General features: G+C 38.1%; 1 long non-coding RNA gene across 1 annotated transcript; it reads left to right on the forward strand.

The window, feature by feature from the left end:
- Positions 1 to 20,674: 20,674 nt before the first annotated feature.
- Positions 20,675 to 58,067, forward strand: LOC119087763. Its single transcript, XR_005091241.1, has 3 exons — positions 20,675 to 20,718; positions 39,149 to 39,310; positions 57,916 to 58,067. It is a non-coding gene; the product is annotated as an uncharacterized LOC119087763 (long non-coding RNA).
- Positions 58,068 to 72,089: the final 14,022 nt, after the last annotated feature.

Below are 72,089 nucleotides of genomic sequence, written 5' to 3' on the forward strand. Positions count from 1 at the left end.
CGGGCACTTGTCACATCTGTGTCTTTGAGGAAGTTTTTGCTATTGATCAGACACTTCCTGTGGAATCACCATACAACTTCCATTTCCAAATCATTGACCTAACAGGGAGTCTGCACTCTATACCAGTTCCCTTGTCAGGAATGTAATTTGCAGGAGTGAAGACAGGCCAGCTCATGGACTGCCCCTCATCCATTCTCCTCAACAGTGCACTTGGCTTAAAGTGGAATGTCCCTGCTTTGGCTTCAAGGCTGGCAATAGGAAATGATTAAAAAGATGTACAAATGATTTAAAAAAAATATGATCTCATAGTTCAAGAACAACAAAATTAGAAAGTAATAAATGGCTTGATTAACCCCTACTCCCACAATTGCATAGTAAAATACCTAAGTGATCATGTTCTGTAATAGTGTAAAGAAGCCCTAGGCTGAGGAAGACAGTATCCACTTCCCTTCAAGAAGATTTCTGGCATTTTAGTTGGTAAGCTTTTATAGACACAATATAAATGTCCTCATTTCCTGCAAAGATAATGCAATATATAAAGTATTATATATGTACTCCTGGACCAGATATACCCTGAGTCAAGGCCTCTATTTTCTATGAGATGAGTAAACAGCTTTCCCTCTACAGCATGGTTCATTTACCTAAAGAAAAAAATGTATTGCTTGTCATACTCTAACATAATTAGGAAGAAACAGTGCTAACACATGCTATCCATGTTTGTGCATACATGCACATGTGGACAAATATATTTCTGTACGTATATCATCTGTAAATTGTTAAATGTAAAGTATATTTAAATAAGAACATGAGCATGCATCACTACACTAATATTCACAATTTCTCTCTTATTGAGCAATTATTACAAGACAAGCACTTTCATGTGAATTTTTGCATTGAGTTTTCATAGTAGCATGGAAGAGAGACCATACCTTCATTCTGCATATGTGAAAAGGCTTAGAAGGTAAAGTGGCTCATTGATATTATGCCACTATGATTTGGTTTGCTGGTGTTAAAATTCAGAGCCGTGAAAGTTGGTTTCATAACCCATAGTCTTAACTCCTATGATAGTTGATTAGCTCTAGCAAGAAGAAAGAGAAATTATAAAAACATAGAAGAACTGTGTGCTTACAATTTTGACAGATGTGTCCTCAACCCTTGCTTCTGGTGCCATTTGCTATGTGACATTGAACTGGCCACAGACCTTATCATCTTTAATATAGAGTTAATGCTAGCCATCTCATAGAGAATATATTCTGAAATTACAGGAGGATTAAGTGAAATGATATCTGAAGCACTCAGCAAAAGCCTTAGCTCTTTTATAAGTACCTTTAATTACTAGTAATAAATGATATAACCTTAAGAGTGCTTTCTGTGAAAAGTGTGTTCAAAATTCATCAGGTGAGAACTCTAACTATCTGACCCTATACTAGACATGGATATAAAGACACAAATCTGCCATCAAGAGCTCATTGCTCAATGATACAAAGAGGGCATCCATCTAGGTTGACTCCAAGTTAATGATATCTCTTCAATACCTTAGACAGTGACTTAAATTAAGCTCACAGTTGATAACTGAATATGTGTTTGAAGGAACAGGCAGATGTTTATAAGCTTCACTCAGTCTGCTAAGACTTAGCATCTACTTGAATGTCTTCTGAGACACAGCTCAACAAATGTCAGTATGCTTGCCTCTGCTTTGTTTCCAGCATTGAAAGGTAAGAAAGGTTGAAACTAGGACCCACCACTCACATCATGCCACTTTCCATTGAGATTTTTTTAAACTGTATTCTTGTAAACAGCACAGGGGATTGATGTGGTCTAAATTTTATCTGTATTATTTAGTAGAATCTCCATGAAATGGAGTTATAAAACAAGCTTGTGCTGAAACTGTATCTAAGCAGTGGTAATAGTAAAAATATATAAAATATCAAAACATCACAGTTTAGCATTGGACAGTCATAATATACAGTGATCAGTTAGAATGGGCATCATCTGAAAATGACCATGGTAGCCTTCCTGGACCTTTCTTGTTGAATGTCAGGGCTTGGGTATAAATTTTGAAAGAAATAGGAATTTGCTTTGGATGGTGGCTTCCCAGTGCTTTAAAACCTTTATCTCTCTTCTTTATTCTATGATCTGAAGTGCTTATTGTGTAAATATGTTCACTTTATAACTAGGAAAATGATAATAGTATTTTAAAAGTAAACTAAATATGCTCAGAGAAGCAAAGTTGGATTTAACAAAAGGTTATTAGGATTTAATGTCTGCAATTGAATGTATAAACTCACTATATTAAAATTCAAGATAAAAATAGAATTGCAAAAGATCTAAATTTTAAAAAAATTAAAATTCAAATGTCAATTAATGAAGGTTAACAAGTGGAGGCAGAGAGATAATGCCTGAATATATTTACTTTTATGCTTATCTTTTCTGGTTATTCATTTTCATTTCATGAAGTAAAGTTCAGAATTATTCAAAATATTATTTTTAAAATATCACATGTGAAAGTTTTATTAATCCATTTTGCAGAAGAGACTGGTGCCTTTAATAACTTACCACTTTCACTTTTTCTACTCACTTTCCAAAACTTTTGCTGTCTTTATTAGAGAAGAGTGAATTTTATCTATTGATCATCATGTTTTAGAGATTCTTCTGAAAACTTGAATTCAAAATGATGAATATTTAACTTGCTTCATAGATTTCTAATTTCTTTTATTTTATTTTAAAATGAATTTTGTGTGTATTTGTATAAATGTGTTCACATAGTTTCAAGATCACAACATAAAGCAGAAAATAGGAAAAAATGTATAATTAGGAAAAGTTCATATTTTTAGATCTTCTCTTTCATAACTGCTAATAGGTCCTGCTTATCTAAACCCAGAAGTAAGCCAACTTTGATTTCTTCATATTTTTTAATGATATTATAAAATACTTTGAATTAATCTCTCTCTCTCTCTCTCTCTCTCTCTCTCTCTCTCTCTGAACTTTACACCTTCCTTATGGGACATGACTTGGAAACCATTCTAAGCAATATTGTCATCAATCCTTCAATCAATTCTAGCATTTTCTTCCCTTCCCCCAAACATCTATTCTCTTATCTACTTAGGTTTCTTTTGGTTTTCCCCAAACATCTCAAATCATTTTGCAATTTAAGTCATTTATTTATTAACTGAGTCATTCATTTCAACAAATAGCAGATTGCTGGGGATGCTGTGAATGTGTTGCTCTGATTGATTGATAAATAAAACACTGATTGGCCAGTAGCCAGGCAGGAAGTATAGTGTAGGTGGAATAAGGAGAGAGTTCTGGGAAGTGGAAGGCTGAGTCAGGAGACACTGCCAGCCACCCTGCCATGAGAAGCAAGATGTAAGGTACCAGTAAGCCACAAGACACATGGCAACTTATAGATTAATAGAAATGGGTTAATTTAAGTAGAATACATAAACCAGAGGGATATAGAAGTAACATTGACAAAACCACTTGAAATCAATTTATTGACAAATCTATGTAAGTCTGAAATCAGACTAAGTTAGAATCTGATTTTCAGTGTCTGAAATCTTAGTATTTACTCACTTTTCATGAAAATGTTTTATTGTTGCTCTATATTCTAAAGTAATCATTCATCTTTTACATACTTATGTATCTAGATTTTGGAAAATTTAGAAACAAGTCACTTTCCATCACTATAACCCATCACTGTAACAAAATATCTGAGGTAATTAACATAAAATGCAATGTTTGTTTTGGAGTATGCTTTGTGTTTGCAGTGTGTGATCTAGTGCTAGTGTATCCATGGCTCTGTGCCTCTGATAAATGTACATAATATAGCAAAACCACTTACAACACAGGCCCGGGAGCCAAAAGTGGCAGAGGAAGAGGACAGGGCTAACCCTAAGGGACTAAGGACTTCTAACTAGACATCTCCTCCTCAAGACTACTACCTCCCACCCTTTACACATGGGCTTTTGGGGGCAATATTCAAGGTAAAAGAAGTAAACTAATGCCATTCATAGGTCAGTGACCCTGCACCTGAAGTTTCATGTTGTCGGGAATTTTTGACAATTTGTGTTGTGGAATTTTCAGTCTAGAACACCGTCTGATATAAAGCATGCATTGAATGATTACAGTTGACAATTAAGAGTTATTAGCCCATATTTGATGGCAATCACAAAAGAAATAGGTCACATGAAAAAAAACGGGATGTCTTAGCAACACTGCCCATCCCCACAGATATGTCTGAGATACTTTGTCTGCTCTAAGTACCTTGCCAGTCAGTAGCACTAATTAGAAAGAAGACATGGATGGTCTCCTTTTAAAAGTTAGAGGCTTATTGGCTTCTGCTTAACTTGTCATAATTTTTTTTTCTCATTAAACACTTATTTCTCCATTCATCAACAACTAACATCATCATATGAAGAGAGAAGCATATTACATGCTGAGCAATAATTAATGTTCTAAAAAGGAAAAAAAGTACAGGGCAAGATGACAGAAAGTAATGCCCGAGAGCAGGCCAATCTTTCTAAGTAAGTCTTTGGAGGAGATTTGTTTGAAAAGGAGCATTGAACAGAGGACTGAGAATGTGCAGGAATGAGTCATGTAGATAATGGGTAGAAGGTCAGTAGGCAAAGGACACAGATACACAGTGTGTCTGAGGATCAGCAGGTGGCCAGTGGGCCTGGAAGAAAAGGGAACTGTGATGTTTGAATTGAGATATGTCTGGAGAAGGGATGTGTGTGTGTGTGTGTGTGTGTGTGTGTATGTGTGTGTGTGGGAAAATCAGTGCACACAAACTGTACATTATGAGAATGGGTAGTATTGCTGAGGGATTTGTATTATTTCATTTTTTTGTTTATGATTACCATAAAATACATGATAATATCTCATTTTTACCTCAGAAAATGCCATACATGCATATAATGAAATATGGTCCATGTACACCCTTCGTCTGCTCCCTAAACTCTCCCACATCTTCTCCAATGCCTGCCCCATCTAGCTTCATGTGCTCTTTTCTTTTTGTCTTTTGATGACTCACTGAGTCTAAGTGCTACTTGTCTGTGCATTGGCAATAGACATTGTCTAGCTTAATTGACATTACCTATTTAATGACTACTGAACATCAAACACTGTTCTGGGTCTTAAGGAATCCATTTACTTAAGATTACCATTTTACACAGATGAATATCATCAAGATAGGAGTGGTATAAAGGGTAGGCAAAAGTCAAACTTGCACTGAGGTCTGTAATCTTTCAGATGTCTGTGAGACACACAGTATTTTAGATAAATGAGTTACTCAATAATCACAGACGAAATGATAAGTGAAGTAAAAACTTGAGTTATCACATGTGTGATTGCCTTCCGGTAGGTGGCCATTCTAGCCACGAGGCTGAGAACAGTGCCTAAGGCTAGAAAGAGAAGAGGGTAGGTCTGACAAACAAGCCCAGGTTTGCTGAAACATGATAAATGTATCAGGATGATGAGAGAGATCCTATAAACGGTGTTGAAAGTCGAGCTCTGTGAGGTAAGATGAGCATCAAGAAAGAACAGCAGAGAGCCATATGAAAGTGACATTTCTGATCAATGACCATCTTAATTAGCAGTTAGATTGTGGGGGGGGGAGAGGAATTGGTGCCAAAATGAAAAACTGACTGGAAGAAAGAAATTGGGAACATTGTTAATTATTTTGAGAAGCTTTTAAAGAGTAGAGAAATGGAGGCTTCCCACAGTCTCCTGATGGTTTTTCTTCAGTCTTGCCACTTTCGCTAGCTAAGCTAATCTTAGCTGCTCCAATGGCCTGGCCCAAACGCCCAGTGCTTAGCTCCATGTCATTGTGGTTTATGTAGTGTGAGTGAGTCCTCAGCAGTGGACAGCTTTTCTAGCGGAGATGTAAGGGTTCTCAGGACGGTCCACATCTCTGATGTTGTCAGCATCTACCTGGAAAAGAAGAGAGCATGTGACTAACATAGAGAAGGTTTTGGAGGACAGACTTGAAAGGGTGTCATTTCTGTTTGCATTTTACTGGCTGCAGATTACTGACAAAATGACTCCTAATTGTAAGTGACTAGGAAATGTAGGCTAATTGTATGGGAGTAGATAAAACAGGTTTAGTGTCAGCTAGCAGTGTGTGTCATACCAACAATGCACCCAGCAGGCCATTTAGTCAATGTTGAGGCTATTTGCTAATGGAAGACAGGTAGTATAAAAGGAAGCACTAATGACTCCAGAGGAAAGTTCCTGAGAAATCAAGAAGGTCCTGGGTGCAATGGAAGTAGAGATTGATCTTGGGTGTCACAGGAGCGTGGATAGTTCATTTTTTGCATTTAGCAGTATTATCAATCAGCTAGCTAGGGTCCTTTTTCTTTAATAAGATAAAATATATAAGCAGGCAATGGGAAGCTGTTCGGGTGCTAGTCTTGGACAACTTTTGTATCCATCCATGTCTGATAGCAGTGAAGAGCAGCCTTAGGCAGCAAGAAGACAGGAACAGTAGCAGGTGGTATCTTTTAATGTTACAGACTGTGCACAAGCTTTGGGTGCTAGGATCCTTAGCCCTATACTGACACATGCTAAGACTGTTACATATGTCAGTTGTACCTCTACTTTTATCCCTATAGCAATAGAGGTTACAGCTGTTATGTAGTTCTAGGAAGTGGGGATTCCCCAGACCTTGACAGCAGCTTGTGTTGTGACTTTCGGAACTATGTATGAGATTCCCATCCTTTGAGAGTGGCTAGTGTTATGAATCCCAGATTAGAGTGTCAGAATTCTTCAGCCTTTGGCAGTAGTCAGTGTGACCCTAAGACCTTTGACTCTTGAGGTTCGACAGCTCTCTGAAACTCTTCTAGTGAGCAGGATATGCAACTTCTCTGCAGCCCTTTTCAGTCTTCAATCCTGTAGTGGCATCTCTCTATACTCCTCTCCTCATGACTTCCACCATTTTTTGTTCCTGCTCTAGTCATCCTGCTGAACTGTTTAGTTTCCTCTTGTTGTCATGGACACCAACACTACTGATATGCCTGAGGTGGCATCTACCACTTCTTTTGCCCCGTTGCCTCTTTTGCTGTTATTATTTCTGATGTAGCAGATGCTGCCCCAGCTGTCTCTAATACTGTTACACTACCAGCTGCTGTCACCATTGCCCCTGATGTGTCTCTATTGCCACGTGTCTCTTGTCACTCTTAGGGTGGTAGTGTAGCCACCATCTGCCTTCCTTGACGATACCATCTTTGCAATGGTAAAGGCATCAGTGTGCTTCAGCTCTACTTCTGTGGCTATCAAAGCCAAAGAGATCATCTGTTTTCTGGCTCCTCTGCAGCTATCAAAGCTTCCAGCTACTCATTCTCCAGCATTGCCTCTTCAGTTTACCTGACTGAAGTCCACTGCCAACACCTCTTCTTTCATTGGGCTATCCACTCAGTAACAGCACTTAGCCACTCTACTAATAATGGACATGAAAAGTAGGCAAGGAAACACAACTTCAGAGGTGCCTAGTCTTATAATGCCAGTACAGCAACTCAAGACATTTTTACTCAGCTTGGTCACAAAACGAGCTAACCTGGTGTTTGCACCTGTCACAGCAGACCTTTGTGCAAATGAATAATTGTGCTTACATAATTATAGAATTCTGTCTTACTTAGGGCTTCTATTCCTATGAAAAGAAGAGATACCATGTCTCCAGCAACAATTATAAAGGAGAACATTTAATTGGGGATGGCTTACAGTTTTAGACATTGAGTCCATTATCTTCTTGGTGGCCTGTAGGCAAACTTGGTACTAGAAAAAGAGCTGTGAGTTCTACATCTTGATCCTCAGGCAGAAAGAAATGAACTGTGTGCCACACATATAGCTTGATCATATATGAGACCTCAAAGCCTGTCTCCAAATTGACACACTTCCTCTAACAAGGATACATGTACTCCAACAAGGTCATAACTGCTAATAGTGCCACTCCCTGTGGGCAAAGTATTAGTCCATTATCCATATGACAGAAAGCATAACAGTGATCAGGTAGACATTGTGCTGGAAAAGGAGCTGAGAGTCTACATCTTGATCTGCAGGCAATAGGAAGTGAACTGAGTACCACACTGGACATAGCTTGAGCATATATGAGACTTCAAAACCTACCTCCAAAGTGACACACTATACTATATAATATATGTATATACATATGTATATGTATATATATATATTATAAAATATATAAAGGTTGTTATGCAAATACATATTAGATCACTTATAGTAACTTGCTTCTCCCTTCTAAATTGGGTAGAAATCGTTTCAGGGAAAATCCACTCCAAATTACATGGCATTATCACAGCTGGAGCCACATCTATTTACTGAAAAGCAGTGATTCCTATATAATTTCCTGATGGTACCTGTAGAGTGTTCAAAACAACTAGCTCTGGCATTAAGTCTTACTCACTACTTGATGGTCCTTTTGCTCAAGGCACACATGATAACACTTGTTAGTTAGGGAGTTATATAGCATCTTCTTTAAAATATTAGCTTATTTAGAGGAAAATAAATATTTCAGATTTATTGCCACTCATGCCACTCATTATTATCATTAATAGTATGGTTTAACCATGTTTAAATAAACTTTAATAATGCTCAAAACTCTCCTAGGACCTCAAAGAGGAGTGGGTCTGCCGGATCTGTCTCAATAGAGTTAGAATATAGACTAGCTGATTAGAGATTAGAGTATACAAACATTACTGAGAACTCAATGCTTTGCCTAAATGTACATTTGAGCAAATCTTTAGGTATTTCTGTCTTTTATCCAAAATTTTCAGGAGTAGGATGAAAAGAGCATATTGCTATTTAAGTTTTAATTAGAATTATGTATATCAATAAGTCAAGAGGATACACATAACATACATGAAGCTAAATATTTCCTCTAGTCTCAATAAATCAAAATAAAAAATTGTCTTACTTAAAACATAGCATAATATACATACAGAATAATTTATATACAGATAATGAAAAAATGATTTCTTCAGTTTTAGGTCATGATGGCATCATTTAGCAAATGTTTATTCAAGCCACACTAAATTATGTGCTTTTAGTATGAAAAGAAAGTACTCTTCTCATCCTGCTTATTTTTCATTTTTCTAATGTAGTTTGTAAAAAGTAATTTTGATTTTTAAAGTGAATGTGAAAAGAGACATGTTAAAAATAAGGATTCAATAAAGATTGTTCACAGAGATGTAAAATTACCAAGCATCTCAAATAACTCAGTAGCCAGAAAATGATGAAATTAGTTTAGTGTAATTAAATAAATTATTAAAATGAACAAAATAGAACAGGAAAGGAAATTTAAGCAAAAATTATACAACCTCCCAACTAAGAAAAGCCTATTTCTAGATGGAATTACAGCAGAATTCCTCAAGAACCTTAAAGCAGAACTACAACCTTTGGTTCTCCAATTATTTACAGAAAAGAAATGGAAAGAATGCACTCAAAGTCTTTCTATGAATGATATTACTCTAATTCCAAAATCAGGTAAAGACTCAACAAAAAGAGAAAAATAGAGACCAATATCCCCACTCTACATAGATGCAAACATTCTCATCAAAATACCTGTAAAACAAATATAGATACAGATCAGAAAGATAATTCACCATGATAGGTTGCCTCTATCCTGAGATCTAGAGTTGGTTCAACATATGCAAACCAATAAACATAATGAATTCTAAAAATAGATTTAAAGGCAAAAATTAGATGATCATCTCAGTTGATGTAGAAAAGACCTTTGACATAAACCAATGTCCATTAATCATGAAAGTTCTAGAAAGAATAAAATCAGAGAAAATGTCTTTCAATATCATACAGGGTGGTTATGACCAATACATAATCAATAAAATGTTAAAGGAAAAATTATTAGAAGCAACCACATTCAAATCAGGAACAAGACAAGTCTGTCCACTCCATTCCTTTTCAAAATAGTGCTCAAAGTCTTAGGTAGATTATTGAGATAAGGGAATGAAATAAAGCATGCACAAATAGTAAAGGTAGGATTATGCATATTTGCAGATGATATTATGATATAATTAACAGAAATTTAAAGCTCTACTAGGAAGGGAGAACTAATTAACACTTTCAGCAAAACCAACTTTTCAGAAAAAATGAACCAACCTAGATATGCATTAACAGATGAATTAATAATTAATATATGGTACATATATTCAATGGAATCTTATTCAGTTGTCAAGAAAAATGAAGTTTGCAGGAAAATGGGTGGACCTGGAGAAAAATATATTAAGTGAGGCAAAACAGACACAGAAAAATAAATACTACATGTTCTTCATGTGTACACTAGCCTCAAAACTTACTTTTTGTGCATTTGGTTTAGAATACTCGTAGAAGCCAAGAGACTAGAAAGGACCCATTAGGAGATGAATGCCTTAACGGGATGGTGAATTATAGGACATAGGGAATATGGAAATGGAATAGAGGAATATTGGGAAAGAAGTGTGGGCAGGTAAAGTGGTAGGGTAGAATGATTAACTAAAATCAAGTGGATATGCAAAACCAAAATGGGAACCAACTACCTTATAACCAAATTTAACATATAATTTATCTATTTTTAGGAAATGAATAAAACTTGCCCTGTAGAGCTGGACAAATCTCCCAGAAGCCATAGGTGACTAATGAAATAGTCCTAGGGAAAAGGGTAGGGTACTGTCTTATTAATTGTTGGACAGGGAAGTCCTTGAGGCCCCAGTACAGTACAAGGTCTTGTTTTTATTTCTCTTGACTATCTATCAGAAGTAGATGATAAGACCCTATTATAGAATACGGCACACACTAAGGATAAATGATATGGAAAAATAGCTATAATTGAGCTGGAACCTTCCTCTCTATTGGATAGTTTTCAGAATCCTAGATGGTGTATATAGACTGCTGGAAGAAAAGGCCTTGGCCATCTGTGCATCCTACAGTCTAAAAACCAACCAATCAGGCAATATGTGCCATAGTGGCACTCCAATTGTAGGGGTAGCCAACTCTTCACCTATTTTAGACCCATTCCATGGGAGGGAATCTATGTTTGATGTTGATCTGTCTTTGGCATTATACTACTGGTCAAAATCCATGATTGCAGAGCTCATAGGTCTTCCCAGGGAACTGAACACTGTTGTTTAGTTAATTGACTTAGGATAACACTATGTTTATACCCATAGACTAATAGTTCTATCTGCCTTAATTAGAGAAACTTTTCCTTGCAGTGGATAGTGTAAAACCTAGGAACCCATGGCTTCATGAGGTACTGAGAATAAGTTAGTGATGGTAGCTTATATAAAGGAGCCCTAAACAACACATTACTTCTATCCCATTGAAGACTAGAGAAACACTGCAGAAGAAGATATGGCAGAAAGAAGATAAGAGCCAACAAATGGAGAGAAGAGGGGGAAAATGTCATCTTCTAGGCAAGACACAGCCAACATAGCCATGCATTCCTAGCAGCTATGGATGCCTGCTTTGCAACTGTAAAATAATAGACCAATCCACAGTCAGGTATGAATGGATCAGGGACCACTCACTGCTCAACTATTTGTTGCTGATAGACCTAGTTAACTGGGAAATTGTTGCCTTTGACTGTAGACCCACTGATGACCCACTATTTGGTATACATGTAAAATAAATGAAATTAGTTATTAATAGAGTCATCTGCATTACCACATTCAATACATTCATTATTATTTGCAATAGTTAAGATACAGAAATTTTGTCCACTGACGCATGATTAAATAAAGCACAGCAAATATGCAAATACACAGACATCCAGACACACACACACACACACACACACACACACACACACACACACATACACGCACATACACGCACACACACACAAGCATACACATACACACATGCATACACACACATACTCGGGCCCATTGGAATACTATTTAGTCCTTAAAATGAGAAAACCCTGTCGCTGGTGACAACATTGACAAACCTAGAGGAAATAAGCAGAGAAAGGCAAATACTGTAAGAGGTTGTTCCATATGTCATCTCTAGAGAAAGTAAATTCACAGCAGCAGAATGCAAAATGAGTACTTTCCAAGGCTAGTGAAGGCCGTGCCACAAAGGGGAAACAAGACAATGATGGTTAGAGATGATAACCATTCAGTAAGGATGGATAAGTACGACAGACGATTGTACAGCATGATTGTAATTTAAATTAACAACTATTAAAAAAGTAGATCTGATTTGCCATGGAAGTGGAAATCATAGTCCTTGGCTGGCATGGATCTGAACCCAGGCTTGTGATTGGGTGGTGCTCTTGCACTAAAAGTTGCATGAAGCCCAAATAAATGCCTGCCAGGTTTTCCTTTAACTCTTCCCTTTTTCAGTAATTTTCTATTGAGGGGAAAATAGCAGTGTTTTGTTTGCTTGTTTGTTTGTTTGTTTGTTTTTAATGTAAAGACTGTCTCATCTGTTTTCAGCCATTGCCATTTTCCTCTGTCTGTGTCATAGAAACATCTTCATGGCATGAATGAAAGTCATTTCAGATCTGTGCTGCAAGCAGGTGAGCAGAGCCGTGCCTGGCTTATATTCTAGCACTCCGGCCTGCCCCCTCTTTCCATACCTTCTAATGTCAGTTAATGGTCACAGAGAGGGCCAAGTGAAGGAGACAGTGGTGTGGAGGAAGCAAAGCCGGTGTCAGTTTCCTGTTTTCATTTTGCTGCAGAAGAAAGTATTTGATGATGAGGCAAGGATTTATGTTAATTCAGGCCAAAAGTCAATCATACTAATAAAATGAGACTTAAAAAATTGTTAGTTATAAATTACAGAAAATAATACATTTGCTCATTGTGCCCCTTCAATGTTGCATCACTGTGAATGGTTACAGGGTTCATTGTCTGAAGTTCCTACCAAGAAAAGTGTTGATGGCTTCAACACAGGCATCCTTTGTTTGGATTCTTTTAACATTAATTAGATTGGAGAAAGGCGTTCTTTAAAAAACAAAAGCATTTTCAAGAGTGCAGTGTGAGCCCTGTGTTTGGGAGCTAAAGGTGCCACATAGGGCCAGCTGACATCAAAGGATGGCAATATGTGCTGGAAGGTCTTGCAGGCACAATTCTAACCCTCCCCTACTGTTCAGTTTTTTCGCCCAAATCTAAACACACACTTTTGCTAATAAATGCTCTCTCACAAAGAAGTAACTTATACCTGTAGAAATATATTTTGAAAACACATTTTGCACTTCAACTTTGTAGCCATTTAAACTAACCCTTTTTCAATAAAGTGCAATAGCTTAGATATTAAAAAAAAGTAGATCTGAAATATTTTCACTCCACCAGGAAAGTAAAACTATGGGACGTGGTGGGAATATTAATTTCCTTGATTGTACACATCTTTTTAAGTGTATGCATATATCAAAACATCACCTTATGCACTGAAGATATATACAGGTTTGGTTTGGGAGGGTTCTTTTTCTTTCTTTCTTTCTTTCTTTCTTTTTGCAATTATCTTCAATTGGAAAAACTAGCAACTGAAAACAAACAAATGAAAAACTTGAGACTTCTCTATCCCTCTGTCTACACTGCATATTCCAAAGAATTATAATGTTTTAGAAAGCCTTCCTGGGAGGAGGAGTGTGGGGCTGTTTTAACAGCATTTCCAGGATTTTTCAGTGACTCATAGTTCTAGGCATTCATGTGAATTCCCAACTTGCATTTTAAACTTTGCAATCATTTAAAAAAGAGAATGCCTTCCAACTTTTCATGATAATGAGATTAAAAAAAAAAAAACTTCCCCATAGAAAGCTTTAAAATAGTGTTAGTCTTTGCATGCCTTCTTCTCCCAAACACACACACACACACACACACACACACACACACACACACCACTGATACTTTCAATCACGTAGTTAGTGAAATTGTCTCTGGACTTTTGGAGGATAACCAGAAAGTGACAGAGATGACAAGTATCAATTATACAGAAGTGTAAACTGGAACATTTTTCAAATCTCTAGAAGATGCCACACTGCACTGCAATTTTTCTTGGTCATCTTCGTCCAGTGTCTGTACTTAGTATGTACATTAGCCAGCTGTGGCAAATAGCATTCCTTTAATTGCAGTGGTTTTGACATCAAACATTTGCTTTTACCATTTTATGTTTGCTCTCAAACTAAAAGATCTCTTCTTATCAAAACTAAGATCTAATCAAGTTAAACTTCTTAAATGTTTATCATGTCTACAGCAGAACAACATAAAGCAAGGCATAGGATCCTAAGTACAAAATAAAGGGGTAACTGTTATATAGCTAGGTGGTGATTAGTAGTATTGGAGGCCATTATGCTCAGCCCTTTATTTTATACTTAGGATCCCTTGACTTGGGTCCTGTTCATTTGTCTACTTGGGCTATTGTTGAGAAAAACAGATTTGTAGTACTCTTTTAGTACTCCATGCCTGTTTTCTTCCAAACTGTGGGCTTGGATAGCTTGTTAATTCACTGTTGTTCTTGAATAGGCATACCAGGAAACTATGTATTTTATAATGATTTGTGTATCTACATGGGTTGCATTCTAAAACCAGGGTGAGGCCTGTTCCCAAAGATCATATGATCATAGATCCTATGGCATTATCAGATCTTGAAGGAACCCCAGAATCTCTGTTCTGGAATTAAATGAAAGTCATCGTCACCTTGCAACCTATCTTAGTTACTTTTCTATTGTGACAAAATGCCATGACCAAGGCTACTTAGAAAATAAAGCATTCCATTGGGGCTGGCATACATTTTCAGAGGGTGAGTCAATGGCCATCATGTTGGAGAGCATGGCAGCTACAGGTAGGTATTTCTCTGGAGAAGTAGCTGAGAGCTTACATATGGAGACAACAGCCAGAAGACAGGAAAGGCAGGTTACAACTTAGAAGGGTGTGGAATTTCCAAACCACAAAGTGCACTCGCAGCAACACACCTCCTTCAAAAAAGTCACACCTCCTAGTCCTTCCTAAACAGTATCACCACCTGAAGACTAAATATTCAAATACATGAGCCTCTGGGAACCATTCTCATTCAAATCACTACTTGACTCATAGGCTTCTTGATGTCTTTGTCTAGATTGTCCTAGGATCTAGCCTTGCTACAAGGATAAGGGTTCAGAATTTACTTGAGAACTGTGGAAAGTGCCAGGATATGTGTAGAAGATCATACACAGTTTGTCACTGACCTAACAGGGAACTTGAACTTATTTCCACAAAGGTTCATCACATCTTCACCAGGAAGGATCTAGCCTGCTCAAAACACCATTCTTGTGAGCTAAGAAAATACTCCATAAACCCAAAGACTCATATGTGTTACTGGTCTGGGTTGACTCCTTTGCTGCTTCATAGAACAAGGATGTGTTTAGATTGGAGAGGCAAGGCTCCAGGATCAAGATGTAGATATTGGAGTCCCTAGTTCGATGAATTTCACTGAGGGGTAACCACAGGAAATGTTCGTTCTCAGAGCCTGCATTACCTTCCCATGCAGTCAGGGCACTCTCTAACCTACTGGATTAGCTTTTTCCTTTATGTCTGTCTTTGGTTAAATCATTTGACCCATATTCACAAATTGTTCTGGCTCTGGCCATAGGCTTTTGTAAGTGAATGAGGAGGAATCATAATGAATTTACTTAGTGTTCTATAGCTTTCTTCACACTTTAGTGCATGGTTCCCTGTGATCCTGGGGCAGAAAGTACAGGGCTATCTGTCTATGGAAAGGAAAAATAAGGGCAAAGAAGACAGAGAAAGAAAAACAGACTAATATGTCAATGTTGGGGGTTGTTATGATTTTTATCCTTCAGAAGTATACGATGGAAGGGGGTGCTATGAGTTACATGGCCATATGGACATATAACAGCCCAATTTCTTGGTGACTTAAAATAATATAAAATTATTTCTTACACAGAGCACAGTGAAATGCAAGTTTCTGGGACATGCAGTGGTGAGGATCCTTGACTAGTCTATCTTTTGGATGTCATGCATCTCTATTAATTTTCTTTTGGTGTGTTAAAATCTGTAGAATTATTCTTGGCAGGTTATTATAAACAAGTATGGAGCTCTCTTCCCACATCTTTTCAGTCAAAATTCAGAATCATGGATGACCAGGACATCTAGGTCATCTACACATTGAGGAGAGTAAGATAAACACAATATCTAACAATTAGCCAAACATCTTTGCGACCCTGTGGATACTCATTTCAAAGCAAAAAACTGAACTTGGAACTTGAAGTCATCGGTTTTCACTGCATTTCTCCACTTAGCATCACACTGGTTCCTAAACCAGCTACCGTACTTCCACAACATGGTTATTGGCCTGTAAACTCGGAACAAAAGTCTGCACTGCTTTTTCAGATCCATAGACATTCAAAACCCAAATGAGTGCTAGAAATTTTGGAGTTCCATTATGTTCCAGAGACTTACTGCCTTCATTATATGGGCAGCACTGGTGACTACCAACTAAGAATCCATGTTATAGAATGGAAGTAAAATCTTCTTCACTTTATTGTTTTGCCAGGGTTTCTTCTGTTCACAGTACCTTGAGATTCACTGTTGCTGGCTGAGCTTTTTTTATCAATTAAAGAAATGAAAGCCAATGATGCAGCATAACTCATTAGATTGTACCAATTAATATTGTATAAAATTGGGAATCTTGATTCTGAGTCACTTTAAGATATATATTCTTTCTTTTGTCCTAAACTCTCCTGACTAATGTACACCTTCTGGCATAGCATCTTTTAATGGTTTTTGCTGTTAGAATGCAGGCATCCTTGACCCAGAGTTAGTCATAAAAACTGGGACTGTATTGTGAAATTTCAAACTGCTGTTAAGATGATGAAAGAGAGATTTTATAAATAATCGGCTATGACATTATCAACAACTATATTTATTCTTTGGCATTCTGCTGAAATCCTTGCTATGACTGTTGCCAAGGAAATGAGTAAAAGAATGTGCGTACATTGAAGGAGATGGAAGGAGGCAAAATTACCACAACACGCAACAGATACTATATTTGTTTCTTTTTGTTGAAAACCATCTGGTGTCAATAAAAATGTTACTAATATGTGAAATAATGAATAGCCTGCGAACTAAGAAAATATTCATTTTTAAGATAGTTTACTAAATGGTAAAGTTTTTTAGGCAGCATAATACTAAGAGCAGGTCTAACTGTAGCTACCAGCAATACAACCCTGCACTGGGGACAGAAGAAATGAATGCTTCAAAGGACAGATAACAAAACATTCCTATTACGTGGAAGGTGGATTCTGTCCAAATTGCCTCCCCTTTGTCAAAACCAGATCCATAGACATTCAAAATGTCTCTTCACCCCTACTCTTGAGACTTTTTATATTTAGGGTTGTATTTATTTATTTATTTGTTCATCCATCCATCCATTCATTCATTTTGGGGGGCACAGAGCCTCATGTGTCTCAGATTGTCTTCCATTTCACTAAGTAGCTGAAGATGGGTTTATACTTCTGATCCTCCTTTCCCTGCTTTCCAAGTGCTGAGGTTCCAGAGGTATTCCACTGTGCCTGATGGGTGTGGTACCAAGGATAAAACACATCACTTCATGAAGGCTAGGCAAACAGTCTGCCAAATGAACTCTATCCTTACCACCATTTTAAAAATGATTTTGCAGTGATGGGAATTGAACCGAGTGCCCTGAAGATACCAGAATAGTCCTCTAATCTCGAGCTGTATTCAGCCCTCATTTCACTTTTTATTTTCAGACAGAGACTCACTAAGTTGACTAGGTTGGCCTCAAACTTGTGTTCCTTCTGCTTCGGCCTCTTGAATAGCTGGGACTGTGGGTACTTACTACCAGGCCTGCCTAGGAATTACTGGGTGTATTGGCTCAGTGTGGTTCAAGGTCGTAATTCCTGAGAAATGTTCATTTGTTCATTCACTCACTTAACAAACAAAACCTGCATAGAAGTCATAGACACAAGCCAAGGCGCAAGCAAGGGGCCGTATCTGTTCTAGAGTGATTCTGTGTGGGCAAGCACTGTGCATGACCCAAATGAGTTTTCTGTCAGCAGAAAGTACAAACATTCAAATGTTTCAAAACTGTGCACTAATTTTTATTCAGGGATATAGACACATTTAATTTGATTAGAATAAAAAATTTATTCATTCAATTTATTAAGCACATCTACTTTTATACATTCCCAATAAATATGAATTAGACAACAAAATGTAAAACAACTAGCTATAAACAGATAACTAGCCGAAGACAAGCTTGGTAAGAGCTGAGTCTTCATGATTCTCACTTGGCTGTGGAGACAAGATTAGGCGAAATCGAAGGGCCCAGCAGCACCCCTGGAGGGCTGTGTAGACAAGCTTGACCCTCTACTAATGATCTAAAAAAACAGCAATTGTTTCATGGCATCTGGAACTTCTTTATAAATTGACAGTAAAGCATATTTCCACTGATGGTTTTCATTAAGTTCGTTGTGACATAAACATTTAAGACATGCAGTTTCATGAAGAAAGAAACCTCCCAAGTCAGGATGGTTTCAGTAGCATGTAAGAACAACCCCCTTTCAAAAGTGGCAGCAATTTAGGCCAAAGAAAGCTGCTTGTCACACACTGAAAATACACACCCCAGAAAAGGAAGTAGAGGAAATTTAAGAGCTGATGTTGGAAACAACAGAGGTTGTGTTTGGCCACAATGAAGGCACAGTGTCAGAAAGAAGCAGTGTCAGCTACTGAAATACAGGACAACTACAAGCCCCAGAACCAATTGTATGAAAGTTGAGTCTTTCAAGAATCAGACATTCTAGTCAGACATATGTAACTGGCAGAAATGGTTTTTTATTTCTATTAATATATTTAGGGATACAGTGATCTGAATTTGTGTCCTTTCATACATGGATATTTGCTCTTAATTAAAATGCTTCATATCCTTTAATCCTTTCTTATCCTTTAGTTTTTTGCTGTATATGAAATTTTAAATCACGTAGAATTAGTGAGAATGTAAACTGTCTTTTATAATGGCTTTATTTTCATACTAGCAAAATCTTATTAAAATGTAGAAATGTTAAAATATTAAGTGTCTGTAAAATGTGATGCTGGTATTAATTTGGGAGGGTTTAAGTTTTTGAAATGGATATTAATTGCTCTAAAGATTGCAGTGTTATTCTTTGATGTTTCTGGAATGTATTCATCCCTTGAGACATGCCATTACACACCTTTCCTTCCCAGAAATTCTGCATTTAGGAACATGAAAGTTTAATTTACATAATTGACTCCTTTTCAATTTTTAACCCATTAAGTTTAAAAAAAAAGATCCCACTACCTTCAAATTTTTGTGGTTTCACAGAAATATTGAATATGCTTATTTAGAGAACAAATTTAATTGAAAACATTTTTGAAATGTATTTATGAAATACTCAATGACCCAGAAGTAACCCAGAATATAACTTGCATAAAAGGTCTGTATTCTGGAAGGATTGATAATATCAACAATGGAAGAGTACAGAAAACAATTAAATGTAAGAGTGATAATATTACAAGTTGGGGGGGCATTACTGTCAACTGGAATGATTACCAAGCTGTAGTATAATTTGAAGGAAGGGTCTGCTTTAGGCTAAAGGAGGTACTCTGCCCAAACACAAAATTCAAAATTCAGATTGAGTACATGAAGAAAGTTCATTGCACAGAGGAGAGATAGATAGATAGATAGATAGATAGAGAGAGAGAGAGAGAGAGAGAGAGAGAGAGAGAGAGAGAGAGAGAGGTGGCTCACCATTTCACCATTTTTGGAACTGTAATTCAGAGTCAAGTTCTCAAGGGCCAAAGCAAAGGCAATGGAGGAAAGAAAGAGAAATTGATTAGCAGGAAAAAAAAATGCCATGTGAAGGTCAAGGAAAATTTGGATTGAGATGGGGCCACTGAAGGAGGTGAACTCCAGAGTGAAGTTTCCAGAGAGCATTAACAGTTGAAGCCACAGTTTAGAAGTCCAAGCAGAAAAACAGTTATGATAAATGGGGGCGGCAGGAATGGCCCACTCATCTGAGGAAAAGAAAATTAGGGTCAAGGAAAGTTGTAGAGGAAGATCTGTGTGGGTGTTCAGGATGGATAAAATGTGATGAAATGAAAGTCAAATATCTACATGAATATGTGAAATGTATTACATTTCTCAAACACCACAAATGGACAAAATTGCATCATTTGGAGCATTAGATAAATTTAATATTAAATGTACCATGAATTCCTTTGACACGTAAGCATCTTCACCTTCCAGAGATGTAATTTTGATAGATAGCAAAATGTAGTTTGCTATTTTCCTGCAACAAGTAATCACCAGCAATGACAAGATGCCATTTATGTGAGGAACAGTCAGCAACACTGGGAAGAGTCAGGGCGAGTACTGCTTTACTAACCAACTGGGTCCACGTGAGCAAATTCTTCTTAGTCCTGTGGGACTAAGTGTGCAGTAACTCACTATTCCTGTTCCTGTGATAGCAGCATCTGCTTTAGGGTGGATACGTGTTACTTATTCAGCAACCTTACCAATGAGGAAAACCTCCTTTCTGACAATGAAGTGGTTCCTCAGTAACCTCTGTGCAGCCTGATGTTCCCCTAACTACGGATAACACAGTCATCCTCTGATTCACACTGCCCATTGTGAGGGGCAATGGCCTCAGGATAGAGAGTCATGTGACCTAGGCAGTGCTGTCCCTGTGTCTCCAGGGCTTTCACTAGAGGTGGCAACATGAAAGAGGTATGTTTTTTATTTGCTCTGAGATTGCTACACTAGGGGGACAAATAAACCCAGAGCTTCGAGTTATTGTTGCAGCCATAGCAAAGGCAGATTCTTGAAAAGGAGGCATGCCCTGAAGACGCAGGTCATGTCTGCTAGAACTGCACGCTGCACTCTCTACCTGGCGTTATGGTGGTTTATGAACGTATTTTATTTCTGCTACCACATTGTGAGCTACCCTGAAGCAGAAATAGTCTTTAATCTTTCCAGATATGAACTATCTGGGAGACATTGTAACCTGGCTAGCCCTCCACCATCCCAAGATCTTTCCTTCTGTTTACTACTTCCTACTACAGAAATGGGAAAACTCCACATACTCACTTTTCTGGTTTCTACAACTAAATTTGTCTTTGGCCAGCCCTTTCCTTTGAGATATAAGTTGAGTACGTTAGGAGAAACACTGCATCTTCTAACGAATGAAGTGTGTATGCTTCCTTTGGGACATTTCTTCTCATTAGTGTTTGAAAATTCTTTTGGTGACTTTTTTCTGTGGTTGTGATAAACACCACAACCAAGAGCAACTTGGAGAGGAAAGGGTTTATTTTGTCTTATACTTCCAGGTCACAATTTACCATTGAGGGAAGTCAAGGCAGGAAAATGGAGTTAGGAATTGAAGTAGAAATTATGGAAGAATGGTGTTTGTTCTCCCTGGCTCCTGCTCAGCAAGATTTCTTTATAACCCAAGACTTACCTACTCATTGTTGACCCTGCCCACAGTGGGTTGGGCAGACAGTCCCACATCAATCAACACTCAAGATAATGTCATACAGATTTGGCCAAAAGCCAGTCTGATCTGAGAAATCCCTCCATTGAGCATCCCTCTGCCAGTGAGATTTTTGGTTGTATCTTGCTGGTAATGAAAGGAACCAGTACAAACCTGGATGAGCATAATTGATGTCTTGACCTTCTGCAGTGCTGTTAGAAGCAGGCTGTAAGAATAAAATCAAGGAAAAGCCAGGATACTTACAATGGATTCTGAAGCAAGACTGAAAGTATGTACATCTAGATTTTCTCTCTAAATAACTTAAAATTTGACTAAATTTGTTTATGATTGTTTGGACCTTTTTGGGATTATATCACTAGTAATCCATGGAGTCTATTTAATAAGCAAAGGAATTTATTTGAGGGTTAACTCACAAGACAGAATAAAGGAATTTGTTGCAGGATCTTGGAAGGGTGAGGCACAGTCCAATGCTGTTCTCTGGCAAGCTCTGCCTTGGTTTGTTCCAGCCTCCAAAACCATGAGGTATCATAGGGAGGGATGTTTGTGCATTCCAGGACTTAGGGGTCCCCCCTCAACAACCATGCCCCAGGGGCATGTACCTCAAGGTCATAGGCAGGTGTAACAGTTATGGGCTACCTTACTAGGGGCAGTGCTTCAGGACATGGCTCAAACAGCCACCCACTACAGACCTTATCTTATCAAGCTAAGGATTATGATACAACCTTCAAGTTCTTCAAAGGGTGTGCAAACTGCAATCTGGATGTCATTTCCATGAATCAGTAATCTGAAGGCCATGAAAATGTTGTGTTAGAATGCACATATGCACCAATGTCAGGGGTCTTAAGTAGACTTCTATTAAATAGACTTCTATGGTTTAGTGACTTTATGATAGGATCATTTGAAAGTTTTTGATTATCTGTGCATTTACTTTATTATATATGGGCATAAATAACACTAAGTACTTGATAGAGTTTGTATAAAAATCGAGCTGTGAAACCCATGCAAATGTATGATACTCATTCTATATTTTGTAGATTTTTAATTTCCATTCCATCCATCTGGTTACTTATGTGTATATTTTATATGTATGCCTTTATTTATTTATTATTTATGTTTCATGTATGTGTCATGACATACATATGGAGCTCATAGGAAAACCTGCAGGAACTGGTTCTCTTCTACCATATGGATCAAAGAATGCAACTTAGGTCTTCAGATTTGGTAGGAAATACCTTTATTCAATGAGTTATTTAATGACCCTATTGAATTGTGAGCCTAATTAGTCTTGTGAATAAAAACCAGGAGTCAGAATATTGGGGTAATAACCTGAAAGCTCAGAGATGCAGAGGAGCAGCCACAAGTGACTTCTTACCTCTCTGGATTCTCTGACGAAAAGGCCAAGACCCTGTCTCCACCCTGCCTTATCACTTCCTGTCTTCACCTCCCGAGTGTTGGAATTAAAGGTGTGTGTCACCATGCCCAGCTTCTATGGTTAGCTAGTGGGTAGCTCCACCCTCTGATCTCCAGGCAAGCTTTATTTGTCAGAACTCAAAATATCACACAACACCCTATTATGTTTTAACCAGCTTCAACTCTATTTTAGCTTGCATTTAAGTTGTGGTAAATGGTAGAGACCTGATATAATACTGTTATCTAATTGTACTTTTCCTTTTATTGAAAATAGGTTTTTTCTTTTATGCTAATTAGTTTTGCCCTCCCTCTACTTCTCCTAGTTCCTCCTCATTCCCTCCCATCTGAATCCACACTCTTTCTATCTCTCATGAGAAAACAAACAGGCTTCTAAGACTTAATAATATAAATTATGATATAATAAGATACAACAAGAACTAATATATCAAGAAAGACAAAACAAACAGAAGAAAAAGAGCCCAAGAAATAGATATAGACTCAGAGAAAAACTCATTCACACATTCAGGCATCCCATAAACACAATAAACTGGTAGCCAAATACATATGCAAAGGGCTTCTGAGAAAAAAAGATTACATATTATTGAGGGATTTATTAAGGAAGTTTATTTGGGGGTAACTTACAACCAGTAAAGGAATTGGTTACAAGATCTGGAAGAGGTGGAATGCAGTCCAGTGGTATTCTCTGCAGAATCTGCTCAGTCTACCATCCAGCATCTAGGCTTACAAGGAAACAAGAGACCTGGCACATCTAGATCTCAGGTCTTAAGAGCTCCCACCTTGGCCCCACCCCAGGGGCAGGTCATAGGTAGGCACGGCAGTTACCAGAAGCCTCACTAGGAGCAGTGCTTCCAGGTTAAAACTGGAACAACTACCCACTATATCTCCCCGTTTTGTCTAAATAAGAAAGTTCTAACATAATACAAAACTATAAACAATAGGAATGATTATCAAATATTGTCCAGGATGAATAAGGGATAATGACCTAGACAAGATGGAACTACAACCAATACAAACAGTATCAAACAAGAGACACATACTAAAATGTGAAAATCCAGAGAAGACTGGAGCATAGGTAAACAGCACATTGCAAAGATCATTCCAAAAGGTGTCCTATCCTAAAGAAACTAAGTCTAATACTTAATATGTTTTAGCTAAGATACAAGAAGATTGTAACTATAACTGTTAGTCTTCAATCCCATCAAAGACCTGGGAAGGAATATAATAATACCTGAGAAACAGGAGAAGGATGCAAGCAACTTTCAGAAATCTTGCAAGAGTAGACAGAGACGGCTGGCAGCCCAGACAGTTACCTCAAGTTTCTCAGCATCGTTGGTGCATTCAAATTGGCTATAGGCCTAGAGTATCTGTCAGACCATTTTACTGTCAGCAGTCGAGGCAAGAGCAGTTCTTTGTCCAGTAGACCATTTTGTGCCAAGGTGAAGACAAATTTCCAAACAGAAATGTCTCAGAAGCCCAACATTCTCTCGGGATCATATTGGTGCTGTCAGGAGCAATTGTGTCTCACGTCAATAGAATTCCAAGTTATCAAAACATTTAAATGCTATATTCTCTAGGTCTATGAAGTATTGGAAGACTACCTATCCATCTGACATATGTTTCTGTAAGTCTGGAGAACCTAACTAACATAACTATAGAGATGACAAGCATAGGTGAATATAAATCTGTAAAACTTATTTACCTAGATAACCTAAGGACTAAGACTTCATGTAAACAGGGTAAACAGTCTGTAAGCAAATGTACAGTAAAAGGACAATGACTACAAAGTTGTGACAATATACAAAATAGCTAAAGCAGAGGTAAGAATGTATAGTACAATATATAATATGACAATAATCCTAAATATATATCAAAATATCAAATATCCTAAACAGAAGTAGAACATACAAACAGTATGACAAATATAATTTTATGCTTGTATCGACATTTCAAATAAGAGTATGAATACATATACATTACAACAAATATGGTACTGTATTTGTATCAATATACAAATTATCTGGAATAAAATATAAAAATAGCTTACGTTTGTATCAATATACAAGAATCCATAACAGTGCAATTTATCTAAGGCTGATTTGTTACTAAATTAGTTTACTAGTATATACAATAATCTACCTTAACATACTATACCTATCCATTCCCATTTTTTTTTCTTAAGTGGAATACTGAGGCCAATGTTTTCTTACACCCCTAACCCTGTAACTATTATCCATAACCCTCAGAAACATGAAATCTTTGGGAAAAGAGGGCATCATTTTCTTAGAACTGCTTCCTGCTGTTCAGGGGGCAACAGTATCTATGCAGGGTCCTGTAAGTTAAGTTTCAGTTGGACTAACTGTAGAATCTGCAGCCAGTCTCAGAGTAATGGGTAAGGTTGTCTGAGATTCTGGCTAGATGTGTAGTATAATAAACCATCTTATAATGGAATTATCTTGGAGAGTTTTCAGTCTGAGGTTGATCATTGAGTAATGTTTGCGAATACCATGGCATCATTCTGGACTGGGTAGAGTTGTTGTTGTGTGACCCCATCATCCTTCTGGAGACTTCAAAGATTGCTATTGGAAAAACTCATTTTTTACTGGAAAAACTTGAACATTATTAATATCAAAATGTAAAGTTTGGATTTAAAGATGACATGACATGTAAGAAAGGATTTTGAGAAATCAAGAATAAGCATGGAGAGAATTAGAATCTTGAAGACAGTGGTCCCTTTTTATTGGTTTTTCTTCTTTCCCACATCAGACAACTCTTCTGATATGAGACAGAATCTCTCAAACTTTTCTTTTAGCAATATGCTTGGGTTTAGAGAAGGAGTGAACCAATTCCAACTCCAAAGTCAGCTTGGTATATAATTGAATCAGAACCATAACTTTTCTAGAATTAAAGAGATAGATGGCAGGCAGTAAGATATTACCCTGTGTAGATTGATACCAACAGATTCTTTCTTTCTGCTGTGGATGTCTGTATATCTAAGGCCTTATGATGAAGATGGGTATTTCTATTATCCTGTAAAGACAAAAACAGAACCCTCCCCCAACCATTGTTTCTTAAATTTCTCTTACAACTTATAGAGAAGCCACACTGATGGATGAGTATTTACTTCTCATCAAGGGGTTTCTACTATTCAAAACAAGTTTTTATTAATTTTGTTGGTATCATAGCTTTTCTTCTCTTGCAGAAACAAAAGCAAAACCCCTTCCCCAATGTAGAATATATCCTGGTTTCCATTATGAGGTCAACACATCTTTGAAATAAACTGGTTGATTTAGCTCAGAAGTTTTGTCTGTTACCCAATGTCTCTCCGAAGCTGTTGTTCTTTCTCATCAGCATTGAGAAAATTCAAGGTTAATAAAGCATTAGGTACTCTATCTCTAGGAGTCATTGTTACCTGTTGCTGTTTATTTAGCATATCCTTTGAAGTTCAATTGGATCTTTCTATGACAGCTTGGCCTTTGGGATTGTGTGGTATACCTGTAACATGCTTTATATTGTAATAAGCAAGGAACTATCTCATTTTATTAGAGACATATGCTGGGGCATTGTCTGTCTTAATTTGTACAGGTATTTGCATGATGGCCATAACTTCTTTTTTTTTTTTTTTTTTCCGAGACAGGGTTTCTCTGTGTAGCTTTGCGCCTTTCCTGGAGCTCACTTGGTAGCCCAGGCTGGCCTTGAACTCACAGAGATGCGCCTGGCTGTGCCTCGCGAGTGCTGGGATTAAAGGCGTGCGCCACCACCGCCCGGCTATAACTTCTAATAAGTGTATAATCACAGAATCAGTCTTTTCAGAACTCATAGGGTTTGTCCACTGAAATCCTGAATAGGTATCAATGGTATGGTGTACATACTTTAATCTTCCAAATTTTGAAAAATGAAACACATCCATCTGCCAAATTTAATTTCTTTGTATACATTTTGGATTGCTCCCTGCAGGTAATAGAGTTGGTTATATAAAGAACAAGTAGGACATTTTTTTTAAACAATATCCTTGGCTTGTTGCCAAGTGATGGAGAAATCTTTCTTCAAACCTTTGCTATTTACATGGTGTTTCTTATGAAATTCTGAGGCTTCTAGCACATTACCTTTAATAACTGATCAGTCTCATCATTCCCTTGTGCTAGAGGTCCTAGCAGACTTATATGGGATCTGATATGTGATATATATATATATATATATATATATATATATATATGTGTGTGTGTGTGTGTATATATGTATATGTATATATATATATATAATGTTCCCTATTTTTTATTATTTCCTGCAATTGTATGAGTAATGAAGTTAATTCTGTATTTTCAGGAATAAATTCAGTAACTTCAATATGTAAAACAACTCTCTCTGTGTAATGAGTCAGTGACTATCTTGAGAGGTTCTGTGAAGTCCATCAGTACCATAAGAATGGCATACAGTTCTGCCTTTTGTACAGAGTTGTATGGACTTTGAACCACTTTACTTAAGTCTCGTGATTTATATCCTGATTTCCCTGATTTATTTGATTCAGTATAAAATGTGAGGACTCCAGAAATTGGCTTTTGTCATACAATGCGAGGAAGGACCCATTCAATCATCTTTATGAATTCTATTCTGTAGCTGGAGTATTTCTGTGTCCACCCAGCTCCTGCAGCCACTCGGACCCAAATTAAACACACAGAGACTTATATTACTTATAAACTGTATGGCCATGGCAGGCTTCTTGCTATCTGTTTTTATATCTTAAATTAACCCATTTCTATTAATCTATAAGCTGCCACATGACTCTTGGCTTACCGGTATCTTAACATCTGTTTCTCATCAAGGTGGCTGGCAGCTCTCTGCCTCAGCCTCTTACTTCCCAGAATTCTCTTCTCTCCTTGTCCCACCTATACTTCCTGCCTGGCTACTGGCCAATCAGCATTTTATCAATCAATCATAGCAACACATTTTCACAGCATAGAGAACATTCCACAGCACTATTCTCTTGCTTTTGGGATGATGGTTGTTAATCTCTCCCAAAAAGTTACTGCAGGATCTCTGCCAATATTCATTATCTTTCCATAGTAAGGAAATTTCCTCATTAGTTAAAGGTACTACAATTTCTGCTGGGTCCATTCCTGTCAACTGGCAAAGTCTTAATTTTTCTTTTTGAATCATATCACATGTCTTTTCTATATAAGTCTTTAACTTCTTACTTGGTTTACATAATAGAAATATGCATTCCAATATAATATCTTCCCTCCTCATCAAAATACCTATGGGGGAATGTCTGGAGGGGAATATGACAAGAATGCATTTAACTTCTGGATTCACACGAGCCACATGTGTTTCTCAAATTGTCTTTTCTACTAGAGCCAATTCCTTCTTGGCTTTGGCTGATAATTCTCTTGTATTATTTAATTCTTTGTCACCTTTTAGAGTATTAGTGAAATTCCTTAGTCCATCTTTGAGCATTCCCATGATACTCAGTAACTTGGAGATGCTTCCTAAAAACTTTTGAAAATCATTAAGAGCCTGCATTCAATCTCTTCTTAGTTGTAACTTTTGGGGTCTATTTTTTTTATAGCTCTGTCTTATATCCTAAGTGATTAATAGAATCTCCTGTTTGTATATTTTTTCAGGAGCAATTTGTAGTCCTCAGCAAGAAAAAAACCTTTTTTACTTCTTCAAATTTGCTTTCTAATGTGCCTAATTTTGGATCAGCTAATAAGATATCATCCATATAATGATAAATTATGGATTGTGGAAACTTCACACAAATTGTCTCCAATGGTTGTTGCACAAAATATTGGTACAGGGTAGGAATGTTTAACATTTCCTATGGGAGGACCTTCCACTGATATCTCTTTACTAGCTGGGAATTGTTATAATTAGGTACTGTGAAGGCAAATTTTTGTCTTATCATTTTCTTGTATGGGTATGCTAAAGAAACAGTCTTTTAAGTCAATAACTATTATAGGCCATTCTTTGGGTAGCAGAGAGGGGAAGGGCATACCAGTCTGTAGGGAGCCCATAGGTGGAATTACTTTATTAATAGCTCTCAGATCTGTCAGCATTCTCCATTTACCAGAATTTTTCAATAACAAATACAGGAGAATTCCAAGGGCTGGTAGATTCTTCAATGTGTTGTGAATTTAACTGCTCTTGAACCAGCTGTTCTAAAGCTTGTAGCTTCTCTTTTCTCAAAGGCCATTGTCCAATTCGAACAGGTTTATTAGTTAGTCATTTTAAAGGTAAAGCTGTTCGTACTTCTGAGAGTTCAACAGCAGTTGTGCTTTGTTCATGTACAGCCTGAATGGTTGGTGGCTCTTTTTTATAGTATGTTATAATATTATTCCTAGAAACATGCATTGGTCTGTATTCTTTTTCTGAGAGTGTAGGAATTTTAATCTGGGTATTCCACTGTTGTAACAGATCTTAGCCCCAAAGATTCACTGCTACTTTTGCTACATATGGCTTCAACCTTCCTCTCTGTTCTTTTGGCCCTGTGCATTCAACCCATCTTGAAATCTGTTTTATCTGAGATAAGGTTCCAATCCCTAGAAACTGGATATCTGCCTCTTGAAAAGGCCAATTCAGATGCCATGATTTTGGTGTAATTATTGTCACATCTGCACCCATGTCTACCAGGCCCTCCATCTGCACCCATGTCTACCAGGCCCTCCAGAACAATGCCATTAATTCAAATTCTAAGCTTTGGTCTTTGATCATTTATGGAAGTCTGCCAAAATATTCATTTTATTGTGATCTTTGGAACTTTTGATTCATCTATCAGAGCTGTTCTATCATCCAGTGCAGTATCGTTCTGTGCATTAGGCATTGGTTTATTAATTGTCCTGGAGGAATTTCCTCCACAGTGGCTGAAAATGTTTGGACCACATTCAATTTAGAGGCCTCCAAGAGGACCCTGATGCATTTCCTGCCACTAAAGGGTTGCCTCGTATAACTATTATTGATCTGCACTTATTGGTCCAATATCAGCCTTTGCCACATCTTCTACATAATCCAGAAGGTTGGGGACTCCTGTTTGAATTATTTCTAGAAACATTATTACTTCTAGGAGCACCCCATGTACAGTTTTCACTTATATGACCTGGTGTACTATGTTTAAAACATTTGGTACCACAGGGCCTTCTTGCACCTCTGGGAATTACCTCTCCTATCCAAGCCTCATTACTATAGTTAAGAGACTCAACACCATTAGAATACTGAATCCATTATTCCAAAAGAGCTGATCTGACCTTTCATGGTGTAAGTAGTCTTTTGCTTTGTGTATTAGCATTGTTGAATGCCAAGGACTCAGTTAATACTTGTCTTAATTCTTTACCTGATACTTTTGTTATAGCTGTGGCCAGCTTTTGGAAAAATATCAGTGAAAGGTTCTTGTGGTCCCTGAAATATCTTTGTATATACCTCAGTTGGTTTTCCTGGTTCTGGAATTTTTCCCCAAGCATTTAGAGCTACTGTTCAGCATAGGAATATTGTATGTTCATCATAAGTGGCTTGTACATTCCTATCAGCAAAACAGCCCTCACCAAGATCTTGGGAGATCTCAAAACCTCTGAGTTTACCTGTTGCTCTAAATTTCTTGCCTCTTCTCTCAACCAGTTTTTCCATTGTAACTGCTGGTTATTTTCTAGAACAGCTGAAATTAACTGATTCCAGTCACCTGGAATGATTCTATGAGAGGTATACCACAAATTTAACATCTCTCTTACATATGTTGACTATCGCTATCCATATGTGACTATCGCTTCCTTCATATTTTTAAAAATCTCTCATCAAAATAGGTTGTACTGAATATTCCACATATGGCTCAAGGTGTCTATCATCTGTTGGCCTCTCATGGATGATGACAGAATGAACTATTGTATGAAGGCCATCTGGAGATGTTATACCTGTGTGGTCTTGCCCTTCTGCTTATTAGGTCCCTTGTCATGTTTACTGAGAGTTCTTCCAGGGCTTGCACCTAGGTTCTGTTCTAGGGAGTGAACTTCCTCTTTTGCAAGAGTTTCCAGATTTCTCATTGAATCATGCAACGTTTTATGTTCTTCTGAAACACGTGATTCCACAGACCTTATTTTTATCAGTTAATGATAATCTTTCTTCCTTATAAAGTGTCTGAGTAGCAACAACTTCACCCTGGAGAGTTATTGTTCTATCCATTAAGTATTCATATTTATTATTAATAAAATCAAACTTGGATATACATTTATTATTAATGGACTAAAGTTCTTATATTAAGTTAGCAGATTCCAAACTAAGAGGCCTGTTTTGTAAATCTTTATTACTCTCTTGTAAATCCTGGTTAGCAGATTCCAGAGAAAGAATCTTTTTATCTAAACCTTCATGGCTATCTTTTAAAGCCTGTATCAGTCCCAATAATGACTCATCTTTGTTATTATTATTAAACCAGTATTTGAATGTTATATAAATTATTATGGTAAATGCCAAAATGGTACAGCCCAGATACACCTTAGAAAGGTCATATATTTCCTGGAAAATGTCATTCATCATCATCATACAGGCAAAAAAAAATTTAAATTCTTGTGAAGTAATGTTTTTGGCCATATTATAAGAATTACTCAAAATTTGTTAGTTAGTTTCAAGGCATAAAACTATCAAGTACTCTTACCTGAAATAAAACACTGGCTTGCTTATCTTACCGGCCTCGTGATGGTTTTTTGGGTGTAGTGGCGCTTTTTGGCCAGCAGGTGTCACTGGTGTAGCTCTAAGGCAGGTCCTGTGGAAGGCTTTGGCTGGCGGCAGTAGTATGGATAGATCTTCCTGTGATTCCTTGGAGCTTCAGGGCTCTTCATTCCCTCTGGATCTTCCACTCTTTCTGCCTCTTTTGCAGGGTTTTCTGTGCCTTGAGTGGGCATTTGATTAAGACATCCCATTTAGGTCTAAGTGTTCCAAAGTCTCTCACACTTTACATATTGTTTAGATGTTAGTCTCCATATTTGTTCCCATCTGCTGTAGAAGGAAGCTTTTCTGATGTTGGCCAAGAAAGGCACTGATCCATGAGTATATAGCAGAGTGTCATTATGAATCATTTTATTACTATGTTCTTGTAGTAGAATAGTAGCATTTGGTTTTACCCTAGGTCCATTGGTCACCCTAGCAGTGGAGGATATGGTTCCATCTTGGAGAGTGGACCTTAAGTCCAACCAGGTATTAATGGTTTACTCCCACAAACTTTGTACCCCCGTTGCTATAGCATATTTTGCAGACCAGACACCATTGTAGCTCAAAGGGTACTATATCTTCCTTGGTACTGTTCAGAGTACCTTCTTGCACCAAAGACACTAGTATATAGGGGTGAAGGCTCTAGATAGGCACTAGTTTGGCCTCTTCCTGTTCAATGAGTTGTAAAGGTATTGTCTTCGACAACAGGACCTTGACATCAGTTTGTAGAGAGCTACCTGTAGTCTTGGCAACAGCCTGGGTTGTTTGAGGGGTTCCCATGGGACTCCTTTGGCCAAAAACTCAATTAGATGATCACACTCCCAGTACAGGAAACTTCATTCGGCATCAAGAGATGTCCAGCTGGGAGCTTCTGTCTCTCCCATTATTTGGTGATTTCACTTAGATCACCTTTGTATATTTATATATTTTAAGATGCTGCAAATGTTTTGTTTCCTTAGCTCTCCTCAATGGCTCTCCACTTCAGTTGTCTCTTCCCTATTCTCTCCCTTGTCCCCATCTCCCTTTCCACTTCCTGACTTGATCTTCCCTTTCCAATCCCACTGACGCATCCACTTCTCTTCCTAGAGAGACCTATACCCCTCCCTGCCTCTAGTCCCTTACATTATACCTGGTCATTTTAGATCTACAGACTATAGCTTGGTAATCATTAAATTAAGAGTCAATATCCACATATAAATGAACACATACCATCTCTATCTTTCTGGGTCCAGGCAACCTCACTTAGGATGATTTTTTTCCAGTTCTATTGGATAACTGAAACTTTCATAATTTATTTTTCTTAAATGGAGGAGCAATATTCCATTGTTTCCAAATTCTGGCTACTATGAGTAGAGCATCAGTGAATATGGTTGAGGAAGTATCTCTGAGGTAAGATGAAGCATCCCTTGGCTACATGCCCAAGAGTGGTATAGTTGGATCTTGAGGTAATTCATCTTCCTGAGGGAACACAACACTGATTTTCATACTATTTGTATGAGTTTACAGTCCCAGCAACAATGGGTGAGTGTTCCACTTGTTCCATATCCTCACAAACAGGAGCTGTCATTTGTTTTTTGATCTTAGTCATTCTGATGGGTATAAGACGAAATCTCAAAGTAGTATTTAATTGCACTTCCATGACTAGGGATGTTAAACATTTCTTTAAGTGTTTCTCAGCTTTTTGCATTTCCTCTTTGAGAATTCTCTATTTAGATCTGTACCCAATTTTTAATTGAAGCACTTGTTCATGATATCTAGTTTTTTGAGTTGTTTATATATTCTTTAATATTAGCCTCAGATGTGGAGTTGGTTTAAAAAAAAAAAAAAAAAAAAAAAAAAAAAAAACTTTTTCTATTCTATAGAGTGTGGCTTTGTCCAAACGAAGGTGTTACTGCCATGCAGATTTTCAGTTTCATAAAGTCCCACTTATTAATTGTTGATCTTAGTGTACTATTTGGAATGTCTTTTCCTGTGCCAGTGAATTAAAGGCTATCTCCCACTTTCTCTTTGATCAAGTTCAGTGTATCCAATTTCATGCTGAGGTCTTTGATCTAAATGGAGTTAAGTTTTGTATAGGGTGATAAGTCTAGATTTATTGCATTTTTTTTTTCACACAGCTATCAAGTTTGATTGTACCATTTGGTGAATATGTTGTCTTTTTTTTTTCAGTGCGTACTTTGTCTTCTTTATTGAAAATCCAGTGTCTCTAAGTGTGGATTTATGTCTGAGTATTCAATGATATTTCTTTGATCAATGTGCCTGTTTTGTGTCAATATCATGCTGTTTGGATTACTATAGCCCTGTAATACAATTGGAGGTCCAGGATGGTCATCCCTCCAGTAGTTCTTTTATTAGTTGGGATTGTTTCAGCTATCCTATTCTTTGTTGGTTTGTTTGGTTTTCATATGAAGCTGAAAATATAATTTCAAATCTGTGAAGAATTATGTTAGAATTTTGATGGGGATTATACTGAATCTGTAGATTGCTTTTGGTAAGATGGCCATTTTTACTATGCTAATTCTACAGATCAATGACCATGGGAGAGCTTTCCATCTTCTGATATCTTCTTCAATTTATTTCTTCACTGTCCTAAAGTTTCTATCATGAAAGTCTTTCACTTTCCTAGTGTTACTTCAATATATTTTATACTATTTGAGGCTATCATAAAAGGTGCTGTTTCCCAGATTTCTTTCTCAGTCCATTTGTCATTTGTATACAGTAGGGCAACTGGTATTTATGAGTTAGTTTTGAATACAACTTTACTGAAAGTATTTATCAGTTGTAGGAGTTTTCCAGTGGAATTTTTAGGATCACTCATTTATACTATGTATAATCTGCTGCAGTAAAGATACTTTGATTTCTTCCTTTCCAATTTCTATCCCCTTGATCTTCCTCAATTGCCTTATTGCTCTATCTAAGACTTCGGATTCTATACTGCATAGGCATGGAGAAAGAGGCAAACTTCTCTTGTTCCTGGGTTTTAGTGGAATTGTTTTGAGTTTCTCTCCATTTATGTTGATATTGGCTATGGGCTCCCTATAAACTGTTTTTGTTATATTTAGATATGTTTTTTATATCCCTAATGTCTCCAGGATTTTTATCATGAAGGGGTGTTGAATCTTGTCAAAGGTCTTTTGTGTATCTAATGAGATTATCATGTGATTTTTGTCTTTGAGTTTGCTTATATGGTGGATTACATTTATCAATTTACATATTGATGTAATTACAAAATTACATACCATCCCTACATCTCTGGGATGAAGCCTACTTGATTATAATGAATGATCTTTTTGATATTTTATTGGATTTAGGTTGCAAGTATTGTTTTAAGAAAATTTGCATTTATGCTCATAAAGGAAATTGGTCTGTATTTCTCATTTTTGTTGGGGCTTTATGTAGCTTTGGTATCAGGATATCTGTGGCCTTGTAAAACAAATTGGACAATGTCCTGTCTGTTTCCATTTGGGGGAATAATTTGAGTAGTATTGGCATTAACTTTCCTTTGAAAGTCTGATAGAATTCTGTGCTAAAACTGTGTGGCCCTGGACTATTTTTTTTGGTGGGAAGATTTTAGTAACTGATTCTAATCTTACTAGGGGTATTGGGTCTGTTTAAATGGCTTGTGAAATCTTCATTTAACTTTAGTAGGTGACATGTATTGAGAAAATTATACATTTCTTTCAGACTTTCCAATTTGATGGAGTACAGGCTTCTAAAGTATATCGTTATGGTTCTCTGAACTTTCTCAGTATCTGTGATTATTATTTTCATCTCTAATTGTTTTAATTTTTATATTCTCTTTCTGCCTTTTCAGTACTTTGCATAAGGGCTTATCTTATCAGTCTTACTAATTTTCACAAAGGACCAACTTTTTTCAATGATTCTTTGTATTTTGTGGTTGTGTCTTTATTTTCTTTATTTTGTCCCTAAGTTTGATTATTTCTTGCCATCTACTCCTTTTGTCATGGTTTCTTCATTTTAGTCTAGAACTTTCAGGTGGGCAGTAAAGTTACTATGATTATATCTCTCCAAATTTTTTATGTAGGCACTTCGTGTTATGAAGTTGACTTATAAAACTGCCTTGGTTATATGCCCTAAGTTTGAGCATGATCTGTATTTATTTTCTCCCCATTTTAGAAAAACTTGAATTTCTTTCTTGACTCATTTTTCATCCAGTAGTGACTTTCTCAGCTTCCATGTGTTTGTAAATGTTCTGTTGTTATTGATATCCTTGGTGGGCAGATAGGATGCAAGGTGTTGTGTCAATTTTCTTATATTTCTTCAGACTTGCTTTATACCCAAGTATGTGGTCAGTTTTGAAGAAAGTTGATTGAGATGCTAAGAAAAAGGTATATTCTTTTGTATTTGGGTGAAATGTTCTGTAAAAATCTGTTAGATCCACTGGCTCTGTAATGTTAGTTATCTCCAGCATTTCTCTGTTTAGTTTTTGTCTGGATGACCAGTCTGTTGATGAAAGTGGAATATTGAAGTCTTCTACTCTCAGTGTGAAGATCAATATATGATTTAAGCTATAGTAGTGTTTCTTTTATGAATGTGGATGCCTTTGTGTTTGGGGCATAGATGTTAAGAATTACAATGTTCTTTTGGTGGATATGCCCTTTGATGAGTATAAAGAGTGCTTCCCTTATCTCTTCTGATTGGTTTTAGTTTGGTCTATTTTGTCAAATATTAAAATTGCTATACCAGCTTGCTTCTTAGGTCCATTTTCTTAGAATATCTTTTTCCATCCTTTACCCAGAGGTAATGTCTATCCTTGATGTAAAAGTATGCTTCTTGGATGCATCAAATTAATGGATCCTGTTTTAGCACCCATTTGGTTAGTCTGTTTGTCTTTTCATTATGGAATTGTGACCATTGATATTGAGAGTTACTAATGAGCAGTGTTAGTTTATTCATGCTATATGTGTGTGTGTGTGTGTGTGTGTGTGTGTGTGTGTGTGTGTGTGTGTGATTCCCATCTTTTGATTTTCTTTTCTGTAATTTTTTTTATTTCTTGTGTTTTCTTGAGTAAGGTTAACATCTTTAGGTTGGAGCTTCCCTTCTAGTGACTTCTGTAGGGCTGTACTTGTAGATAGATATTGTCTGCTTCCTCATAAAAAGAACAGATTTAACTGTGAAGGAGATTTATTTTACTCTGTTTGAAAACCATGTACTTTTTTTTAACCATGATCTATTTATTCCTGATCATGTTCTGTAATGAAAAGGAACACCGAGATACTTGGAAATGTTTTTTTCTGTGTAAATGTAAAGCTAGTTTCTGAGCAGTTATTCCAATGGGCCAGTGCTGATATTTCAAAGTTAGGTGATGAATAACTATGAGTTCCGTGCTACCACTTCAGTATTTTTACTCAAAAAGTAATATGGAAGAGTCCTTGAATGTGTCCAGAACTGCACCAGAAAAATTCAATATTTGTGTAAAATTTCATAGGATCAGCTGTTTAAACAACAGCCTGATTAAATATCAATACATGTTTTGCAAGCATTGTAAATTTTACCCCATTGTTATCTGATAATGCAATTTTCACTCAGTAAACAGGTTTTTCTGAAAACAACCAAATTATAGTATACTGTGTCCTTGTCCCAGAATGTAAGAGTGTTCCATCAAAACATAACAGGGAAAATAGCAAGCCCTCGGCTTGCCTTCTCTTATATAGTCCAAAGACTACAAAGGTCACCTGTTTGATTTTAAACTCTTTTCAGCCCAGACATGCAAGAGAATTTATGCCTTTGCTTCATCTTGTGAAGGGAACAAATATACTTCCATGTGACAAAATACAAATTCTGAAGAAAACAAAAAGACAGTTGGGAGTTTTGCTTCTTATTGAAATGTTGCTTTTCTTTATTATGCTTTCTTCTGATTTACTTAAAAAGTTATTTTGTGTAAGTGACATATTTTCCTTTGGCCATTTGACTTCAATTACCTCCTCATAGTTACTTAGAAAATACGTGACTAATTATGGTCATTTGAGACTTAGTACACTGTAGATACCTATTAATTTGAAAATCTGGGATGGATGATAAATCCTCCCCAATAAGAACAGTGTCCTGTCTCCTTTCTAACCATCCTATGAAGGGGTGTGGAAGGGCAAGTCTGATAACCCAGCAGTAGTCATTGCTCTAGTGGCATACACAGCATCATTAGCAAAAACTACTAGCCCAACTAGGTGAAATAGCTAGCAAAAACAACAAATTACCAAAGAAATGTTGTGGATTTTCTGAGATAAACCATCTCTAAATGTATTAGTACTATAAACTGTGAGATGTTGTAGGGAGGCAGGGAAGGCCTGAGTAAATGTGTTGTTGATGTAGGCACAGTCTTGTCAAGTACCCCAGTGCCTCAGCCCCATGGGAGAGGAGCCTTCCCTGGGTGAGATATAGAGGGATGAGTGTAAATATTTACAGTGTGAGTAGAAATGTCTATCATAGCTCTCCCTACCCCTGCCAGGTGTTTCGAGCCTGAAGTCTGCTCCCCTGCCCTTACCAAGAGGGTTTAAGCCATTATTGAGATTTTTACTGCCTGTATGCAATGACCCCTCCCGCCTACATACAATGAACAGGCTGAGCACCCAGGTGCTGCAGCTTCTCCCTCAGAGAGCTCAGTCCTGAGTCCAGCCTGTCCGTATCCATACGTCCATCTCTGCCCTTTCTTCATTCCTTTGTCTCCCCACTTAGACCAAGCTCTGGAGCCACGCAAGGTCATGGATCAGTGTTACTGATTCAGCTTTGAAATTGACAAATTGATAAACAAATGGAGAAATACAACTCTGTAAAGTCTCTGATTAGGGGTTCAGGATTAATTTTCCTCATTATTCATACTAAATTGAAAATCTACGCCTGGCAGTAGTGTCGCAAGCCTTTAATCCCAGCACTTGGGAGGCAGAGGCAGGCGGATCTCTGTGAGTTCGAGGCCAGCCTGGGCTACGAAGTGAGTTCCAGGAAAGGCACAAAGCTGCACAGAGAAACCCTGTCTCAAAAAACCAAAAAAAAAAAAAAAAATTAAAAAAAAAACCCACTATATTGTTCTTTCCCATCTTTCCCAGACAGAAACAAGTTAAATTAATTTCAATACCAAGTTACCACTTGTCTTATTTTAGCTTTGAAGAACTGGCTTTATTTTTATACATAAAAGAACTTTTTCACCTATTAGGTTGTTTTCCAACTGCTGCCACACCTGTGATCTTCACCCAACATAGAAGTAGAAAATGCAGTGATAAAGCATAAAAATTTCATTTCTATACCTTTTACTTTTGACCTGAGTATAAGAAACACAACTGTATATATTTCAACGTCACATAAAAATATTTCATAAGAACACATTTAAAAATTTGGCTTAATTTTTTGCACCATTCTGTTGTACTCTTTTGCAACAAAGAAAAAAAGAAAACAAAAAAATAGTAAATGAAAAAAATGTGTGCTCACCCGACTGCCAAGAACTCTCCTTATGGATCTGTGCAGTGCTTCTAATTTCTAATGGTTGCTTTTATAGCTTTTGGAGTGTTGCCATTGAATTTTCCCTTAATTTATTGTCAGATGGTTTCCAATGGATTCATCTCAGTGGTTTGCTGAACTCCCTCCAGCAACCTGCTCTGAAGTCACCTGAGCTGAAGCCAGCAGAGGACTCTTGACCTATGTCCAAGGGCTGTTGAGCTCAGCTCAGGGAATTGTCCATCCTGACTGCCAGAGACCATCCAGGTAAGGCCTTCCACTTCCAAAGAGTTACTGGCCCTCTCCCAGCACATTGGCAACCTGACTACTGGATGCCCCAGTGAACTGGCAGAGGAGAATTAGTTAGTTGCTGCCAATGGCAATGTGGCTCAAACTACTCAAAAGTGACACCCTCTTTCATAGTGGTACAGGGAGAGTAATGTAGTCATGGTTGTTAAAAAAAAAAAAAAAAAAAAAAAAAAAAAAAAAAAAAAAAAAAAAAAAGGCCCAATGTCCAACAGGGAGAAAGCAACTACTCACCACAACCCCTGATCTTACCACCCAGCAGCTTGACAAATTAGAGCTGAGTTAACTGATTTTTAAGTATGTATTTCTCCATCTATCCAGTTTTTCCTCTGCCAAAATGTGTCTTCAATTCCAACCCATCATCTATCAGTCAGTGTGTTTTTATTATTTTAGAGGTTTCTGTCTCTTTTGGCTCTCACAGACAAATAACGCAAATTACAGTCTTATTAGTAGCTCATCTACATTTCTAAAGACCTACATAAGAATAGACTCCCCACAACTTCAGTTTATGAATGTTTGTTTGGCAAGCTTTTAATAAATAGAAGTCAAGTATGTTATGAAACTCCTTGTGTGAAATGACATGATTCTCTAAAATTATTAAAAGTAAGTTCCCTATGCAGACCCCAGGATCATTTGATTAAAAAAAATACTAATAGAGAAGTCACACACCAGAATCCTCTCTTTGTATATTTTCATGAACAAGAGATAAGATATGATTCCCCAGTTCTTTGTCCTCTAGATTGTTCTATGAATTTACTTGAGAGTTAGGAGTTAATATTTTGTGGAACTTAGAAGGAATCTGACATCCTGTTAATATTACCTATAATTAGAGATTTGGTTTTGAAGTTAGTACATAGTTTCCTATTTTAAGTCTATCAGTTGTCTCAATAAAATGTATAACTGAAATTATAAAAACTCATTGTTTTTATATTTTTACATAATTTCTGACTTATAGGAAAGGTATGAGAACATTATATGATTTAAATATATGTTGACATATATTTAAAATTCTATTTCTACCTCTATTAAATGTATTCACATCACTTCTTTTTGAGATCTGAAAATAAGTTATGAGTGCTAAAGCGAAGGCAAAATTGGACAAAAGAGAAGTTGAATTATAAAGGATTTTGTCTCAATTAATAGAAAAGTCTTGCCTTTAACCAGAGCTCCTGGACAGTACCCTGTATTCTTTGAAATTTCTCAAAAAGAAGTGATATTTTTTTCTAGGGTACTTCAAAACACTGGTAATTTATGCAGCAATGTCATTGACTCAAGGTGGGGACTGACCACCTAGAAAGGCCAACTATGTGATTACTGGCTTAAGAAAAATAGAGCTGTAGATTGACTTTAACCATATGGGCAATGGTGTGTGCCTTCTTGATGAACCTCAAGGAATACTGGAAGATATTCCCAAAGTGTCCTTGGTTCACATTACTATTACACTACACTTGGACGTAGGAAAGACTGTGACCTTCCTCGATCTGATGACAGATGTGATTTTAGAACTGTTTAAGACTTCATTTTTGTGCTTTGGATCTAATTTGTGACATTTCTTTGTAGTAAAAGGCACATATAAAACTTTCAATGAATTATTTGAGATTTTCTAGCAAAGTATTTAACTTGATGGTAATCTTAGGAAATACTGAGTTTAGGGCCAAAGGAAAACATCCTATCCATCTTCTAAACATTTTCTGGAGAGAGCTGCAAACAGATTAGATAGAAGAAAGGACAAAATTATTACACGTACAAGACAAGTGTATGAAGTAATCACCTGTGATACCAACATGATCAATAAGTCCATATCCCTGTCTTCATAGAGGGGGAGGGGAATGGGAAGTGTAGACAATCTTTCAGGAAAAGTAAAGGTTTGTTAAGAATGCAGTGGGCTTGGAGAAACATATGATAACCTGGGACTAAAAAAAAAAAAGGTCCCTGTCCATCTATAGCACGTTTTGTATCAGGTGACACTTACATTTCATACAGAAGGCACAGGCCTCAAGTGATGGTACTTCAGAATAGTCATTTTCAACTGGGCTATCTATTTACCCACATATATTATGAGAAACCTACTATATGCTAACCTATTTATTCAAGGTCTTACAAGGTGCCAGGCTCTGTGCTGGGCACTAAGGTTATGAGGGTCGGTAAGTTTCCATCCAAGCCTTAAAAGAGAGTATGCTGTGTTGCTTATTTTGTGAAGAGCACATGGGAGAGATGTTGTGCAGCGTTCCAGTACCTTCTCCTCATACAGCTGCAGAGCATGAGCTGTGAATGGCCAACTGTTTTTCTCACGGCTTCAAGAGAAGGAAAAACAGAGTTCACTTAGAGGCTCAAGTGGCCTTTGGTCTCTCAATTTGTGCCATATCATGATCCGAGGAAGTCGAAAGAGTACACAGTATTCATAATGCACTGTTGAGGACAGTTGTATTAAGTGCGTTGTATTATTATTTTTTAAGCCAGTCACAACCTTGTAAGGTAAGCAAAACTGTTGTTCTCATTCTCAACTGAGGAAAACAGACAGAACTGGAGAGGTTTAACAACTTACCAGAGTTCAAATTATCAGTGGTAGAGAGGGATTGAAAACCCAGAAGTCTGAGGTCAGAGCTTAATTCTCAGCCAGTAAGGTATAATAAGAAGAGCGAGACCTGTGATCTTACCTCACCAGGATCTTAAAATGTGAAATACAAAAATATTCAAAGTGCATTTGTGAGACATCACAAAAGCAAGTAAAATACATAGCCAGCTAATTAAGGGCGTCCTCTGGACCAGGGAGGAAGCTTTATTGATTGCCTGGCAGGATCCTCAAGGTTCACGCTTATCCTCTTGACTCCCCATACTCCTGCAGGCCATTGCACAGTCAGGGAGAACTCTGCTCTCTCCTCCCAAGGTTTAGGAGTACCTTCTACGTAGTTTGTACCACAGACTCACTCAGGAGCCTCCCTTTTAAACCAAAATCTATATCTGCTGGGTTAAAACACTTTGAAGGTAGGCACTGTTCATGTTCTTATCCCTACAGCTTAGGGGAGTGGAACTGATTTGCAAAATGAATAAATTAATATACATTCCGTACTTTTTTTCTAAGAGAGCACTATGCACAAGTCCTTTTGCCTTGTCACTGTTAGACAGTGAGGACCCAGGCAATGAACAGTATCCCCTGTGTGGAGGCCCACAGAGGCTATCTAGTGAGACCTTACTCAGGGTCAGAAAATCTGAGTTTGCTGCATAAGGAGATGATTTGACCACAGGCATGCTTACCAGGTATTTGGAAGGGTCTATACTTGGCTGTATGGTGTGCTTTGATCTTGCAAGTGGGAGGTCTTTTGTCTCTCCCCTTGGCATATTACAAAAAGCCCTTTTGAGTGAACTAAGGGTCTATTGAGTATTTATTGACTAAGGCCCTCCTGACGCTATCCTGTGTCCCTGTCTTTCTCCTAGTCATCTAGACCTATCTTTCTGATATTTTCTCATTCCTCTCTCTTCTACCTAAGAACCCTTTGAAAGGTGGGAGCAGGTCAGAGCTGGACTCCCACAGTCCCCCACACCTCTGGTCTCTTTGCTTCTTCATTTCAGCATCTTCACCTGCACTGAAACCAGCAGGAAGCAACGAGTGAGATGGAAGAACAGTCTATGTCATAGCAGAAAGAAATAAAATAATCAAATGCCCTATTGTGCAAACGAATGTAGGGCTGGGGTGGGGGGGGCAGGGAAACTAACAAATAGGCAAGTTCCAGAGAATAGAAAGCTATGTTTGAGCCAGGCCTGGTGGCACACGCCTTTAATCCCAGCACTCAGGAGGTAGAGGCAAAGCGTCTCTGGGTTCGAGGCCAGCCTTGACTATGGAGTGAGTTCCAGGACAGCCAAGGCTACACAGAGAAACCTTGTCTTGAAAAACAAAGAAAGAAAAACAACAAAAATAAAAAAGCTGAGTTTGAGCTCCCATGCCATAGGATAAAACATTCCCTCAAACATGTCTTTGATCACAGTTGGATTTGAAATTTGAAGATTGCCTGATTGTCCCAGCATAAGCTGGTCTGAATGATGCAAACACACAAAGGAAAACCTTGCCTGCCTCTCAACAGTACTTCTATTCCTAGCAAGGGTAAATGAAATCAGTACCAGTGCAGTGTTTGCAAATGTGTAAAAATGCAAAAGTAAACATCACTGGTTTAAGCTTTACTTTGCCAGTGGTGACTGGGTTGGAATCCATCTTTCTATACAAGATTAACCCGAGGCCTATCATGGTCTGCCTGGAGACTAACACTTCTCCATAGGGCACATACGCCCTGGAGTGGCCTGAAAGCTTTGCCACCAAATCCAGCATCTCAGGGCACAATATTTTGCACACACAGCTTGATCTCACAAGCTTCCTTTGAGCATCTGTGTGCCAATTCGAGGGTGAAGAGGTGGATAATTGGGTGGTAGAATTGGCTCTTCTGTGACACAGCATTAAAAAAGAAATTCTTTCACTGTGAGCTAGGGAGGAAAAAGAAAACCAACCAAACAAAACCTTGTATGTACAGCAAATGAAGCTAACAAAAAACTGAAGAACAGTGGAGCTTTGTGTGGATAGGATAGCATCACTGACCAGAAAACTCATGGGTAATGTTTCTGCTGTGATGTTGCTATCAATTTGTGGTGTAAAATGTAAGCTAGGGCTGGAAGCACTGCTCAGTAATAGAGCCCTGCCTAGCTGCGAGAAAGCTTAGGCTTCATCCCCAGTAGAAAGATAAGAGGGAGGGAAGGGATGAAGGGAGAGAGGGACAGTGGGAGGCAGAGAGAAGGGTGCAAACCAAATAAGGCCTTTCCTTCCCAAGATGCTTTTGGTGATAGTGTTTATCACAGTAATGGTAACATAACCAGGATACTGAGTAAGAAGAGACTATGGTAGAAAGGATTATTTAAAATTTCTTAGATCTTACCTTTAATATGGAGTAAGAGAAAACTAATGATTGGGCGTGCAGATGTAGGCATAAACAGTAAGAGCAGGCTGTTATTCTATCCTGTACTTACATTAAGAAATGACTTCCGCACAATCTTTTGTTTCAGTATTTCACAGTATTTTTTTTATATTTTTTCACTGAATTTTTAAACGAAAGCAAAGCATTTCTAGATTACGAACCTTTGCAATTGCCGTATGTACTGCCTAGATGTCCAGATAACTTTGTAAACTCCTATGTAGTTCATTTAAGCTACATCACTAATAATCTTACTGCTCCTTAAACCAGACAATAGGAAAGAACTCTGCCTAATGGAGAGTCATTTATTTCAGAAAGATAGATACTCAAACCAAACACTACTTTTTAAACAATATTTACAAAAATTACAAATCATATCAAATACTAATTTTTAAATTTTCATGGTGGGCCAGGCATCGATGTACTAGATACCATGGTATATCTGAGAAAGAATATATATACCATTCCACAAGGTCTATCTTAGTAATTATATTGACTTATTAACAAAATTTCTTTTCTTCTTTTTTTACTTAATAAATCTGGCTAATTAAAATAAAAATAAATTGCAAAATTTGTTAAATGAGATCTTGGCCGGTGCTGGAGACTCCCAGTAACTCAGTATTATTTTTACTCCTGAAGAAAGGGACACACATTTTATCACAGCCATTTTAGAATGCTCTCCAAATTCATCACAAAATTTAATTGCTGTACCTATTCAAACAATGAGTTATTTCTTCTTGGAACTTAACGCTGAACTTTGGATTCACATTTTTGACATTGACCTCTTAGGTGGCATCACGGTGGATCTATAAACTGTGGAATGCTAAAACAACATCAGAAACATGTGTTGGTCTTCTATCCCTGCCTTAACAAATTGGCAGAAATAGAGTGGCTTAACACGGTATGCTTCTGTTCCCTTACAGCTCTGTAAGTCAGAGTCTGACATGGATTGCCCAGGGATGAGAAGAAGGTGACGTCAGGGCTGCCTTCCTTTCTGAGGTTCTGGGGAGAATCTGATTCTGCAGTCGTGTTTCTAGAATGCCCGCCCTCTTGACTTCTGGAACCTTCCCTCCATCTGAAAGTCACCAATGTCCCACCTCTCTTGATGCATCCTCAGGGCATATCCCTTTCTGACCACAGCAAGGAAGTGCTTTCACCTGTAAGAGTGCGTTCAATTCAACAGGGCCTGCCATGAATTAATAGTGAACAATTCATCGCCCCTTGATCCCCACACCTTCATCACATCTGCAACGCCTCTTTGCCATGCCCTTGGTCCCGGGTACCAGGATAAAGGCACACTTACCTCCAGAAGATCCTTATTTGTCTTACCACCATCTGACTTTTTTTGTGATGGAATTATGAATTGTACCCCATAAATACTCCTACATATACTTTAATTCATTTGTACCCACTCATTCATTTCTTCATTCTAGCTGTAGAACATTTACAAAGTACCTGTTCCAGTCGACTGGGAAGACAGCTTATTTCATTTCCTCTAGTGCATTGCTCTTTGGACTAAATGGCAGTTTAGCCTGTTTGACTTACTTTCTGCTCTTAAGGATCATAATTTCTTTTAGATTGTGGAATGTTCCCAGCTGAATGCAAGAGGAACCAAGTGTGACAATCAGCACACAATGACTGATCCTCAGTACCTGCATTAACTTTCCTGGTAGAAATGCATTTGCTTGTGTCTTTAAACAATATATATACATTCAGAAATTTAATTCTGTTCCAATATTTTAAATTTCTACAGTAATATAAAATTATAAGAAAAAAAACAAAGTGAATTAATTGGAGTTTGAGGCCATGTAATAAGAAAATCCATATGATTTGCCAGTTTTTGAGGCCAAAATGGAGAATTATAGAGAAATTTCCCTGCAGAACTCTTGAAGCTGCCAAAGCAGACAGCCAAAATGAAGTTTATAGTCACTCATATTTTTCAACAATGTGTCTCTCATTGCCAATTCAGATATGCTTTCCCTGTGACCTTGAGAAAGGCACCTCATCGCTTAACAGTTTCACATCTAACAAAATTAGGTTAATTTCTTTTACAATAAATTGTCACCCGAATCTGTGATATTACGGTTTCTATGAGTGATTGAATGTACTGGATTTTCTATCATAAACCAGTAAACTGAAATAATACAGGGCTGGAGGCTATGTGTAGGACATGGATTGATAGACAAATACCAGGAAGGATCCCTGTAGACACCCATTCCCATTCAGATTTATTCTAGCAATAGCCTCTGCTTTGCTGTCCTGTGGAAGAGCATTCCTCCCCCATGATCTGTTTCTCATGGAGATAATTCTGGATGCACCATGCACATGTAAGAGCATGTGTGTGGTTACCTATTAACTTTTGAAGCTTATCTTTCGACAATAAAGAAGATTTTTTAAATGAAATTCTACCCTGAAATTAAACAAGAAAGTAGTTAATTGTCCAATTTGGGTTCTAGTTCTCTTTCTTGATTAGTTTGAAATCTCTAGTTAAAATTTTGCCAAAGCAAATAATTTCCTTTTAATAAAAAAGACATTTTTCTAATTATCAAGAAATTGGACTGTAAGAGCTGTTTAGATCTGTATTTGAAGATTGTTTTTGGAAACTAAAATTTTAAAAGAATCAACCCATGGGCTTTGATGTCAGACCTATTTTTGTCTCAAAGCTTCATTATGCCAATACTACACTATAGTTGTAATATTTTTAACTCTTTAGTCTTTAGTTTGCTCATTGAAAACTGAGTTCTACCATATAGAGATGTGAATAGCAAATAAATTAACAGACGGAAAAAGCTTAGATTTTACCTGAAACACAGAACAAGTTGAACCACAGGTATTACTTAATCATTCCAGTAAAAGGATGACTTCTTTATTTTAAAAAAAATCATCTTTAATAGAATTGGAATAAATGAAAAAAAGCTCTTTACCAAATGTGTACCATCTTGCTATTGATATGATTTGTGGACAAAATTATTGTGAACTTTTCTTTAGGTTACTTTCTTATTTTAGCCTCAGAGTATTATTTATAACAAGCATGAAAAAAAATTACCTGGATTTCAGAAAGAAAAAACAATACACAAACATCTTGACTTTTCTTATAGACACAAATACTGATAAACTCCCAGGCTTGACCAAACACTTGAATTTCATAGCCTTGAATGGGTCATATTTTACTGAAGCTCTACCAACACAAAGAAATTTGAGATGGAAAACCAATTTGTTTTATCAATATGGAGGTGATAAAGTGTCTGTGATCTTTGGATATCTATTCTTTAACTTTTCTAAGAAAAAAAAAAGTTAATGCAATGTATCTCCTCTTGGGAGGAGGGAAACAAACTCCATTCCTTGATAAGAAAAAAGAGAAAGCTGGCAACACCGGTTTTTATGTTGTGCCCTATCCAGCTGACACTGTCCTTTTGGAGAAGCCAATGACTTGTTAGTACCCCTAGCAGCAGTGTGAACAGATGCGTCCCTGACAGGCGATGGATGGTCAGGGTCCATCTGGCCAGTGCAGCTCGGACAGAAATGATGTATACAGCTTCATCAGCGAATGACTGTCATCAATCCTGGGCCATGGATAGCGTAAATGACAGCTATGCTGCAGCTGAGACCCCAGGTGTGAGACTGAGGAGGACTGATTTAAGAATGCTGGGTAATCAGGAATGTATAGGCTCCTGGACTTTAATTTGTATCTTTAACCTCCTATAAATATCCTGCTTGACTGTAGCAGGTATGTGTTTTTTAGTGTCTCATCATGAAATTAGCTTCAGAATGACGGCTGTTCTTTGCTCCCTTTTAACTACTGATGACTTCGGCTCCTAAGCTTCAGGTCTAAATGCACGAGGTGTCCTGGCCACTCTGTGGTGTGCACACAACTTAATTATTATCTCATTGATTTTTCATATATTTCAATTTTCTCTTCTTTAAGTCACAGTGGCTGTCCTATTCACATCTTTTGGTTTTATTTCCATGATTTCCTTACAGAATCATCTAAAATTAAAAAAAAAATGGTTTTGTTTACCTCTTCTCCTCCCCAATGATGCCTCCACTCCTCTCAGGAATGTCTCCCTGCAACAGTCTTAAGGAGGCCTGTCTGTGCAGACCATCCACAAAGGAAACTTCCAGTTAGTACAATACCTCAGAAAGAAAACAATGTCCCACTGCTTATTCACAAACAAAAGGTACCTGATTTTTAAATGGTTTCTCTTTAGTATGCATTAAGGATCATGCATAATTTGCATCTATTAGCATTTTATTATACCACTGGCACTGGGGAAGGAAAATGAAAACAATTATTGTATCCTCAGAGGACATTTCTTTACTTATAACTATTTTACAATAAATCATTTTTGTTTATCAGTTTACTGGATGCAGTAAATGCAGAAACTGGGGACTGAGAGGGTCCTAAAAGCCTAGAAATTCACAGAGTGGCTCCACGCGTTTGCACAGAAAGCTCTTCAGGTTCTTCTAACTCATTAGAACGAATTATGTCAATTACCACCAGCAGATCTGGAAACATCTGAATCTGCTGGAGAGGGATCCCCTGCCCCCGGAGCATCCAGTCTCCCTCATTCTAGGGAGTTAGTGCAGTCAAGAGAGTTTCTCACAGAGGCTAACCAATGAGAATTCCTTTCTCAAAATTGGAATAAAGTTGCCTCTCAGGCTGGCCAGCAATTAGGGAGAGGGGTTTGGTGAACTCAAGACAGTATAGTCCCTTCCAGTAAAGGCCATTCCAAAAGCATCCCAGACCCAAGAAAGCTCATTTACTGTTACTATGCTTCACAGGAGAATGAGATAGGAGACAACGTTACAAACCAATAAGCATCCTTGCATACATTTTAAAAGCATGATATTTTTTAACATTGTTCCACTGGTCTTGAGATGACAATATATCCTAGAGAAAGATAAAAAAATTCAGCCATTTTCCTTCATATTTCTGGTTTAAAATTTTAAGCGTTCCTTAAGTGCGCAATGCAAAAGTCACTCTATCTTGGGAGAAGAACGGAAAGTAAGAACGCATAGTCGTGTAAAGTCAGAAGCAGAGGAACTGTTGGCAGACGACTGCCCTGTTTTCGCAATAAACTTTAGTCATATGATGTGCCAAATAACTTTTGAATTATGGGAGAGCATCTGAATAGTATAGTAGCTGCATGAATTAGTATAGAATAATGGGAAGAGAGGAGGGAGGGGCAGGAGAAAGGGGGGAGAGACAGGTGGAGGCAGGGAGGGGAAAGAAAAATGGAGAAACCTCTCTGAACTTTCAACCTGATTTCTATAGACATTTTACTCTCAGGCCTGGCAGACATCGTGAACATAGGTTCAAGAACTGAATGGTACAGCAGTCATTATTAAGAATAGCACACCAACTGATGCCTGAAGTTGGAAGCCAAAGTGAACAAATTAAAGAAGTCTGCTGTGCCAGTGAAAATGAATCTGAAAATTTCTGTTTCTGGATGTCAAGAATAAAGCTAGAAGACTGAAAAGTCTTAAAAATACAATGAGCATTGCATTAATATTTTTCCATTATATATTTGTTCCATATATAATTATATATTCCATTAATATTTGTTCTTCACACATATTTTTATGACCTTAGATGCTTGGCAAGGAAAAATTTATTATAGTAAAATAGACAGTTTTGACTGTAGATATAATTGGCTTCAAGAGGTTACTAATTGGGCTGGAGAGAGGGCTCAGCGGTTAAGAGCACTGACTGCTCTTCCAGAGGTCCTGAGTTCAATTCCCAGCAACCACATGGTGGCTCTCAACCACCCGTAATGAGACCTGGTGCCCTCTTCTGGACTGCAGGGACACATGTAGGCAGAACTCTGTATACATAATAACAAATAAATCTTTTTAAAAAAAGAAGTTGCTAATTGAGTGAGTCGTCAGATGAAGGCTATGATTTCAGTATGACAAATATTGGTTGCAGATAATACCATTTATAGACATTGGTGGAAATTAAATATTTTTACAAGTATTTGAAATCTAATGAACCCATAGTTTCTATACTAATGGTTCTCATCTAGCAGTCAAGGACCCTGAAAGTCATTCTCCAAGTTTGGATGTATTTCCTTTGTCTCATAAGTAGGTAAAACTTTGGCGTTCTGTCTGATAGACACAGCTAACCCAGGGCAGCATACTCGGGGACCCTACCGCTGCTGAGATGTGCTTTGCATTCCTCGGTTCTTTCTGCACTTTGCTCTCTTCCTTTGTTTTACTGCTTCTTTTGCCTTTGTTAGAGAACTTCTCTAGGAGCCTTCCTTTGTCTGACTAATGCAAGTCCCTGGAGTCAGTGTCACCATGGGGGTCCTTGTGGTTGCCCCTTCACCAAATCCTTCCTTGGTTCCAGGGACTGACCTGACTGAAGGGAAATGAAGAAAAGACTAACGAACTCCAGGATCTGGTGGGCCTGCCTCTGTCATACATAAAGAAGCTGAGTGTGTTTACAAAGTTGAACAGAGAGATGAGGTTGCTGCTGGCTGTTGAGGTAGGAAGAGGGTGGTTAAGGCACAGATAAAGAAAGGAGGCGGGGTTTATGGTGTGCAGTGGGATCAAAGAGACAGGGTTAGTGAATCTCAGTTGAAATGGTCTTGAGACTATATCATGGGGACAAGGGAGGAAAGCTACAAGTAAATAGTTTCTGCACACGCTATTAGCATTCACATTTGGACCAGGAACCAAGGCTTGGGCATTCTCATGGGGCTAAGACATTGGTCCAAGACATGGCCTTATCCCTATGAAGCAATACACACTCACTCAGGACTTCTCTTAAGCACTATGCTCTTGTTTTGCTCTGTGCCTACCTTAGTTCTCTCAAAGACAGTTAACCCTTAGTTTACTTGGTGAGGTCTTTTTCTAGGCTCTATTTCTTGATAACATCTTTCTATTGGAAGCTGATGAAACTGCCATCAGAACTGATGATGTGTTTCTTTTAGAAGCATTTTTCTACCCTGGATGGTTTTAGTAGAGTATATTAGGACCAGAGAACTGAAAATGAACATTAATTGATATAAACCTCTTTCCTGCTCAGACAGGAGTCAAAGTGATACTCTAGCACAATCCACAGGTTAGAAGGCATTATATGTATTTGAGACTAATGTAATAGTAGGTAATAGTAGTGTGTCTTTTTGCCTGGAGGATATCATGTGGGAATGTGAGGTTTAGGTGGATGGTAAAGAGTTTGAGATTTCTAACAGTACTAATTTGTATTTGAAAATGAAGAGGAAACAATGCATTTCTCAGAGGTTTTATGGGATTGTGTGAATAATAAAAACATTCAGACCCTCTACTGTCAAAGTGCAAGGCAAGTTCTTGGTTTGTGATGGAGAAAATCCAATACAAAGCAGAATTTAGATGTCAAATGCTAGAAAATTTGTGGAATTTAAAAGATCAAAATATAACCTCCTTGATTTCCTTCCTCCAAGAAAAATCACTTCCTTTTTTAATGTGATGGTAGCTATATTTTCATCTAGATGGTGACATGAAGCTCAGTGGAAGGCATACCAGTTGATTATCAGGGATGGAATTTAAAGCAATTTAAAATGGAGAGGAATACAAAAATTTAGATCTTAACCCTGATGCACCAAATTACAGTGTAAGAGCATCATATATAGATCATATGTGCATGACGAGTGGGTGGCTTTTTATTCCTCATTATCCTCCAACTCACAATGCTTCATAATATAGGAACTTAATATTCATTAACTGAATTGTAAGGGTTTTGGAAAATCTAAGTCATTTAATTTATTACATTAAGAACTATGCAAATTTTACATTATTACTTAGAGACTCAATTGTATAAATGTATTTCACTCTGCAGGTAGAAAAACTAGAGCAGACAGCAATGGCTGATTGTAGAGTGAGCACTGGTTCAAAGTGATTACTTTGGGATCCTACTCCAAATGGTGACCAACTTTAAAATGAGCAAAGGGGCATTTGGATGGCACCAAGCACATGCACCAGAAGATAGCAGCCACAAAGGACAAAAAATGGAGACTGAGATCTTTGCATTGTTTTGAACTTTATTTGAAAATCTCAGTAAAAAGTCATAGTCTTATTCAGTACTGTAAGAGAGTTGTTGGTGATAGGGGTTTCTGTTTTGTTTTGTTTTAGTGGAATTGTGTGAATAATAAATTAGCATTAGTGTCCATCTTTGGAATTATTGAATACATGTCATCTTTCCATTTCTAAAACTTAAGTAAATGGACCAAGAGAATTGGACACAGTTAGCTATTCTTTCTTTCTTTTTTTCTTTTTTAATCAACCCAGTACCCTTTGGACAAGCACCAGTGAAGCCCGACATCATGGCACATTTCCCCACAATATACTCACACTCAGCCACCACCTAGGAGGAAAAGGAGTATGAGGGCTATTGAGCACTGAGAATTTCTCCAATGAATCACAATTATGTGAACACCTGTGCTAACTAAGTTTGTGCTGAGCCACTGTGAAAATTTGCAAAGTGCTCAACAGCCCTGAGAGTTTCTCATTTATTATCTCAGGTGGGGTGGTCTGCAACTGTACATTAGGTTGCAATGTGAACCATGTAAGGACATGCATTCAAGACCTCATCTAGGACCTTTTCATTCTACCTGCAGGGTACAGCTGTGCTTCTTAACAGGCCAGAGTTCTGCTTCTGAATGTCTGCCCAGAAAAGTTAAGGGCAAATACAGAATTCCTTCTCCTCCAAATGAGGTGACTTTAGAACAGGCAGCACATTTACTTGCATTTCAAGATGAATTTACCATGGGATTGATCTTGGAAAGAACCTAAAAATCAATGGGGTTTTTATGAATCGATAGCCTTGTAATATATTAAATTGTAAAGGTATCAAAATTCTACAGGATGAGAAAGAATTTTACTCATAAGCATGAATTTTAAACTGTTCACAAATTCTGTCCTTGGTAGGTAAAAATGTAGGAAAACCAGTTTAGATGCCAAGAAATTTATAGAAAGACTTTTTTTGAGGGAATGATTGATGAGAATTGGAAAAAATAATTTATGAATGAAGTCATCAAAATAGCTAAAGCCTTGATGTAAGCAGTGAGATTGAGATCCTTGAATAAGCTACATACAGGGTCCATTGTTGATAGCAGAATAATCGTTATACATAAGTCCCAGACAGTGGCTTTCGTTGAAAGTATCTTCTGTATTAAGAACTAGAAAGTACTGTGTAGTCTCTGAATGTTAATGCGGTTTTAAGAACAGAAATTTCTGTGCATTTCTATAGAAACAATAGATAGATTTAACCAAGATCTTTCAGTGAAAATTTTATTTGCTACATTGAATAGCTAAATTGGATAGAAGAAAAACTCAGAGATACAATACAAGGCAAGAATCTTCTCTGGCACTTATTCTAAGTATTACTCTCATACTATCATGCTCTGCACAAAGGACAGGTACAGAGTACTCAGTGGCTAGTGCAGTTGTTATGGATAGCAAGATTGTGATATGAAACAGCAGGAGATGATGGGAAGGGAAACCCTGATGCTATGGAGCTGAGCAGCCCAATGAATCAGTCATTACACTCCAAGGAAATAACCGTGGATTTGGGAGCACAGAAGAGGATGTTAGGAGACCATAGATGTTTTCCATTTGGTTCTGGATTTAGCTGGGAGATAGACGAACCCTGAATGTGTAAGCTTTGATCTCCTTCCCTTAAAGCTTTTCCTCATCTGGGTTTCAGTCATTCCCTACCATTAACTGAAAAGATAACTCTTTCCCCTGCTGTTGCCCCTGTAATTAGATGAAAGGAGAAATAAGATGCACAGGAGATGCATTGCTGATCGTGTCTTGGCTTAATGCCAGAGTCTTCTAATGAAAATTAACGCTTTCTGCATCTGGGTCCATGACATTTGTTTTGAAGAGAGGAGTTTGTAAGGCTAGGTGAGTGGAGTAGGAGGGGAGAAAAAGATTTGTAGGATGGAATGGATCCATATATCATTTAGGAACTGGGTTCATTTGGGTTTCATGAGCACCAAGCATATGTTAATCACTTGACATACACCATCTCATTCAATCCTCACAACACAATGCAGTAGTAATTGATCCTAACCCATTTTTTCAAAATAAAAAAAAATGAACCTGAAAGTGGATAACTAGCCCATGCTCATGCTAGCTTCAGCCTGGAACCCTTGTCTAGCTATTGTCAAAACTCAAGGTTTTAACTGCTACAAAATACTGTCTCCTAGTGGCTGGAGTTTGATAAGCATCCATTTGATAAGATCAGCTACTGAGGGGGGTTATATTTGTCCTAGTGGGGATGTGATATTAACCCTTCAGGCTCAATTCTCTATCTCAAAGGCATGTAGAAAGTGTTTGTCAAAATTATCCAGATTTTTTTGTTTGTTTGCTTTTCGAGACAGGGTTTCTCTGTGTAGCTTTGCGCCTTTCCTGGGACTCATTTGGTAGCCCAGGCTGGCCTCAAACTCACAGAGATCCGCCTGCCTCTGCCTCCCGAGTGCTGGGATTAAAGGTGTGAGCCACCACCGCCCGGCCCAGATGTTTTATATCCTCCAGTTATTTTTTTTTTAATTTTTTTATTGAAAATAGATTCTTCTGTCATACAATACATCCTAATCACCACCTGTAACCTCTGCACCTATGTTCATGAAATCACACTCATAAACACACACATATGCTTACACATGTAGACACACAATCTTACCAGGTGTTTTTATATGTGTATGTGCGTAAATTTTAATCTTTTTTCCTCTTTACCCACCAAAATAAAATACTTAACTATTCTAGCATTTTTTTCTGATATTGTAGATCACCAAATGGTCTTCATTTTTGTTTCATTTTTTAATCATGTGTGCCTCTATGATTTTATAGCATGTGTATGAGGGCACCTGTAGATGCCAATAGAGAATGTTAGATCCCCTGGAGCTATTGATTTGAGACCTACTAGATGTGGGGACAAGGAACTGAACTCTGATCCTTTGGAAGAGCAATATACAATCTTATCAGTTAAGTCATATCTCCAGGCCCAAGTCTCACTAAAGTTTTAATGAGTATCAAAAGCATAGCCAGTTACTTAGTACTTAACTGATTCATCTAGTGTCATAGATTTTTCTACATAAAATGCCTCAAGTCAGAAAAATGACTCTAAATATGGGAATTTTGGTTCTTGTGGCAGGTCGGTGTAGTAGAGATTTCTGCAAGGCTGGCTATGCCCTGTGTTCCTTGAAATATACTTGAAAGGTGCATATTTACTTTGCCTCTGCATAACGCTGACCCTAGTGAACAGGTGTATTGAAATATTATTCTCTCTAAGATCAGAGGCCGCTGATAATGGCCTTAATGCTGCCATTCCTAGTTTCTTATTAAAAGATGCCTCACCATGCAACATTCTGCACTTGATCTGGTAAATGGGTATTAGTGACCTTGAGTCAACAAACTTTGCTTCTCTTGACACTGAGTAGCACTGTACCATTTAAAATTCATAGTTGCATTTACTTTTAAAATGGAATTTACCCTCTTTAACTGTCTACGCAGGAAGCTTGAAGAAAAGACACAGCCTTTAATGCTAGGTAGGTGGATGCTACTGGTCACAGAAGTTATATCTCAGCAGGCAGTGCATTGAGATGGCAGAACATTCAAGTGCATCTCACTAATTCATTCTATGGTCTCTTTAACTACCTGAGCCATGGACACAATGCACTGCTAGGTCCTTGACCATCTGCTGTGTCTGTCCATTGACATCATAATAACTGGATGTGGTCGGTAATGTTGGAATTCTCAGGACCAGCAAATTTGTTCATTGTCTCTGATGGTTCTCATTTCTGCTCTTAGGACCCAAACAAATATCCCTTCTCTTCCTCTATCTAATTTTTTTCCCTCATGGCCACACCAACATAGTCTCTCTATATTTACCTGATTAAAATTAGTGCAGGATGAGTTCTTCCATATAGGAATGTGAGTTGCTGGAAAAACTTAGAGTTGTCATTCACATTTTGTAGCCCTGTAAATCATTGTTTTGAACAATCAAACAAACACAATATCCTTATTATTCTTAGTATCAAATTGAAAGCACCTCAGAGAAAATAATGGGTTGTTTTTCATCCACTATATTGCATAAGACCTTATTCTCTTTTGAACAATGAATTATCTTATAGTCATAGTGGCAATGAAAGCCTATTTGGCAATTAAAATAAATGAGTTAATTCTGTGTGCATGAGCAAGGATATATGTTGAAAACACAAGAGTGATTCAAAATCTATCATTCATGTAAATTTAAAATGAGAAAACAATGGAACATTACAAACATATGCAGTCAGCATAAACTTGGATATGAAAGCAATACACCTATTTTAAGATTAGTTTGTTCCCAGAAGAAGGGTGGAATGATTCTGAGAGAGGTTTGTGGCATCACCTCTGAGAACAAAGCAGTCCTCATTCCTTTTGCAATGATTTATTGGAATAAAGAACCAAGAAGCAAATATTTAAAACTTCTGATCATATGTCACAATTATTAAATCTGAGTAAATATGTGGGTATTTTTTGATCTGTCTAATTTTAGATATTTGAAAGATTTCAAAACAATAAGAATGAAACTTGTAAGAGATGCTTCTTGTTAAAATGGGAAGTGGATAGTAATTCTTTTTTTTTTCCATTATATGCAGAGTTGATTTAATGACAAAATGGTTCCATATTTTCTCAGTCATTACACACTTGGGCTCTTACATCTTTCTTTGTATTTCCAACATTAAAAATATGATAGTAATTCTTAAAACTGTCCTCTCTAACTTCTCACCAAGATTCCCAAGGAGACACAAGAAAAGATGAAAAGACTCAATTCAAAGTAGGGCACACCAACCAGCTAACCACGGAATCTGGGAGGAATTGACTCACAGTGGAAGTTGAACAGGACTGGAGAGAAACATATCTGCTTCTTGGGGATAACCATTTTCCTGGCAAACAAATGCATACCTGTGTGGTGTGAGTGAGTGTAAGCAGAGACCCCAAAAGAAATCTTTGAACAATATGGTGACCTGCGCATAGAGGGGCAGTTTTGAAATATCTAGAAAAGGAGCATGGAGGAAAGCAGAGTGCATGGCTGTGCCAAGTGAAGCAGCCAGCCCTGTTTCCAACCTCTGAGCCACTGTGGATTCTGACCGCGGGGAAAGAAAGGGATGTTCAATGCTTCTCCTTTGATTGTACAATGAGGAGGTGTTCAGCCACTGGGGGACCTTCATTTCATGTCCTCCTTCAACCTCACAGCTCAAAAGCCATTTGCAATATATATATATATATATATATATATATATATATATATATATATATATATATTTGAGACAGGACATTTTTTCCACATGAAAAGTTTTTCCTGAATCTCTTTATTGCCTATTCCTTTCTTAACTTTATTTCCCTGTAGAAATGTTCAGTATCTAGAGAATAAAAAAGGAAAGGAGAAATAAGAAACCTGAAGCCTGCCATAGCATTATTGAAAAGAACTAAGATTACATTTTGTAATTCTAACTTTAAATCAAGTGAATTGATTTGCATAAAGTAACATTGATAGAGGCAGATACAATACGAAACTGAATTTCTGGATTTAGAATTTCTCCCCCTACTTTTATTCTTAAGATTTTTTTTTTCTTTTCCTCCTAGGAACAGGTCATGTACTCCTCAAAAGAAGAATTTTTTAAAGAAAACTCTGGCCCACCTTTATCTCTAATGGCCCAGCTGGGAGTTGCTATAATAATCCTTTTGCTTTTATGTGGCCATCTGGAGGCCTATTAAAAACAGTATCTAAAACCAACTCCCCAAGTGTGTGTGCTGAGTTTGTAGGTTTTCACCAAGTCACCAAAACAGGACCATCTTTCTTACTATGAGGTGAATGGGCTTTGGAGAGTAAGAGGGGAGAGAGAAGACACAGCCCAACACAGCCTGGCCTTTCACCCTGGCCGTCCTGGACAGGTAGTAAGAACCGTGGCTGATCCCAATGCATGCTTTTCCAGGGTTCACAGATCTGCAGCAAGGCTTCCTTCCATCGCGGGAGCTCTGTGATGAGATGGAAGAGGTGAGGGAACGTGGGAACTGGCGACATTGAGAACCTAATGAGGCATCATGTTTCAACTACATAATACTCATTTTTGATTTGTGTGGAAGGCAAATATGAAATATTGAAATAATATTTCAAGTTCCCAATTTTGTGGCGCAAATAGAGACACAGAATACTCTGCCCTTTCTGAAAAATAGCCCTTTCATCAAAAGCATGATCCAACTGAGTCGAGGACATAAGGGCAGGTTGTGAAATGGAATTAGATAAAAGTTGGCGTTTGTCTTTAGTAGATTATTAAAATCGCCATGGTAAGAAATCAGCTCATAAAGACAGAACAAGTTAGCAGGGGCCGCAGATCATTTGTCCCAAACAGAGGTTTTTCTCTATACTCATTAACTGTCTTGCCCAGTAATGTGCTTGTAATCCTATTAAACCTGATACATCAAAAATTAAAAGAAAAAAAAATTTAGTTGCTGTCTCAAACTGCACGGCAACTCAGATCTAGGACCAAATAAGATGCATTAATTGCTTTACTGCTTCACCGCAAAGCCACTCTTAAAATATAATTCCTTAATGAAGTCCGTTAATTTGTTCATGGCAGTACACAAGCTGTTCAAAATGACACAGGATTGCACTCTGTTTTCTAACCCCTGCAGTTTCTTCTGTTAGTCACTCTGTCTTGTGTTGTTATCCCATGGATAGTAATTATTTTATAGTGGCTGTAATTAGGAGAGAATTAGGCTTGGTAAACAAAACCTGCCTTCTCCTGTTAATAGCTAAGGATAATAAATTTGGCTCTGACATTCACTATATTTGGACAAGGCTTGGCCTACTTCCAGTTTTCCCAATAAGAACTTTATTATATAATTATGCCTTGGAGGGGCTCATATTACAAGGTAATTTTTTTTGTAAAGACACATATTGCATGGCTTCCAGCCAGTAAGTGATATACTGTAATATATGCCTCCAATAAATGTTTTAAACAGAGCCTCACTGAGCAAAGCCCTGCTGGAGCTGCATGTTGCTCTTCAGCATGTATTATTTACAGGATTTGTTTGTTGAGCTCTTCATAATGTAAATTATTTCCTTTGCTCACATTGTCCAATGTTATGACAAGTGTCTGTTTAAAAGGCGCATTTTTTCCATAGTGAATGATATATCTCATCTCCCATATTCCAGTCCCATAGGTAACTTCTGTCAGATCATATCCCAAAAGGGACATTTAAACAGCATTTTATACTTTTGCAAAGATTAGCTGCTTTTTTCATAAATTGTGCTTTCTTTGCTTAAACTGATTTATTTTTTTCTATTTTTAAGACAAATAAAATTATGTCACTGCCAGATCTCTGAGATTCATGTGCCTTTTAGTTGACCCCTACTGAAAAGGCCACCCAAACTCGTATAGATCAATGATAAGACGTGGAATCACAGACTGCTAAAGGGAAGAGAACAACATTTTAAACAGGTTCAAAAATCAAGATCATAAAAATGTAACCTCTGCTTAGGAAAATCATGAGAATGTAGGCATAAGTGACATTAACTTTAGTGCCAGAAATAAAAACATGAGATTCTAAGTAAGCATAGAGGTAAAGATATACAGTACTGTTTTCTTGAATGTCAAATTCAAAATGGGAGCCATTTAAAGCTCTTTGTTATTAAGCATAGGTAGCTTACAAAAAGGATGCTATGTAGCCCCTTTTTCCAAGATCCCATTATAGAGAGAAGATAAATCATCAGGAAGGTAAACTATTCAAAGATAGCTCCAGGAAGTCCCTGAAACTGACAAGATTCACTAGGGCCCCCACCTGTCAGATTTTTTTTTTTTAAGCTGAAAAGAAGACTCAGACATGCCAAACTGCTAAGATTCAGACCAGACCAGAAAGAAGAAGCAGAAAGCAGCTGAGATGTCTAGAAAAGGTTTAGCCCACAGACACTTGGAAAGAACACTCTCCAACATATTGAGTCACCAGCAAGTTGTGTAGTGCACTCCAGGTTTGCAGCTTTGAACTATTTCTTAGTGATGCAGCTGTCTTTGAGCCATTTCTGCTCCTGTAAGTAACCCTTCTCCTTTGCTACTGTAAGTAATCCCAATAAAACTCATCAATTTACCAAATTAAACTTTGATGGTTTCAGTACTTTGGTCTGTTGAGGGATCCTTATCTGCATCATGAGTAGACACGTGTGTTGCATCTCTCCAAAAAGTTTTGTCACATAATATGGAGGAAAGAACATTTCAAAAAAGAAACTTTGGTAGTATTTAAACTGAATGTGATGTATAAAATTTGGATTACCAGCACATGCACTCCCCTTGAAGTGGGTTTCTATCACCTCGCTATAAAAGGCAAGAGTTTTCAGTAACTTGGCATCTCAGCATCCCTAGTACAATTCGAATGTGTGTCAGGGCTTACAAGTCACTTAACGAAGAGGCCAACTGCATTTCTAAGCGGTTATAATGTTGAGTAGGGGTTCCTGTTTATTTGGCCATATTTTTTAGGTCTTGACTGTAGGCTCTAGAATTATGTGTATTTTAAAATTCTCCTTTAAAGAGAAACTCCATTCTTCCTTCTCTTTACCTTTTGTGAGTTGACAAAAAGTAGCTACCATGAGTCTCCTAATACCTAGTCCTCACTTTCAGTAGAGGGTCACTTGAATTACAGGAGGTCTGCTCTGGGGTCAAAGGTGTCTTTACTCCATCCTTCTCCTTCCCACCCCAATGCTGACAAGATCTTGGAGACCAGAGTTCTCTGTAATTGTTCTCCCACCGTCACTGTGTACCAAGAATCAAAAACAAGGGCACATCTATCTTTCTGTTTGTTATTCAGCACAGTTTGGGCATTCAGACTTAGTGCCTTCTTCAGGAAAAAGAATTACAATTATTCTTCTGTTCCAAGAACACCATTTCGCGTCAGTAAGGCAAAACTATTAAAAATGCATATTGTAAGCTGACATAATTGCTAAAGAAATTATTGGTAATTCATATTCAGTGTAACATGTATTGAATGTCTACTGTATACACTAAAGCATCATGAATCCTGGAAGATTTAAAAGTAGGTACAGGAACTCACCACACACAGGCTCATGCTAGTTTAATAGCTCAAAGCACTTAATACAGAAATCTTGTCTATCCTCAGGAAATCCCAGAAGAATGCCGAAATCCCATCTCCTGCTCTGGCTGTGATGGCTGCTGCTTCTCTTGCTGGGTCTGCAGGAAAAAAAAACAAAAAACAAAAGCACAGAGAGATTAAGTTGCATGTTCCAAATGCTGCAGTAAATCAGAGGAGATTGCCCAGGACTGGAAGCAGTGTTGCAGCCAGTTCCCCCTTCTGTTCTTTCTCTGTTGCACCCGAATTACATCTATCCAGGCTTTAATTAGACCAAAGTACTCATTTTGCTTTTGATGATCAGTTGGTAATCAAAACTTCATTCCTAAGAGCAATAGTATCAGGAAAATAGGACCACCAGTGGTAGTCATGTTTCAATTAATAAAATACTTTTTTCCATCAAAAAATGACCTTTGTGGAATTAGCATTGAATGATAGATTTTATGTATAACCAGAAAAGCAGAAAAGAAGCCAGATTTCTCATCCTTTTCCTCTTCTTTCTTTATTAGCCTTTAATATCGTGAAGTGTTTTATTTGGTTGCAAAAAAAAAATCACTATTATATTTCTTTAGTATAATTTCTCCTGCAAATGGAATGATCATTTTGATGGCCCTGGAAATAGATTGTCAGGAAGATGAGCTTAGATCTTAAAGGAATGTCATGGAATATTACAGATCCTTTGCTTCCCAAATGTACTTTGAAAAACAACATTACTAACTCATGGGGGACAAAAAGGATCATAGACTTGGAAAAGACCTATTAAATCATCCCATCTACCTTCCCCCTGCTCATGCAGTTCCCTGGAGGTATTTGTCCATTTTTAACATCATCCTAGAGTTGTCATTCTTGTCTGAAAAGACCCCCTCCCCCCTTATCATTCTAAAGAGAGCACTGTATGTAAAGTCCTGACTGACTAGCTGCCCTGGTCATTGCCCTTTGCACAAAATTCCAGCTAAGTAAGATGTTTCCCTGCCCCTGCCATGACCATGTTGTCCTTGAAATTTCCTATTCACAAAATCCACCTCTAACTTTAGTGTATGGAGTTGGGTCGAGATCTGGCCGCTCTATTAAATTGTTCAATCCTTCCCCATAAATCAATTCCTTTAGCTCCTTCATCATGATGGTGGCTGTTATGTGACATCCTCCCATTTTTGGACATGGTTCTCATATTGACATCTCCCAGCCCCAAACAGAGGCTGACATGAGAACTATGTTTAAACAAACATGAAGCAATCCTCACCTCCCATGAATATTGAAATGATGATACATCGGGGAGGGGAGAAAAAGCTTCGGCATTGAATGAGGTAAAGAAAACCTCACACATAGTATTTACTTACCACTTATCCCATATTGTTTGATAACAGAAACATGTAGACCCATGGTACATCATGCACAGTAATATGTAGTCTGGCTGGAACAGACAGGAAAAAAGCCAGCTTGTATCAGAGCAGTTAACTTGGCTTCCACAATTCCTCCCCTGCTGCTCTCCTCATCCCACTTCAGCTGTATTTCACTCCATTAACTACAGCAATGGGCATTTGCACTCAATAAATGTGTGTGGGTGCGTATGTGTGTTTGTATTTGGGAAGAGTTTATGCAGACAACTCCAAATAGCTCCAAAAGTGATTGCACAATTAAAGAAACTGTTTCCCGGCCATGGATTCTTATTTCTTAAAACATTGTCTGTCAGCCTGGCTCCTGAGATTGACGTTCTGATCACAGTTTTTTCTTTTAAACCCTAGGGGAATATCTTCTTCATGTCTCTGCCCAACTGTATCACTCTTTTCCTGTCTTTCTTGTAGTCTGATTGTGAGATTAATTCCCAAAGGGCTATCAACAACCACTGAGGATGTTAAAGGAGCGAGTTCAGGGGCAGGTCTTGTAAGGTTCTGAACTCTCTGCAGACTGTTGCAAGCACTTTGAACTTAAGTTTTGAAATTTCCTATTAGCTTGTGAAAATGGTAAAATAAGCTCCAACACAGGGACTTCCAACTGTGGCAAGCTTAACACAGATCTGATCTGCTTAGAGGGGGCAGAGGACAATTTGGGGTTCACCTGAGGGGGTTACTATAGTCACAGCATGGTTTAGCTTTTTTGGGAAAAGAGTGTTTGGGACACAACTTTTATGTTAACAACCTGGGCTAAAAGTTAGATTGAGGGTCTTTTATAAAAATGGTGATGAAGATGGAGATGCAAAATTTGCTTGGGACTCCCCCTGATTATTGGTCATTAGCTGAAGAAATGGGAACAAAGAACAAAAATCATCTTTATTAGTTGAACTCAGATTTACTGAGTCCTGAGCAAACCAGCCTAGTATCTTGAACTGGCCTAGATAAAGAAGTACAGGCACAGATTGCAGACTCTGCCTCCAATGTCACTGTAAACTACCCTGTAGGAAAATATGAGGTTCATGTTGTTAGACACTCTTATGAGTTTTGTTGGAAATATCTTGGAGCGGTAAATACCCTTCTGTGGTTCCTGTGTTCTTATAGTGTTGTTTTTTTTTTTTTTCAATAGGGAATAAGAATTTTAGTGTATTTTAAGATACAATTTATACTAAAAGTATATCCAGTAACAATTGAGGCCACACAAAGATAATGACCCTGTAAGTTTAGACAAGAGGTGTCATTAAAGCAGATTGAAGAATAGTTGGCCTTGGGGATTCTTATCATCCTTACATTGTGGGCTTTAAGGATGATCTGTGTGGTAACTTACACTTTTCTTAAAATGAAAACCACACTCCCTTCAGTCTATAGAGATGAGAATCTGACCCCAAATGGCCTACTCTGGGTCTCTCTGTGTAGGTCAGTTTACAAGGAAGTATATAGACACAGGAGGGAGCGGGGCTAGTCAGTCTGAGAGCACCCAGGAGAGAAAAAAACCACACAGGTGCACAGGTCCACCTTGAACCTCTCAGCAAATTCTTCCGCTTGGGGAGCCTTCTCACTGGTCTTTCAGCAATCCCCCTTCCTCTGTTTTTTAATGAAGCACAGGGAAGTGTCCACTGCCATTGCCTGTGGCCCAAGAAGGTTTACTGGCTGTGTCATCCTGCTGGACAACATCTCCTCATCTGATGCAAGTAGACGGGCTCGTGTCTCTGGCCCACCAGCTCTCCAAGTTGTCTGCAGAAGTGGGGAAAAGCACACCTGAAACAGGCAGTCATCTCTGAATTCAGCTGTTCCCCCTCAGTCAGGACAAAACGTTTTTGTGACTGTTAAACAACATGTCCCCATGTAGAAACGTATATATAAACATTGATACTCATATGTGTTTGATCAAACAGTCAAAACCCGAGAACCCATGGTCTTGCTCCACAGATAGATTTACAATGTTATTATGTGTCTGGAACTACTCTAGGTATGTAGAAATTCCATCTCATTGGAAACATACCTCAACTGATGTTCCCATATCCCATTGTAACCTTCCAAAGGACACGTGCACGTGCCTCAATGTCTTTCCAAGTACTTACCAACCAACTCTTCTGTGTCCTAAGAAAGCTCAAATCAATGCTGCCTCTGGGCCTCTGTGCTTGCTGATGGTTCCATCATATGCTTGTCCTCCAGCTTGTCCCATAACCAGCTCCATTCCTTGATCCAGGACTATCTCCAGTGGGGTACTCCAGTGATCAGGTTTTCTCTATCACACTCCAGTACTTAATTTCTTTCATCATACTTATCCTTATATGAAATCCTCACTGATTACATGTTTATGCATGCATCATCTAAGTCCATCCACTGACTTGTAATTACATAAGTACAAAGATTGCATCCTCTTTGTACTAACCAAGTACCAACGCATAATATGCTCTCAATAAGATTTTTAAGAAATGAGTTCCCACTAGTTTGGTTGTCCCTGCATGTTTCCCCATCATGATCCTGATGCACTTGCTCATAGAATCCCTCTTCTCTCTTTTTGACTGGACTCCTGGAGCTCTGTGTAGTATTTGGCTGGGGATCTCCACATCTGCTTCCATCAGTCACTGGAGAAAAGCTCTGTGATGACAGTTAGGGCATTCACAGATCTGGTCACTGGGGTAAGCCAGTTTAGTTCAGGCACCCTCTCTGCTATTGCTAGTAGTCCAGGCTGGGGTCATCCTTGGGGATTCCTGGCAACTTCCCTATCACTGGGTTTCTCTCTATCCCCATGATCTCTCTCTATATATATCATGGTATCTCTTTCATTGCTTTTTCCCTCCCTCCCTGTTCCAGCTCATCCATCCCAGTCCCTTATGTTCTCATCTCCTATCTCCTACCCTCCATTGCCCACCCCTGTTCCCCAGTTTATTCATGGGGATTTCATCTATTTCCCCTTCCCAGGTGGTCCAAACTCATGAAAGTTGGATCAACGGCTGTGGAGCCTGTATGGGACTGGACTAGGACATTTGCATGGTGAAACAAATGTGTAGCGTGATCTGCTTGGGAGGCCCCCTGGTGGTAGGATCAAAATCCATCTCTGGTGCATGAGTGGGCTTTGTGGAACCCACTACCTACAATGGGACACCTCCTGCAACCTTGAGGCAGGGGGAAGGGCTTAGACTTGCCTTTACTGGTTGTGCCTCCCATGGGGGACTTGCTTCTGTTGGGGGATTTGGGCGAACCTGTAGATAATATCATGAATCATGGCAGAGTGCCTTTTTAGAGCCAGCTTTTGGCAGATGATCCAAATTCATTTTTGGGGCTATATCAATTGATGATATGGAAGTGAACTCTTAACGTAACTACAGAGGAAATAATTTATATCCGCCTCATCTTCTCGTACAATGGAAGTGCTAGGACAGTATATTGAATTTAGATGCTCTTCTAATGCAGGCCAGAAATCCCTGGATAGCGGCATTATTGACGATAGCCTGACAATATCCCAGTAAGCGTAGGAAATAGACTTAATGGGGCACAGAGATCCTCCCGGTAAGTAAAACTGCAATGAAGAATATAGTGTAGGGAATACACTAGGGAATTTCAATCAAGTAAGGCATCGACAACACGACACACGAAGATGGAAATGTGTAGCTCGGATCAGAGGCGTAGGTGGAGAGAGATCGACTAGTATATAGATGGTCCTTAATCTTAAAGGAGCGTTGGACGACAACCTGAAGGACAATGCATTGAATTCAACGCTGCTCTCTAGGGTCCACAGTCGCGATTTGGGGTCACTCATTGAATTGAGGCATGAGATGCATAGGGGTAGTGATCTCCTAATATAGCAGACGCTAACGCTGTGAGGCAGGAAGCTTTGATCGTTGTGATCGTTAGCCATGACCGACAGTAGCAGGTCGACTCAGGCTCATGTTGAGCCTCTTAGTTTGAGAACACTCCGGATGTCGGTGGTAACTGCAGCAAGGTAATGGACAAATTCCAGAAATGCTCACGAGGATCATGGTGTGAACAATAGAGAGTCCAAGCACAGACAGCTACTGATTTTAATATTATACGGTTCTCTCATGAGAAGCAAAGTATGAGAATAAAAATAACAACGATTGTGAATGAAGCGAAGGGGCAGGGGGCGGAGAGCGAGTGGAAGGTACCGAAGGCAGAACACACAGAGCCGGACTCATTAATAGACAAGGGAAAGGAGAATGCGTTATAAGAGTAACAGTGCGCATATCACAAGCAGAGAATTCCTTTCTGCACACTTGTTTGAGCCGGTGGCGCAGCCTGGCAGATCTTGTGTTGTAGTAGTTGTCTGTCTGCACTTTCCTATCCAGCCTATGAGAGTACGATAGCCTAATTGGGTTCGGTGACGCCTTGCATGGTAGCGGTCCGGGTTTGCTTCATGGGGCCCTTATGGAGAGCCCGCAATGAGGCTTGCACGCACTGCGTAAAGGTTTTTTTTTTTTAATTTTAATTGTTATGTCTCTTATGATATAATCTTATATCTAAAGACACAGTCCATTAATCATGTAAAGACCAAAATAGACTTAGTTAACGGCAGCTAATGAAAATGCTTCTGAAAAAGATGAAGAGTAAGGTGCCTGTCCTCGCGTTTCTCCCTTAGACATCATTTTACTCCACCAACTGAAATGGGAATTCAGGGTCATTCCTTTACAGTAACTAACATACAAAATCCAGTCCACAAGTAGGCACTTTCCACGGACCCTCTGCAAGCAAGATGACGGGCCGTCCCGAGACGGGATCTCAACCTGACTCACGCACTCGAGTCCATGCGTCATTTTCAGTACGAGAAGTTTTTCTACATAGACTAGTCCCTGTAATCACAAGACATTAATCCTTCTCTGCACGACGTTCTTTAAGTGTAACTAGGTCACAACTGGCATCTTGTTCGATGCTCCACTGAACAGATGCTAGTAAGCAGATGCGTAACCCATGTCGGCACCTAAAATTCAAGATAAGGTAGGCTAGGGTGTGGAGCATAAAGCTCAGGAGTCTGTTGGAATGCTAAAGGCCTCATTCTTGCTGTGGATCTCAGCAGATAGTGGTGTGAGTTTTTGGAGCTTAGCGCATTTAACGCTCAGTAAGTGATATGTCGCAATACCGCATGGTGGCTTCAACTAATCTTCGCTTGCGCTCTTTTGAGACAATGCATACAGAAAATAGCTGAAAATTTCCATTGTCTTCTCACTACCTTAATGCTTATAATATTTATTCGTACACTACGACGAATGCGTAATCTCTTGACAAAGTTGGCCGGGCATAGCCATGGCACTCGTATCTGCATCCCCCACAATGATTTCTCACAGTAATGGATTGAGAGATCATTACTGGGCTCGCAGAATAATTTTAGTGCGTTCTTATTGGCCGTCCCATCCACAAGATGTTAAGCGATATCATGCTCCCCGGCTGTCTCTCAACGCATTGACAGTTCTTCTCTTTGATGAGGTAATCTCTCTCATGTTGAGATTATATTCTAGTTATGTGCGGCCACCTCTTTAGTCTATGTTGTGTATTTACAATTTACTTACAAACTATGGTCTGAGTTTCTTATGTAATTTACACATGGTCTCCTACCTTCCCATCATTAGGTCTTATACCTTTAATTAGATAGGGGCTGAATTGGAACTCTCGATTTCTCATGGATTGAAGATTACCATCGTTAAAGATCATCATGCGACACAGAGCCAGGCTTCTCTTTAGTAAGCTCCAGTCTACTACACTGGACTCTGGAATATAGCCTATGCCTCTTCGTCACGATAGACTTGTACTACAATTAGTCAGAGTTACATCTAGCATGGACCAAAGTTCGTCGTTGTTTACTAAATCGTCTGATAGATCATCATTGTTCATTTCCTGGTGTAAATTCCACTCTTGACTCCGTTTACTCACGAAAAATCTTAACTCTTAATAGAGGCTAAAAGTCTACTAGACCATTTGAGTGGTAGGTTCTATACGACAAGAGAACACTATGGTGCTACTACGGCTTAGTGCCTCTATACGATATAGCATGTCATTGACTAAGATAGCTCAAACTTAAAGCATCGAGATAACAAACACTAGATATGCCGATACTATTGTTCTCGAGAAATTCCGGATAACAATAAACTCTCGCTGGACAGTATACACTGGAATCTACTCTGTTTTTGGCACCCATGCGAGGAAAACACACTCGAATCCATTGGGGGTCTATGCTAGAGGACAAAATTGATGGAATTAGATAAATAATCATCTGAGTGGAAGGATAAGGGGACATCCGACTAGAAGAAATATGGTGGAGGAAAGAGAATTCCGCTGTCCCTCTGCAGCACCAAGAAATGCACTCGGTGAGGACACTCGCTCACAAACTGTTGGAAAAATAGGATGAGACTACAGGATGGCCTTGCTTCAGCAACGATCAAGTGCAAATTTGCGAGCTTACGTATGGCTATCATAAGCGCACTAGGGGGTGAATCACTCGTCGTAAAGCGGTTTTATCTAGTGCTTTTTTAGCCCCTTGATATTCTGACGATGGGAGCTAGGGGTCAGCTTTGCTTTGGGTTTATGGATGTCTGTCAGGAGAAGACCAGCCTAAGCTGAGACCTGTTCATATTCTCTTGGTCTCATTATTTGGTGTTTAGCTGTCTGGTCTATTTGCTTATCTGGAGAGAATTGGTAATAGGTAGAATGACATATCTGAAAGTGATAATTCATACTGGAAGCTGCTCCTAGGGGATCATTCATGAATGCGGGGGGCTAATTGGGTATTCCTTCGTCGTAACCATAGGAAAATATAATCTTCAAACTCTTTCCTCAGCCGTTGAGCCTTGCGCATAACACAGTTTCGATAGGTAGCGTGGATGCGAAGGACTAATGTCCTACAGCTAGATACATACATTCATACATTTGTTCAACCTTCATCTTCCTACCCACTCACAGATTGCTGTCGGATATAACTAAAGTCTATATGATCCACCTTTTTATTCTTGACCACATAAGGTGTGAAGAAAATGTGGTGTCTCTCTTGCTATCACTATTAGACATATTTCATGATATATGAGACATGAACTTTACCTACCTTGTGACCTACGGTTAAACATTCTACCATTTGTCTCGTCTCTAGTCAAAGCGTGTTCCCATGATATCTCAGATATGGTGCGTTATTGTACTTACATTACTCTTCTAGCATGTGTGCAGTGTTGCCGCATAGCCTGTGTGTCATCTGTGACTCCATGGAGAATTGAGACTTGTCCTACTCTCAAGAGCTCAGTTTTTAGAGTGGTGGTAGATGGACTGCTCATTCGTCCATTTGTCCACTCTTCACGCGGTATGTTGTATCAAGAATTTTGAAACGACCTGCAAGCAGAAGAAGAGAGCTAATATGTGAGCTTGTTCGTCTCAGTAATGTGGACACAGCCTTAGTCTCGTGCAAAGGCTAGGGATGCTAGTTTCGCGCTCGCTTCTACTAAATAGATAGTACATTAGAGTTACCGAGGTATGTAGTGACCTAAGATTATAGGTAAATGACACCTGAGCAAACACGACAAACTTCCTTTTGTAGTTAAGCAAATCAACACTGACAGAATAATGAAAAGTCAAGGACTTTTATTGGCACTGCGTAAACTGCCAGAAAATCTATTAAATCTTACGATGAAGAACTAGAAAGAGGAAAAAGAAGAGTCGTCAGATGGCTCAGTTATACATAATAAATGAAGTAACAATGCAATATTTGGATACCAGATCAATCTCCTTGATGAGTGAAAAAATTGAGGATAAATCTCTGCATGTGTTAGTAAATACTCATTATTGATGATCGCAATACGGTTTGAGTGAAGTAGTTGAGGGAAGTGCTGTGCTTGCTACTAGGTTAGTCTCGTGTTACATGACTTAGAAGAGTTTCTCAAATGTACACGTGTGTCCCTGTTTACCAGTGTTGAGTATTAGTAAGTGCCTTAGCATGAATATCTCACAATATTGTTGCAGAGAATACACCAACAGGAGTAAGAAATAAACATTCTAAACTTACCTTGGAATGTCTGGTGCTACATTTGCATGAAATTTTAGGAATCACAAGGATAAATTCAACAATGAATTAACTAACTGGAATTTAGATAACATTCGATGTTTTCACTGTCTGGTTGAGTCTATATTTATTCAGGAAGGTGTTTAAGTGGTAAGAATGTCTTTCTTAAGCTAGTGAGGTGACTCTCCATTTCCCAGAGATCTTTAGGACCAGGACTGGTTACCCAAAGACCAACTACTCTTAGTAAATTGAGTCTGACCTTCTGAGAGGTAAAAGAGCTGGAGGCTGGGTTGGAACCCAAAGACACCCCTAGATACCATTTCTTCCTAGATCTTGCAATAAATATCCCTTCCTTTGGTGGCTTTTCCTCATCTATCTTCTCTATAATAAAAATAAAATTATGGACAGAGCATTTAGCTTTTGAGTTCTGTGGGTTGTTCTATGAACTATTAAAGTAGGAAGGAGGGTCCCCAAAGTTGAAGAAGTGTCCTAAGATGCCTGAGGATCCCCAGCATGTGGCTAGTATCACCCTAGCAGAGGACTGAGTCTTTAAATTAAGGGATTTCTACTAACTGCAGAGGATAAGCATTAGTATCTTATTACTTTGCACTCACTTCAGGATTCCAGAGGATAACTGTTTGTTTCTTGAAGATGCTAAAGCCATCTCTTCACCCATTATATCTCCAAGAGATCTCAGTGCTTCTTTTAGTATGTCTGATGCTCCATGAGAAGCTTTTTATGGTTGTTAGTCTCTACTTTGTTTGACCTCATTTTCTTTGATCAATTTTTATTCATCTGTGCATTCTACAAGTTTTATTGAGCACTTACTATGGGCCAGATATTATTTATCATTTTGTATGTTAGGCTACACCAGTGCACAAGACAAAAATGTTTCATAATCCATACCCCACAACCTGTTGGCAAAGACCAAGACTTTCCAGAGAAACTCATGTGAAGAATGATGGATTATATCCCTTTATCACTCCTGTATGTTTTCCCTTTCCTTGGACCAAAAATGGTTATAGCCCTTTCTCTTTCATATTTCAAGTACATATATATATATATATATATATATATATATATATATATATATATAATCTTCCATTGTGTGGGCTTAGGAATAACACAGGGACAAAGACTAGCACTGTTCTTTAAAAATTCCTACTCTAGGGTCTGGAGACATGGCTCAGCGGTTAAGAGGACTGACTGCTCTTCCAGAGGTCCTGAGTTCAATTCCCAGCACCCACATGGTGGCTCACAACCATCTGTAATGAGATCTGATGCCCTCTTCT

The sequence above is a fragment of the Peromyscus leucopus genome, chromosome 4 (genome assembly GCF_004664715.2).
Source record: "Peromyscus leucopus breed LL Stock chromosome 4, UCI_PerLeu_2.1, whole genome shotgun sequence".
NCBI classification, from domain to species: Eukaryota; Metazoa; Chordata; class Mammalia; order Rodentia; family Cricetidae; genus Peromyscus; species Peromyscus leucopus.